Source organism: Corvus moneduloides, chromosome 4 (genome assembly GCF_009650955.1).
Source record: "Corvus moneduloides isolate bCorMon1 chromosome 4, bCorMon1.pri, whole genome shotgun sequence".
Classification (NCBI taxonomy): domain Eukaryota; kingdom Metazoa; phylum Chordata; class Aves; order Passeriformes; family Corvidae; genus Corvus; species Corvus moneduloides.
In genome coordinates, this window is record NC_045479.1 from 61231688 (window position 1) to 61303776 (window position 72089).

A 72089-nucleotide genomic window follows, 5' to 3' on the forward strand; every position below is an offset into this window, starting at 1 on the left:
AAGTGCTGTGCCCGTGGCCACCTTGGCTATCCATGGTCTCTGGCCAGGGAAGAGAGCAGCCCCTCTTACAGTCCTCAAACCTTCTTCAGCATGAGTTTTAGCTCTTCACTTTTACTGATGATTAATATATCAGTAACAAAGTGCAGTCACAGAAAACAATTAAAGCTTAAAAAGTCAAAGGTAATTGATGAGATTTTAGCAAGCACATGGGTTGTCAGGTGCCTGTGCCTTGTTTGCCACCAAATCATCAAGCTCAAGGTATGGCACATATGACTGCCCAAAGTGTGCTGGGTGAGGAGAGAGGAAGAGGAAGGGGGTGAGGACAGGGGAGAGGAAGAAATCACTGCTGCCTCACTGCACAAAATGGCCAATGCTGTACCCCCTTGTGACAGTCACTGCATCATTTCCCCATCCCACAGACAAGGCCTGGGACTGAAGAGCCCCAGCTGAGTGTCTGTGGGTGTGTCCATCCCCATCTCCAGGTGATGGGGTGTGGCACAGGGTGCCTCTATATGGAGGTGCTGGGGATGCTGAAGTAGTTGGCTGGTGTTTGTTCTGGTTCCTGCTGGCTGCCTTGGTCTCTCCCATGATGGTGGGCTTGAGGGTGGACTTCAGCATGCTCTTGGAGCCTCTGGGCTTTGTGAAGGTCCTTGAATGGGTGAGTAGAGCTGGAGGGGCATGGCGGGGCTGTTTCCTCTGCTGCCCTAGGCTTGGCTTTGCTCCTGTGCCTGGGCTGGATACCCCTGGAGAGGTGTGAGCTACTGGGCTGACAGAGCCTGCCCCAGGTTGCTGGTGTTGGGTGCCCAACACTGGGCTGCTCCTCAGCCAAGCCCTTGGATTGCAGATACGTAAGCTTGATGTGTTAATTACACGTGTGTTACAGCAGCCTGTGATGCTGTGTGTTCTGATGATTGGGGGTTTAGGGTCTGGATAGTGAAAAAAGGGAAAATAAGAGTTATTTAGAGAGTCAGGTTGATGTGTAATACTTTGAGCATATACTCTCTAGTTACTTGAATTTATAGTTGTGGATATGCAAGACTGTAAAAATATTTTCTTTATCCATTGCAAGAAATACTATGCTGGCTGTTAGCATTAAAAAAGCCAACAAAATAGAAACCCAAAAAATTTTTCTGTGCAAATGAAATTAAACAGAAAGCATTTTCAAATGGGATTTGGTTAGCAGTGTTGCTTATGCTTTTGGAATTTAGAAACTCAGCATTTTATTCTTGACATCACTTCATACTTCAGCGTTGCTGCTATTTCAGCTAAATGTTGAGTTTGCTTCCTTTGAGCTCTAGTGGTGTGCACTAATGTGTCTATGTATTAATTCCTGTAGATTCTTGCCATCTTTGCTTTTGCCACATGTGGAGGCTTTCAAGGTGAAACTACACTTCTAGTTTCCTGCAAAGGTGTGGTAAACAAAACAATTACAGCTGCCTTTGCTTATCCATTCAGGTGAGCATTAGCTCTTCAGTAATTACTTGATAATTATTTATTATTCCCTTTTTCCCCATCTGTCTCCTTATGACTATGTACTTACTCTATAAATGAAGATGGGAAACTTCTGGCTTGCTCTGTAGCAGCAATAAATGAGCATTTAGTTGTAATTGTTCAAAGCACTGTAGTTGTTAGTGCCCTATAGGAAGAAGCAGGTAGAAATGGCAGTAGACTGTGTTATGCTCTCTTTGACTCTACCTTACACTCTAGTCTAGCAGTGCATGAATGTTGTAGAAAGTAATTAGTAAGCAAAACAACACAATCAATTTTAGCAGCCTAATTCTTCATCAATTTGTAGCTGCTTTGGAGGCCCAGATAAGATTATTTTGAATGCTCCTTTATCCTATTTTTGTTCAAAAACTGAATGGAAAAGTCTTTTCAGTTTATTCCACCATTATCTTGGTAAGGGTGTTGGGCACAAAAAACGTAAATACTTCAGTGTCACTGCAGTACTCTTGTAGAGACAAGCTCCTTTCCTGGAGCAGGAGGAAGAAGGCTTCCTCTTTACTCTTGCAGCTGCACACCTATGATGAGTGCAGGGTTGGTGCTCCATATGTGTTCAATAAATGTAAGAACATAAATACAGAAATTGATCCTGTGGCCACCCAGTTAAAACTACTACAACAGTACAGAATTTGGTCATGAAATGCAGCATTGTAACAGCATTTGGAGGGGAGAATGGGGATCTGAAATAATTCTGTGCTGGTCACAGAGTGGTCACTGTTAGTCACATAGGCTTTATTTATTCAGCTTCTGTGCTTCAATTTTTTTGTAGCGATAATGCCTTTTAAGTCCTGATCACCTTGTTTAACTGCCAGTCTCTAAAACAATATTGTTAAGCCTGCTTCCAAATAGGGGATTTTTTGTTCAGCTGCTCTAAAAATGAGATTAGGATTCTTCTCCTGAAGGTAATATTGTATATCTCAGTGTAGGATTGGGCACAATCTTCAGGTAGCTTGACAAACCTTTGTGTTGCATAACTGATTATTTATATGTGTATCTTTCAGAGCAAACTTATACAATCAGACTGCTGAAGCACTGTTATTGTGAAGCATGAAGCATAATTATATGTGCTTCCCACTGTATAGCAATCTCTAACTACACTGATATAATCTTCACAGGTTGAATACTGTTGTATTTAGTGCACCAGACCCAGAAGGCTGTGGTGGTACTTGGACTGATGCCTACCTCATGGGTAACTTCTCCTCTTCTGCACAGTTCTTTGTTACACTGGCAGCACTGGTGTTCCTCTACTGCCTTACTGCCCTTGTGGTATATATTGGATATAACCACGTGTACCAACAAAATAACAAGTTTCCACTAACTGTAAGTAATACTAAGATATTTGAATGTTTTTACTTTGAAACTACAAAGAGATGAGAAGTATTGTGAATATGAGAATGATTGGTGGATATCCAGTAGTCACAAAAGTTAAATGGAGAGTGAACATAAGTATGTTGGACTGATCACTATAGCACTCAAGCAGAAAAGTGGACCCAAAGCCCTTGGCTATCCATGGCATCACACCTTATGTGGTTATTGAAGCACTGGAATCAACTTTCACTTTTTCAGGAGAACAGTACCTTCACCACAACTTTTCTTTTACATCATGCATTTGAATATAATATTGTTCCATAGGTGGGACCTCCTCTGTTAATCTGAGAATTTTCTCTGTATACAGCACCTGCTGTAATTGGCAGAGGGAAATAATTACCTTGTGAATTTTAGTCACCTTCAGTATTGAAGCTCTGAATGAGAAATTTCATACCATGCTTGAGAATGGACTTAGTGACCTTTCAAGCCAAATTTTTTCATATCAGACATCCAGATTTAAATCCTCTGCCCCTCTCCCACCACCTTCACTTTAGTTAACTTTTGCTTAAATCCTCATAAAATAGTGCTAGGCATCTGATTTTAGAAACAAACTTCTTACGGAGGTTAAGACTGCCTTTTGCATCTATCAAGCACAAGCATATAGTTTTGTAGCTGGTTATCAACATGCAGTTGTAATTATAACATTGTTAATGATTAAATTTTCTTGTGATCGTTAGCACTGCTGCAGTTATCTTGGTGCCATAATTGATACTGTCTCTGCCTTGCTCTCATATATATTCTTCCATTTTTCTGACCTACTGATGAGTATTTCTCTTGTGTAGGACTTGGTTATCAGTGTCTTGACAGCCTTTCTGTGGCTGGTCAGTACTTTTGTTTGGGCAAAGGCGCTTGCTGACATCAAGGTGTCCACAGGAGCCAGCATTATTCCAGGAATTGAATCTTGCAAAGCACCAGGGACAACTTGCCACTTTCTTTCTGTGACCAGCATGGGAATTCTGAATGTGTCTGTGGTATGTATGCCTTCCACCATACGGGCACAATAAATGTGTTGAAAAACAGCAAATGGTACCTGAGAGTCCTGTTCTACTGATTGCATATGTTGCTGTGTGTTAAGATTTCTTTATGGGTTATTAGTCATTCAGGTCCATTAATACTGTGGTAAAACACTGAGCAAATAATTTCTTGAAGGAAACAAGTCTCCTTCTAAAGAAAATAAAGAGAAAATTTGCAGGATCTACCTCTGGAGCTGTTACAGACAGCATTACCAGAAGCATCTGTGTGTCTATTTATGCCTGTAGCCAGGAGCAACTTGAAATATCTTAGTGAGCCACCCAAGTGGTCTGATGACTGATACAAGTAGGGCGGAAATGCTGTGCTGGTGCTGAACCCAGATTTTTAGTCGACTGTGAGCATTTTTACACATCAAATTGAGCTTCCTTGTAACAAAATAGTATGAAGCTCATGTTCATACAAAGAACCCTTCACAGCAGAGCAAATTAGGCTTATTGTATGAACTTCCTAGTGAATCCTGCTTTTCGAAACTCAGGCTGTTATTCTTTGGCCCAATAATAATTACTCATGTGGTCTGAGAGTGCATATGCAGAGGTGCTCAGTGACTGGAAAGAATTTGTCTAATTCTGTGCAAAGGAGAGAGTGAGTGACTCTCTGGTTTACAAAGAACTCTGTTAAATGGTTAAAGTAGTTTATAATACTCAGAAGATTGAGGAAATGTATTGTCCAAATGAAAGGGGTGCCAAAGGTAGTGTTTTTCTGGTTTGCCTTGAAGGCATATTCTGGCTTGTTTTTAAAAAAGAAAAACAAAACCCAATCAAATACAACAAATTTCATATTCCCTTTTTCTTCCCCCCCTGCCCTTTTATTTTCTTTACCCTACAGGCATTTGGCTTGCTTAATATGATTTTATGGGCAGGAAATGTTTGGCTCGTATACAAGGACACCAACTTGCACAGCCAATGGAACAGAATTTCTGAAAGTCCAACTGAAAGAGTATAAAAGAAGTTGATATTTCTGAAGTGCTTCCACTTTCACATCACACTACCAAGAGCATGGAGCCATTAGGATTCATTTCAATAATAACTGATAATTCATTCAAACTTCTATTTTGTACTATGGTTTGACATAAAGTCTTGGGTAGTCCATCTGAAGTGCTTAATTATCATGAAATATATTATGTCTTTCAAGGTTGTGCAGTATCATATTACAGTATTTGTAGAGCAAAATTTGGAGGTTATCTGGATGCTGACCCTTTCTGGTTCTTAAATTAGCCTTATAGGAGGGAGGGCTGAGAAGCAACTGTATCTGGGTTATTACTGCATCATCTTTAGTTCTGACAAGACTTCTCTGAAAAATGGAAAGTAAATTCACCCAGGGTGTGTGAAAATGCAGTTTAGTTTCTTCCCATCACTGGTACCTTGCAAGAGTCACCTCAGTAGAATTCATAGCTCTGTCGAAGTTGCAGCCAAGACGCGTCAGTTTCCAGAGAGTCCTTTCAGATCATTGTATCAAATCTGCTGCTGGCCCTGTCAGGAAGGACATTACTTCTATGTTTAATATGTTGTTACTCTTTAATGGCTTGGGCCAATCTCTGAACTAGGAGATTTGTTGAATGAATTCACAGCTTCTAGTCTCACTAATATGAGAGCTTATATATGTGTGCAATAGATGATTTAAATGCTTGAAGGAGGTGGGGGAGGAAGGAAAAATAAAGTATGGCCCAAAACAATTAAAAATACTCTAGAAATCAAAGTTGATATATTCTGCTACTGCTTAGGCTTCTTTGTATTTCTTTTGAGGTGCATGAATGAAGTTTGTGTGTGAAAGGAGGTAAGGTGAGATGTCTGAATATGACAAATTCTTGATTGATGTTGTTGAGCTCATTCACTGGGAACAATATTTGGGTCTTCTCATGTGGACTCCTTTATTAAGGTGTCTGACTCTCTGTGAATTGCCCAGAACAAATGTTTTGACAAACCTAGTAAGAAAGCTGTTCAGGTTTTTCGTTTGTTTAAACTGTTTATGATGAAAATAGACATAAGTATGTATATAATGCAAATTGTAATTGTTCAGTGTGCCAGAGCTATTGATCTTCTGATAGTAAACTTTAGTCTCAAAGGGTATAATAAACTCAGTATGACTGCTGCTTGAAAGAATGTGCCTTGGGTCTTTGCTGCTGTAGTGGTGGATGCAACTGCATTGGCTGTGTAGCTTCTGGGGCATGGCTTTAGCTATTGCTGCCTGTGCTGGCTGAAGGAGTTATCTGTGCTACAGGAGGGGCTTTTACACTGGGGCCCCGTGGTTTTTGTAAAAAGGACTATGTATCACTCCTGTAGGCTAGTGCTGCCTGGTGCTGCTCACACTTCTTTCTGCCAGCTCAGAGAAGGGGCATTTATAACTTGTAACTATCCAGAATTTCGTTTGAATTACCTTTTGGTAGAGGTAATAAGGGCAATTTTCACTTGTTCGCATCACTGTGCATGTTTATTTATTTAAAAACACATTTCATCCTAAAATCTAAAACTCATATTTTCATATTGTCTAAGAAAAAAATATGGTAATTACACCTTAGGTTTTTCAATCTTTGGGATTTAAGGTCACACATGATGTGGCTAAAATATTTTTTTATTAATCTTTAATATTTTTAACAGAACCATATTCCTGTCTATTTCTTATGTGCTTATCTACTTTGTCTCATACAGACCTGCTAGTCATTGGCACAGCCTAGTTATAAAGTGGTAATTGTGAGTATTTTTGCATATGCAAAATGCATATGCAGTAATGGATTAGATCAGCATAGGCCTTATTGATGGCTGAGGTCTAGATAACAAGGGAAACTGAGTTGGAAATCTTAGCACACTTGACTGACTGTTTCAACAAAAACTTAAGTTTCATATGCACTCAAAGACATCCCTAGTCTCCTTAGGGCTGAAACTTACCCTCATGCTTTTTGTAGAAGAAACAGGTGCATCCCATCCCCAGAGTGCTTTCCTTCAAAAGACAAGGAGATAGAACATGGCAGGCAGGACTATAGCTAGCAAAATAGAGACTCACAAGTAAGTGGTTGTGTTTTGTCAAACAGACACACAAGGCAGCCTGAATTTCTACAGAGCTAAATGCAGAGCCAGGTTGCTGTTAACAGGCCAAGGTAAGTGTGATGTGTAGTCCACAGCAAGCAAGATTTTGAAAAAGGAAAAGTAACCCCATGTGCGCTTCTGGTTCATTAGAGTAAAGCTTATTTCCCTTTGCAGGGGGGAGGGATTGATGCAGAATACTGCAGGCTTTGATGGCTGCTCGAGTCCTGCAGCTGAGATGAAATGGAAAGCATCATGCAGCAGGAGCAAGCAGCTGCTCTCATTTACCCTGGACTCCCACAAAGGGCTGAGCAGTCTTTGCCTTTGAATTAACATTATATTTGTGCTGGCAGCACCAAAACATTCAGTATCTTATTTACTCATGGCAGGGGAGGGGGAAGACTGTCCGATTTACCAGCTTTATCTTGACTGCACAAGAGTCACCATTGCTATCAGGAGATGCAGTTTGCTTGATCCCTCTGTTCTGAGGGAAAAAAGGGCCTGGATCTCTGCCAGCTCTCTACAGGTAAGTAATCCTCAGCTGGCAGCAATTTTTCTTGCAGCCATCAGTGGAGCAAGCTCACAAAAATCCTCTCATACTGCAGGAATTATTCTGGTAGCAGGCTATAGTTATGCAGCCCTAGCAAGTCAAGTGCTGTATGATCCCTGGTGTGATGCTGGAGAGGGGGATTTTGATCAGAAACCCATGGTGGGAAGAAAGGCTGTAAGGTGGCTGTGAAGGAAAATAAAGCTGAGGGGTCAGCATGGGGTAGCAATAAAGATCTCCTCAGTGAAGAATAGAATCCATTAGCATTAGGAGGTGTTTAAGGAAGCAAGTATGTTGTGGTTTAGGCTGCTGTGACCAGTGATGTGATGGTCAGGCCTCTGTGACAATGCCGAGAAATGTATATTCTGTGTGTGCTAACTCCCAGGAGGGTCCCTGCCGTGGGAGCTGGTGTGGTGTCAGTGTTGGCTGACAGCTTTGCCACCAACCTGCAGGAAAAGCAGTAGGAAATCAAATCCAAGAGAGATCTGGCAATGTCAAATCCCCAAGAGCCAGTGCTGACAGTGCAGAATGGAGTTGCTCTGGGGACTGTGTCCCTTAGGCCCTGTCACCCCAGTGAGCAAACCCATCTGCAGCACAGGCTGGGGCTGGGACACTGAAGCAGCAGCTGACAGGCCAGCAGCACTGCTAGGTTTGATTGTACTGGAGCCAAACGGTGCTTTGTGATGGGTGGTGAATTCCTCAAGGCTCTGGCTCTGCAGCACACTTGGCTAGCAGTGGAAGCTGTGGATGTGGAGTTCTCACTGAAGGTGAGAAAGAAGACAGATGCCACTTAGACGTGAAGAGCTGTAAGACTGTGGGTTCATCACCTGCTCATGGACACAGGGTAGCTGCAGCCTGTTCATTTTTCCCCTTTGCCTAGAACTGAGCAGCCCATAAGGCTGGGACCATGGCAAATAGTGGGGGGTGTATTTGGACTGTGGTTCTCTGTGGTGGTTTGGCTGCCTGCTCTACTGCAAACTCCTGGGGAGCTGGTAGGGTACCTCACGCTTGGAAACTGCCTGAAGATGGTCCCTGATGCTTCCACAAAGGCCCACTCTTAAGCAAGTCATGACAGCACATCAAACACGGGTCATGGATCATCTACTTATATTCTTGTAGCAGTATTTTGTATGTGTTCATTCCTAACATATTTGCTGTACTGCCTAAAGCAAAGTTGTTACAGAGACCAGAATCAGAAGCTAGATTTTGCTGCTTAATCACCTTGAAATACTAAGCTGAATAATTAATTAGTCAGAAGAATGCTACAATGTAGGAGTGCATCCCCATCCCTTAAATACTCGGGGATGAGGGAGGCTTCTTCAAGTTTAGGATCCAGTCCATGTACATTAGCAACACTACAGAGTTGCATTTTAGAGGCTGACTGAAATGTGGAATTCCCTTCTGTGATGTCAAGTGAATCCAGGTGTACCCTTATAAACACTGCCTTCCTACAAACTCTACATATTTAGACCAGGGAAAAAGAAAGGAAAATTTCAGACTTGTGTTTTTTACAAATATTCCTTATAATTTTCAGTTGCAGTTTCCAGAAACTTGCCTGTACTCAGTAGCACTCCTCTTCCCTGGTTATTTTGTTCATCTCAAGTTAGGAAGGCAGGAATATAGAGCTGTGTTGTGCTATCCTTAAAATTTGTTCCCACATGGACATAGTCAAAGGTTTTGCCCTTTGTTCCAGGACAAGCGCTCTAGGTGTTAGGGAAATATGTGCCAACACTGACCATATTTTTCTTTCCTTCTTTCCTTAAGGAAATCTGCCTCTGCCAGCCCCTATTCTCAGCTATCCATGTTTTCAGTTAATGTTTCACTGTGGGTTCTGCTTAGCTGACACCGGAATGCTCCCTCAGGCTTTTTTTTTTTTTTTCCTTACCTCCTGGACCAAACCCATAATAGTAAGAGTATTCTTCTAGCTGTCTAAGTAGGTTCCCTGTCATTCTGCTACATCAGCATTTTTTGCAAATAGTGGGGGTGTATTTGGACAGCTGGTTGTGATGCCTTAAGAGGCCTCCTAGAAAACAGAGACTAGATAGGAGTAAGGGAATAAAAGAGGTATTTATTTGAAAGGCTTCAAAGGTACACCCTGGGGAGCCTGAAGCTATTCTCAAAATGGACCCCAAGATGGACAACAGGTCAGGAGTTCTTCCCCCTTTTATAGGTTTGGTTCATTTGCATAGCAGGGTTAGTTCTCCAATTAAAGCTTCAGTTTGCCCCTCAGCTTACTCCCCCCTTAGTGGCTCTTTGGTTTATAGTTTTGGCCTAGGACAGTCTTGGTGTCCTTGGAAAGCAGGGCTGGAGAGGCTTTGTTATGTCTACCTAGCATGAGAGAGCAGAAATTAACAGGCTCCAAGAAACTTCAGAGTCACACACCAAGCAGTACAGAATTTGAAAAATACACAGGCTAAAACCTAAGGCGTCAGTTTTCATAATCCATCAGGCCCATGGAATCTGGTTGATTTTTGTTGCTGCCAGGTGATTGTACCTGTTGCTTGCAGGTACCTGTGCCCTAGCAGCAATGGGTGGTTTCTACTCACTGTTAAATCCTGTCAACAATTGAGCAACTCCTCATTTATTCATAAAACATGCTCTGTCTTTTCTTGGCTTGTGACTTCATGTTATCGCTGCCAGCTGTGTTTCCTCCTTACCTGTCTGTGCAGCCATTTGGCTTAATGCAGTCATGGAGGAGGCTGTATGCTGGAACTTCACTCACAATCTGAGTAAAAACTGGTATTAGCACAAGCTTTAATCAATTCACCTGTTTCATTTCAATTTAATTCAAAGTTTGAGGTAGCCCACACTCAACTCCAGAGTTGTTGCTTTCTGTGGCCTAAGATTAGTAGCTGAATCCTCTGGGTTATTTCTTGTCATGTAAAGCAGTAGTCATTTTATGTGCTGTGCCTCCCTATCTTGGGATGGTATTCTATCTGTTGTTATACGTGCTGCTCATCTCAGCTTCTTTTTATTCTCTCATTTATACATAACAGCCCCTAAATCATCTTCCTCTAGTGACTTCAAATCTAACTCTCCACCACTTTCTTCAGATACAGCAGCTATTTTTAATTTTTGCATCCCAATCTGCTTTTGCAAGCATCTAATTTTAGCTTCACATTTAATATGATCAGGTTCCCTTAGAGCTCTCCTTTGCTTTGGGGTGAATGGCTGCATTGTGCATGCTAATCCTTCTGCTGGATTCTCCTGCTTTATGCTTCTGTGGCTTTTCTTTCCCTTTTTCTGAACTGGAAATACTATATTTCACTATTACCTTTATGAGCCACTAGACTGTACTCCTTTCCAAGTTTTGTAGAATTTTCTTTTTAAACAGCTTTCAGATCAGAGAAATTATTTTCTGCTTTTACATTGGCTCTAGCAGAACAAAATCTTTTAGCTGCTGCTTCAACAGTCACATTAATACAGGAATTGTGTCCTCAGGTTTCATTTCATAATGACTCTAAAGTAGGTAGAGAGCACTTATTCTATATTGTGCCTGATTCTATGAGCTGAAATGGCACACCTCTTCTTCCATAGGGAGGTGGCTATAGCATGGAAGATCTCGGGGATGTTTTTTTGTAGATTCCCTTATATTGCTCAGATTTTCAGTTGGCATCTGGGTGGCATTAGTGGCTCGTCGAGGTCTCTGCCTGCAGTGACATAAAGATTGCTGTCCAGCAAAGAAACAAAAGACTGTGCAAACTGTAAAGGACAGATGCTGGCCATTCAATGAAAAAAAATCTTTTTCTGGTACTATGAACCAGCTTAGTCTGCACACAGCAAAAGGAGATTACGATGCCTTGAGACTGAGTTTGACCTACTCTTACAGATGGGCTTCATGGAATATTGCATTGGGAGATTTCCCTCTCTTCAAAAGGGCCAGCGTTGGCTCTGGGCCCTTTACTGACATGGTGTACTTCTACTGCCCTGGAACAGATCCTGTTTACACCATGGAAACAGCCAGCAGCTCAACTGGACATTTCACTTTGAGCTGACTGGCAAACAAAAGATCCCTGATCACAAGCAGAAGAGGAGAGAAAAAGACACAATATTCTAATAATGAGTCCAAAGGAGAAAAACTGTGATAGAGTTCTTCAAGATGCAGCAGCTCAGAGCCAAACTTGGGGTTTTCAGAGGTTCCCAGTAGTGACTGTGGCACTTAAGGCATCTTTATGACAGTGTACAAGCCGTGATCCCAGGCACAACACCAGCAGTACCCCTGGAGAGGACTCATACAGAAATTGGCATGGTACTGGAAAGGTCTCTTCCTAGAAGATCATGAATGAAGGTAGATCAAGCAATTATGGTTAGAGAATAAAATAGTATGTGCTAGTAGAGGAGATGAGAGTGATTATTTTTAGCTTTAGTTTCCACAGAGACTGTGCATCAAAAGTAATGAGAAAGGACTGGCAGGCACAGGAGGCTTTTTGCATTCAGCTCCACGAAGAGCATCTCAAGAATGAACCTAGACCAAGAAATGAATTTGAGAAATACTTTGCTGAAGTAAAAAAGCCAAAGGGCATGTATTTCCTTCTTGTCCTGAGGCCCTGAAAGCTCTTAATCAAGGAAGTAATTTAATTTTGAACTTATTGTCTTGTTTAGTATGTGGGCACTTCAGAGCTTTCAACATTTTCTTGCTGGAAATAGAGCAGGACTGTGGGAAGCTTGGAAGATCTCTTCTTTCTTCTTCAAGAGACCATGAACTTATTTTTCCATGAGCTGAGTAGTTACTTGTATGGATTTACAGCAAGTGCAATAGGCCTCCAGGCTGGAATGATGGAGTTTTACTGGCCACGCATATGCGCTGGTGCCCCAGAATGGGGAGGAAGGATCAGTCCCTTCTGGATTAACCCCTTGAGCTACCATTTGGTTGCAACCCCCTGTCATGACCTACAGCTAACAAAGCTGAAAGGACAGTGAATCTTTCATGCAAGAAGAGCCAGCAGAGTGATTACAGCCAAGTTCTGGCTGGAGGCACTCTGGGGCTGGCTGCTGCTTTGTTTTGTTAAGCGGGTAAGTTCACGCTCTTTTAACTCTTTGGGAAAAGCTTCTGGTTCAGTGATGGGGCAGGGTCTCTTCAGGAGCATGTAAGAACATGGTATTGATTCAACACTGGCTCTGCATCAGGAAATCCCTGTCCTGACTTGTCAGAACAACACTGAAGTTCTGTCCTCAACTGTTACTTTAGTTCTTTGTTGATCATCTGAGCTGGCTCCCTCACTCCATGTGCAACAGTGGTAGGGAGGGGACAAAAGGGTATAAGGTACAAGCTGCAGCTCTGCTGGTCCTGGAGGGCGCACTGAAGTGCGTTAGCTGTCAGCTGTCCCACGGACACCATCCACCCTGTGCGGACAGACAGGGAGAGCTACACCAGTGCTCTGCTCACTTCCCCCTTCTCTCTCATTCCCTCCAGCACCAGTGGGGTTGGTAGGATGCCAAAATGCATCCTGGCATCAGGCAAAGTAGTTTGGGAAATTCCTCACTGAGGTTTGTATATCACTGAGGTTTGTATACCACTGAGCTTGACATGTTGCTGTTGGACATTGGTGGGACTCTGGGCAGGCTCAAATGGGGTGTTCAGATATTTGGGGAGGCTTTTGGGGTAGTGATTGACAGAACAAGGTGTCAAACTTCTTTAGACACTTTCAGAGCTGGGTAGTGGCTGAATAGGTGAGGTTTCATGTCTGGATCTTAGTCCTCACCTTTTAATATTTCATAGCAAGCAAATACTACTGTATTTTGGTATAGGGACTAGGAAGTACCCTTTGGCAGAAGGTCACTGGGGGAAACTGGTGTCCATTTTGATCTCTTTGAATGCTGTCACTTTCCTAAACTGCTTTTCCCCCCCCCCCCTGAAATTTTGGGGGTGTCTGATTTCACAGATGCTTCTGCCACAGGCTGCATGCTTTTACATCTGTAAGGCTGTTTCAGAGTAAGTGTATTAAACAGCTAGCCCTGGTGCTAGTAGTTAACAGAGAAACCTCAGCCTCCTCTCTAGGTGTCAGTGTGGTTATACTGCTTGCGTGAAGTGGGAAGATGTGATCAGGCTGGATATTGCAGGGAGGAGTGTTTAGAAATTCAGTGTGAAAATGGATTGAATATGGTTCCCTCTTGCTTTGGTGTCCATGGCTGTGCAGAGAACTGCCAGAGCATCCTTCCCTGCCTGCCGGTTGCATCCAGTCTGTGCAGATGTAAAAGAGTAGGTGATGAAGTACAGAAGCATCCATTCTATGTCTCAGATAAACAGCAAGGAACGGGTCCAGTTCAGTGTGGCAAAGGGAAGAGCTCAAAGCAAACGGAAAATAGGTCATTTGATCGTTCCTGGAGTGACCCAATGTGCTCTGCAACGGATTAATCCTACAAGGGGATCATCTCTTTCTGGATACGGCTGCATTGCTGTGGTGCCTTAGGCTCCGGCTCTTTCCCCTCCCTTTTCTCAAATTTACTCTTCCTTCTGCCTCACCCTGTCTCACGGGCCCTGCAGCCGCCGCCCCTCCTCTGCCCGGGCCCTGTGCCAGTGCGGGGGTGTGCGGGGCAGCCCGAGAGGAGCCCCGGGGCCCGGAGCTGCCTGTCCCGGCCGAGCGCTGGGCTCGGTGTTTCCGCGGAGCTGCGGCAGCGCCGGCGCGGCTCCCAGGGCAGGGGGAGCCCGGAGCCCCGGCGAGGGCCGGGGGAGCCCCGGCAGGGAGCGGGGCTCAGCGGGGCTGCTCGCATACCCCGCAGCCGCGCTGCCGCGGGGGAACGCCCCGCCTCCGCTTCCCCGTCTCAAGTGGTCCATCTCCTGCCTCCCCTCTTTGCCAGCAGCGCCCGGAGAGTTTCAGCTGACCAGTCACTGTCCGGACGGCACAGAGCCCTTATCTGCCATCGCTTTCAGTACCTGAAGGAAAGGAGAGATGGCTGGAGGGAACTGGGACCAGGCCAGCGAAGGGGGTGCTGGGGCTTCTCCTCCCCCTGGGGCCGGTGTGGCCAGGGGTACTCATGTTGTTACAGAATCGCAGAATAATTAGGGTTGGAAGAGACTTTTGGAGAACATCTAGTCCAACCCCCTTGCCAAGGCAGGATCACCAAAATCAGGTTACACAGGAATGTGTCCCGGTGGGTTCTGAATGTCTCCAGAGAGGGGGATTCCATGACATCCCCGGACAGCCTGTTTCAGTGCTCTGCCACCCTCAACATAAAGAAGTTCTTCCTAATTTTGAGGCGGAATTTCTTGTGGTTTTTTATGGCCATTGTTCCTCTTCCTGTCACTGGCACCACTGAAAATAGTCTGGCACATCCTCTTAGCATTGGCCTTTGAGATATTTATGCTGAGATTCCCCTCTCAGTCTTCTCTAGATTAAGCAGGTCCAGCTCCTGCAGTCTCTCCTCATGAGAGGTGTTCCAGACCCCTCATTGTCTTTGTTGCCCTTTGCTGGACCCTCTCCAGCAGCTCCCCGTCTTTCCACCCTCTCCCCTCACACAGTGCTGTGCCCAGAGCTGTGCTATATGTGCAGATACAGCAGCTTGTGTGTCCACCAGCCCTGCTGCCTACATGGACAGGAACCAGCCTGCAGACCCTCCCTGGGTGAGGTTCATGTGCACTGGGATACACACAGCCCCTCTGGAAGCAGCTGGCTGTCACAGCTGCCCAGCAGGCAGTGCTGGGCACAGTGGGGCCAATCTAGGTGCGCCCTCTGCAAACACAGAACTGCTGCTCCAGTCTGCGTGGCCCCAGCTGGTATCCACAGGGGAAGGAATCGAAAATGAAGCACAACTGCATGGCCAGACCAAGCCATGCCTTGCCCATGTCATTCACCTACTGCTCTTCTCAAGATTCAGAATTTAAGCACGGACCCTGCCCCAAAATCAAATCCCAGGCATCTATTGACACACAGCAGCTGAAGTTTGGTAGCAGAGAACTGCAGAGTGGTACCATCCTTTAATACAATTCGGAGTAAGATGTATTTATCTATTTGGTTTGCAGGTATGTCTTTCACTCAATAACACAGAGCCTGCAGCAGAAACTTTCTGAAAGCTTGTATATGTCGTCTTTAATCTCCTGGCCAGGCCCATGCTTTTCTACTGGGCTGCTTTCACGCACATCTCGTGATATCTGCTTCCAGGGGAAGAATTACCCCAAGATAGGTCCCAGAAAGCATCCTGCAGACCTTGGAGCACTAAAAAAGTGTCGGTGGTGCCCCATCTCCTGGGATCTGAGCAGGCAGCAGCAGAACCTGGCCGACCTCCATGCTCAGTATTTCCCTCATTTTCATCTTCCTCAGGCACTGGTGCAGTGGCACAGACCTGCCACAACCTGGGCTGAGACTCAGCTGATTTACCTTTGTGTGTACTCTGTAGGCATTGATATCTGATCTAGGCATCCAGAAAGAGCTGCTTTCAGGGCACAGTTCATCTGATCTGTTCTAGATGTCTGCTTTTTAATAAGTCACTCCTAATGTCTCTTTCTCCCCTGTGAGAACATGGAGAGCTTGCAGGGACTAGTTCAGACAAGGCATGTGCAGAGAGAGCACAGTGGAGGCTGAGCCTGTGTTCAGCTGTTCAGCTGGAGCTTTGCAAAGGGCCCATTGTGGCTGGGGGTGTCAGACTGCTAATCAGCTGGGCCCTGTGCAATATGCAGTTGTGGCTGCTTGCTGTTAAAATGTTAGTTACATTATGGTGTTGCAATCTGGGTCTCTTAAAATAATCTAGCAGCCAGATTCTCTGCTCAGGAGGAGAAGGATTGCTCCCCCTGTATGACCCTCCTTCTCCAAGGGGATCCAAGCACCATCTCTTGCTCCTAGTGAGCAGTCACAAAGTGGCAGCCTCCTGGGCGGACACTCTCCATCTCTGCAGCTGAAGTTGTTCTCATGCGTAGGTCTCTTCGAGACCATGAAGAAATACAGTATCAGCACTTTTATAACTCCTTGGTATAAATGAAGTTACATTGCCAGAAGCTGAGACTTCTGATGGTTATTGCAAGTGCTATTTATGACACCAGCATGAAAGCAGAGCATTTATGCATTAGAAGTACATTCACTTAGGAGAAAAGCACAAAAACCCCAGTAATGTGATCACACATAAACTGCTTTGGGGAATTAGACCCTGTCAGGAAAAGTGACCTGTGCTCTTTCCTAATCTCTCTTGAGACTTTCAGAGCAATGTCAGTCCAGAGGTCTGGAAGCACTTCAGAGATGTGTAATAGGTGGAGACACAGCAATAAACAGCTGTGGCAGACCTCACACTGATTTTTATAGACTTCAGTTAAAATTATCGCATAATGTGCAATAGGCAGCTGTAGGTCAGGAACTGTTGCCCCCAGCCACTCTGCTTGAACCACCAGGTGCCTTTCTTGCTCTTCTTGTCTCAGCTTATCAGTGTCATCACTCTAAAATAAATGGCACCAAAGTTCACACCTTCTATCTGCGTTCACACAGACTAACAGAGCTGTTGAAGAATAGAGAGGCTGTTCCCACCATCTAGTCTGACTCTCTGACTCTCTACAGCACACAGCAGCTGTTCTTGACTTCTGAAGGCTCCAAATGATGGAAAGGGCCCATGGTCTTAGCTAATTATTCCAATAATCAAATGCTTTTATTGTGTAGTGCTGCACTTAATCTTTGCTCTCCGTCCATCTAGTGGCAGTTCTAGACACTGACTCTGTGTTCTCAAAAGACACTTCTGAATAAAAAGAGCACAAAAGCTCATCTGACAATTAGAAGAGGTTTCTAACATTTAAAGCTGTGCTGCACAGTGTATTATAATCTCTATTTTATGAAAATATATATGTTGCTTTTACATATATTCAAAGTATCTTTTCACATGTTATAATATGTAACAAGTGTACATCTGGGTGAGTCAGTTCTACCTTCTCTGCTTTTGTCCTACCAAAGACAAGCCAGAGACATAGATGGATGTACTTTGGCTCAATGAGACCTGAATTCATTCTTGATTCCTTCACAGGGAGGAACATCGATAGTAGTAGGGGCAGCTGATAGGAAAATGGTGCCATTTTAGCATAAAGCTAATGCTCGTATAAAACCTTGTAATTCCTTGATTTTGTAGATCCCAAGCAAGGAAAGTAGCCCTATGCATGTCCAAAATAAGGTTTTATAGGGAAGGTCAGGATGAAGAATGAGTTGGAGCTGGAGATCAACATTATGCATATGGAAGCAACAGTGTAAGGAAGGATGAAGCTGTGCTCTGTGGTCAGCACACTTGTTCCCTCATGCAGAGAGCTGCATGGGGCTTGCAGGATGCTTCATCTTGCTTAAACCTGCCCCTCCAAATGCTGAGTACACCAGCTAAACCCACCAGGTGCAATCATTCTGAGCAGTGTTAGTGCTTGGATCTGGCATCTCTTGTATCCATGGTTCCTCTGTTCAACTGTCAGGTTTTCTGAGGCTGGAGTATGTGAGCACCACTGCATGAACAGCTGGTTTTCACCCAGCTGTTGCACGAGCAGCACTGGCCATGACACTGTGTTTGCATACATGGAGTTCAGAGCTTGCTGTGGTACCAGGTTATGCTGCTGTTGGGGCTTTTTCCTAAGAAGGAAGGAAATAAGTATGTGCAGTTCAGCAGCAGGAACAGTAGTAAAGAAAGTCAAGTACTATCTCTTCACCAGTTTCCTGGCTGAAACTACAGCCTGTCTCTGCCTTCCCTTTAAAAAAAAAAAGTATTTATCTATTAATCACCGAGGTAGAATGAGAATAATCAAGGAAGCAAAGCAGCTGCCCTAGATAAATGCACAGGAAAGTAAATACAAAAACCTGTGTGTCTTCCTGTCATGAAAATAATGCAGTTAACTTCTTCAGGTAACAAAATTTAATGTCTGGAGGTGCCTTGGTGTCAGAGTGCTAGGAAGATCAGGGTTACAACAGCACTACCAGTTACTGCACAGTTTCTCTGTCACAGGAAAACCACATGCATAGAAATTTAATGTGTTAAATTTACAGCTGACAAATGCAAACAATGGTGGGTTGGGCCACTGAATGTGTGGCTGGCCCTGTTGGTGCTGGAGGGTCAAACAATGCTATGACAACTGCCATGGACACACTAAACTGATAACGTGCTCAGAGAATATAAATCACTTTTTCCTATCTGTATCATTGTGGTGTTCATTACACGCTGGGTTTCTGACTGTGCAATGAAATTGGACTCAAGATCATTTGTGTTTGTTAGGGAAGTTGCTCCTGAGTCAAGACACTCCTTTGGAGCACAGCAAAGAGCCACAGCACCATGAGGGGTGCTTTTTTGAAGTGTAGGATCCTTGGTGAAATTACTGTGGATTTCTCCATCCAAGTCCTTTGTTGTATGACAAAAAACAATGTATGTGAGAGACTGAATAAAATCTTCATGGACCACCCCTGCTCAAGTTAAACCAAGATTTTCTTTTGCCAACTGATAACAGTCCCTCATTGTCAAAAAACTTTTTTGTAATCAGGAAAGAAAACAAGGCAAGACATGGAGTATTAAGTCATCGTTTATAATTGTTTTTCTTCAGATTAAAATAATTTTATAAAATCTTGTCAGGTTTGCTTATTTTATGTGAGGTTCTTAGACAGAACTTGCATTATACATGCTCACACTCAGAAAAGATTATTTCACCCCGTGTATTTACTGTCATTATTCTTTTGAGTATGTTCCACTTGATTCTGTAAAGCAGTAAATGTGCCAGAGGAAATATCAAAGGTGAAGATATTGAATGCTGCTAGTGTTACGAAAGATAAATAAGCTGAAAGTGTTGACATGACAGCCTGAGATACCACAAGAAGCTGTGGGTTTTCTCTACTCCAGAACTGCTTTCAAGCCATGGTCTTTCCTACAGCAAGATGGGAGGGCAAGGAAGGGCTGAAATAAAATACTGAATGAAAAGAAAATATTTTCAGCTTTTACCAGCAAACATTTCTACCCTGATGTGCTTTTCACTCATTTGGTTGCTCAGCAGGGACAGGAGATCTCATTCACTGGTGAGAAAGCACATCTGTGTATGCTGCCATTCCCAAAGGCGCTCAGAGGATGTGACCATGTCTGCTGGAGGTGCAGAGCTCTTCTAGGGGAAAACTACCACTGGAGGAGGCAGTGGGCACTGAATGCTTCTGTCCGTGACTCTGCTTTGTTTCCTCTTCTTCTCTCCTGCTCTTACATGCACCTGCCAAAGGTACATCCAGATTCATCCTGCCTTTGGGTCCGGTTTGCACACCTTATGGCCACCTTTTGCTTTACAGCTGAGATAGAGCGAAAAATCTCATCTGACTATTTGGCTGTTCAAATCAGGGGTCAGTTGGGAGGCACCTTGGAGTCTCATGCACTCTGGCTTAACAGCAAAGCAGAGTTCATTTTGGGAGATGAAGTCAGTTCCTGCCTTAAGGGGCTGGTGAAGATAATCCCCTGTCCTCAGACTCCTCTTTCTGCTTTTGCAATCTCAGCCCAGCCTGGCCTGGTGTTTCTGATTGCCATGCTGAGGGCTTGGCAGCCGGTTTTGTTGCTGCAGTCAGCTCTTTCCTCTTCTCTGAAGGCTCTTTTTTGCTTGATGCCTCTGGTCTTTCTGTCCCTTGGCCACTGTTTTCTGTGGCACTGGATGTTACCTGCACAGCTAGCATTGGCTGAAGGGGCTCATTGCTCTTCTTCCACCTCCGGGCCCCCGACTGTGTATTGAACTCGTACACTCTGCCAGTAACTTGCAAGAACAAAAAGACAACAGGTTAAAATCATTCTTGCTTTAGCAGATTGGGACATGGCCATTCTTAGCATGGGGTTGAACTGAGAAATGTGAAGCACTTGGAATTCAGCCAAACTGGGGAGGTGGCCCTGAAAGGGAAAGCGTCATTTCTATGGGGACCTGGGCGTTGCAGTGGCTGCTTAGAGGAGACGCTGGCTGTTCTGCCGCTATAAGAATTGTCTCTGCAGTTCGGGGAACAGAGATATTTAAAACATTCCCATTCCAAAAAAACCCTCAACTTTCTTATCACCCTATAACTCTATCCAGGTTCCAGCTACCAAGGATTAACATGGGCAGTGTAACAAACACATCCATTGTCGTGAGGACAAAACTTCTATCTTTGGCCATACTGAGCACGACCATTATATATGTCTGTGCCTATTTTGTCATGTAGAGTTGCCTACCAGAGGCAGTAAAACCTGCTTAGGAGCACAATAGGCCACATACATCTTCAGCTCATCCGGACTGACCCAGGATTTGGAGATCCAGTGAGTCTTGGCTGCATGCGTTCCTTCTCCATTTGCACAAAATGCTTTCCTCCAGGCTTGCCATGCGCATTGCCGTTAATAGAGTGAAGCACTGTGTGTTTTGTACAAGTACATATTCTCTCATTTATAAAAAATATTGTTAAATTTGTGTTGTTTAGCACACATGTCTACCTTTCCTTGTCAGAAAGATTTCTGTCTCTATTCAGGGTTTATGGCTAATTTCTACTTGCACATTAAAAGCAAATATATCTTCTCCTTCAGTTCATTGCTACTAGAGATAAGTCAAAAAATTGCTGTGTGTCCTGTGTGATTGCCTCACAGTCTAAAGCACTGTATCTTGCTAAACAGAGAATCAGGAGCTATAATGGCACTTTCTGTAAACATTAGTAATAGGAGACAAACAGAAGACCATTAAGGCTTGGAAAGAAACAGTGTCTACGTGTTACTACATGTTGCAGTTTGTATCAGAATTAATGATTTATGACGCATTAACACAATTTGAGCAACTCAAGATGAAACTGGATCTCTTTACATGTTATTTTTTCTGACTGCTTACAAGGCAGACATGTTAAAGCAGCCCAGATCAGGAAACAGCTTCTGACCATCCCTCTTAATCATATTCAACCGATGATGTCCTGGGAATTATTAAATCTCATTTCCAAACAAGCAATTTTGATCCTCTAGGGTTTGGGATGAGCTGTGGAGAAGAGAGGGGAGGAATGGGGAGCACACATTTCCCTGCTGCCCCCCAGAGCTGTGTTGCAGCTTAATGCTTGTGTCAGGCACAACACGAATGCTGTGGCTCTGCATGACAGTTTGGATGGGCTCAGACATCCTTAAGTCCAGTATGGTCAGGTTTGTTGAGAAAGGGAGCCCCAGCTATCCTGCAAGAGCGCTGGAAAGCAGCTCTTGCAGTAGCCTAGAGACTATCCATTTTTAGTATGTTACAAATGCAGTTACTCAGGGAAAAAGCAGGGATTTTGGAGCCCATTCCTCCAGATCTCTATAAATAGCAGGTGAGCTTGGACCTGGATCAAACTGGCCTTGAGCAGCCTTGTGGATGGGCTTAATTGCACAGTAGGGTCCCACTTGTTTGCCCAAACTGTGTTTCAGTCTCCATGCCTAGTGTTTCCCATTAGCTCAAGGCATCCAACAGCCCTGAGCCAGCTAATAAGAAACACAAGTTACAGGCACTTGGGTGGAAATTGGCCAGATGAATCCAAGCCTTGAAACAAGCCTGCCTTCTGGGTGATTTCTAGACCTATTGTTTTAGACCTATTTTCAGATCTATTTGTTAAAAACCTATTTTGACTGATTGTCACATTTTACCAGCTCCCCATCTCTATGCTGGGGCCATCAGCCATTAGGGACAGGGCTGGGCACCCTAATTCCAGGCCAAGCATCAAACTAAGGGGCTCAGGCAGGGGCTGTGTTTCAGGGCAATGAGGTAAGCCAGATCAACCCTTAGGAAAACAAAAATATTTTTCCTGCAATGAGCTCTGCTGCAGAGCAGTGGCTGTCACCTGGGGAGCTGGATAAGCACACACCTCCCAGATCATCCTGAGGTTTGTAGCTTTTGCCTTATTTTCGCTTTTCCCAGCTGGTTAATCAGATATGCTCAGAGTCAGCACAGCTGGAGCCTGGTGACACAATCAGTAGCTGTTGCCTGCTGATGGCCTTCCCTTTTCTCCCCAACAAGCGATGCCTGAGCCTTGGATAAACAGCAGCAATGCACTGTTGCTGCAAGGGAAGAGGTTTGTACAGGAGCCAGTAATTCACCCACCCACCCACCCTGCATCCAGGGAAAGGTTTAGGAGATGAAGGCAGTACTTCTGCAGTGACATTAACCTCCTGGCCATTTCCCAGACATGAGAAGAGTGAGACCACGTAGTTATGACAGCACCAGATCAAGAGACTTGCAGCAAATTCCTCCTCCTTTTCCACCTTCCTATACCACATCCATATATGCCAGTTTAGCAGAGGAGTAGTGAACAGTCTGACCATCAGATGTGTGCTTTCAAGGACCATAAGTATATTCTACCATTATGAATGCTACTAAGGCACTGTCTTGATTCTCACTATCTGTGAGATATAGCTCCCATTCCTTGGAAACAGCTAACCTGAAATATGAAAAACCAATGTTGAACCATATTTAAATCAACTAATCCAGTTTGTTTCCAGCCTAATATTCATATTCCCTGTTAATTGCTTTTTATTACCTGGGTCTATGGCTTCTCCATCAAAGACAGTGTTTAGCTCTGTCATTGTCTGTGAAGAAACACAAAATGTGAAATGAAACCTGTGAATTCGCCAAGTCAGAAGGAGGAGCAGTGACTTGGAAATGGTGACCTACGTGAATGGAGGTAGATTTGTATGACTTGTATATTGCATTCCTTTAGGATGGGTTTAATCTAAACCGGCAACAAGAGCCATTTGTGGTGTAGGGTTTCCCCACTAGATGTTCAAAGGAGAATTAATAAGACATGCTAAATGCCTCCACGTGTGTAGCCACAAGAGGGTCTCCTCCTGTAGATACAAAAATGCTGCTAGCAAGGATTTTCTTGCTATTTTCTAAGTCCGTGAGAGACTTTTCTCTCTCACAGAAGAGGTAGCAGAGTTCTGTAAACAGCCAAACACCTGCAACCTTGAAAAGTCTTGTTTATGGTACAGTAGAAAAATATTTTGACAATGGATGTTTTAGGATTTTAGCCAATCACCCCAAGGGGTGTCTGATCCTTTGTCCAATTAGACTATGAAGAAAAAAGTCTACAAAAGAGTTTGTAAAATAATTAAATAAATCAATCTTGCTGCACAATTCCTGCCTGCTGGATCTTCTCCTCCTCCCTATGGCTGCAGGACACGGTGATACACCCTAGGGCCCAGGCCTGCGGTAATATTTGGTGGGGTAATATCCTCCACCCAGAGTGGGCTTGGGAATCCCCTCTCTGAAAAACTTGGGGGGAGGGAGTTCACTAATCAAAGTGCCTTGCATAGATTCACAGAATATCCTGAGTTGGAAGGGACCCACAAGGATCATCAAAGTCCAGCTCCTGGACCTGCAAAGGACCACTCCAGGAATCACACCACATGCCTGAGAGCATGACAGCCTTTGTGCAATAATGTCTATGAAAAGCAAGGAGCCCTGAGATCCAGGAGCAAAGAAACATCTCCAACAGTGGAAACATCTATGATGTTTTGCTGCAAACAGCTTATCAAGGCCAAACTCTTTACAGTTTGGGTATGCTGGCATATCTTACTGGTTGCACTCAGGTGGGTCAGAGTTGGCTGCACAGGTCAGTGGTGTCTCAGCAGTGCACCACTGCCATCAGTGAAGCTGGGGCACTTGTCATCCCACCTCTGCAGCAAGTCTCCCTGTCCCTGTTGTGGGCACAGCCTGCCTGACCTCCCAAGTACAGCATTTTGGCACTTGGAAGCAAAGGGGCCCCAGGGCAGGTGAGCACCCCTCACACCCCATGTTGTTTCCAAACACAGAGGCCAGTTGGGACAATGAAATGTTTTGCACTTGAGGGCAATCCTTTTTTCCTTGCCTATCATTTTTATATTCTCTGGAAAACAGACACCTTTCATAGAAAGGGTCCTATGATCGTATTGCATGATGAGGCTGGCAAAACTGGGGTTTGATTTGAGGCCAGCAGTACTTACCACAACCACTTCTTTCTTAGGCTTCTTCTTTTCTACAGAAAGGAAAATGCACATTATTAATAACCAGAATTTTCTGATGATGACTATAGACACTAAAGCCAAGATATCCTCAAAGAAATAGACATTCTTGCTACTCAAATGCTGAGACATCTTAAATGAGCCTTACTTCTTTTCAAATGCTGAGTGACAATCCACAGTTGCCAGTGACTAATCAAAAGTCTAGCCTTGAAAAGTCAGTAATGAATGAATAACAGTGGTTTATTAAACAGGTTTCCATTTCTAAATAATACAAAAAAATACAGAAATTCACCTTTGGGAATATCTGAACAAGAAATGTAGATTATTGTTTTCCATGAATGTTTGTAGTTGCAAAGCTTGTGTCAAATATCAGCTTGGAGACAAAACATGGAAGAGCTGCATTTTCAGTCAAGTAAAACTCGGATTGAAGAACAATTTGGTTGTGTGTCAATTTGCCACACTATTAACTCATCCCACATGCAAACAAACACAGCAGCAGTGCCATGGGCATCTCGACAGCATGGATTTGTGGATGATACCCAACTACTTGCTATGATTTCTTCTTGCTCACTCCTTGCCAATTTGTTTAATGGCCTTTCTTTGGAGAACTGTGCCTGACCACAAATGTGCTTTGTGGCCAGGTGTGCAAAACTCTGAGGTGCTGCATGTGGATCTCAACCTGAGCATTGATGGGAAACCTGTTCTGTCTGGCCTTTGCTGCCCAGCATCTGGGAACCAGTTTTTCAGAAAGCAAAAAAAATCATTTTTCGGAAACCAGCCAACACTGAAATGTCTCAAACTGGGCAACCAAGAGAACAGTTAATTTTGTGGGGTTTGTTAGTCCTGTGTTTTTTCCAGTTGGGAGACACTGACTGAGGAAAGGGGGAATTACAAAACCAGGGTCCTACTGAGCCCATATGAGCAATGCTCTCTAGCAGAAACGTAATGGGACTAAAAGGAGCAAGACTCCTTAAAAAAACCATGCCTTTCCATGTGCAATTTATCTCCCTGCTAAGTTATACAACCCCTTTAAAAGGACCAATACTTCAAAATAAATCTTTATGTACATGAACTAATGGTGTCAAGGGAGAAAATGAAGGGATCAGAGAACACGGAATTAGAGTGGAGAGGACTTTTGAAGGTGCTATAGATGGATGAGATTATTTTTTAACAGATAGTGTATAAATTGTGTGTGAAAAATACAGTTATTCTTTAGCATCTGTGCCAGAATACCAGACTGGGTATTCTGAATCTGGGTTTTGCCTAATAGCTGATAGATTTGAAGACTAAAAGGGCCATGAAATCACTTTGTCAAGCCTCACATAATTGGCCAGGATTATCTAATCTCAGTACCCTTCTACTGTGTCAATTTTTTATCTAGAAATTAATTTACATATTTTACACTGAATCAAAAACAAGGTCTTGTTCTGAAGCATTAAAATATAGAAAAGAGGTACACACCTGGAGCGTTTATCCTGTAATGAAAAGAAGATTAAGAGTGTAGTTATCAAATGTCATAGTTTTGCCTACACAAAAAAATCATAGTTTTTGTTCTCTTTCACTTGGCAAGAAGGATGTGTTTCCTCAAATTCTGAGATTTGCTTGATTTGTTTGGTTTCTGGTTTTGCTTTCACAGAAAGCCTGTATCATTTAATGCCGCTCTCAAACAAGAAAACAGCCCTGAGCATTGCTGTAACAGTTCTTCAAGAAGGAATGCTATTAAAATAATAAAGTCTTATTGATGATAGCATAATGGATTTATGTAAGCTGGGAAAATATATTTTCAGATATTGTCATTTTTTCCATTCTTGGAGGAAGGTCAATTTTTTGGATCTGATGTGCTCAGAGAATACCTTTTAAAATATTTGAAAGGTTGTAAATGTTTTTGAAAACATAGAAATTGCTTTTTAATGGGAGAGCCTGGCTTCCAATAAATCATTTCCCCAATTAATAAATAATAGCAGTATCTTAGATTCATTTGTCATTTTTTTTCACAAGCTGGTAAATGCTTTGCACACACGATTTGAGCTATAGTCACAGTCATATAGTACCTCTTTACATTTAATCTAACTTCTAAATTGTTGTCCAGATCCTGAGAATACTTCTAGAAATCCCGGGGTTTTTTTAATTCCAGCCACTTAAAGGACTGCTTATCTTTGTTTTGTGAAGAACAAAGTCAATTTAGAGGCAGCCAGGTTCCAGCCCACTGAGAAGGCAGCAAGCAGGGATCTCTGCACTTCCCACAGTGACTCAGAGCTGGTCCCAGGTGCTTCCATGCCTTTTGCCAAGCACGAGCACTTAGAGGTACTGTGAAGCTTTATGGGCCAGAGCCTTGTAACTGGCTTGGGTAAAACTCCCGGAAATCAGCAGAAGTTTTGCCAGAACAACAAATCTGGCATGAGAACCAGTATTTGCAAGGAACACTGGGATCTGTAGCTGAGAGGGAGGAAAATGCATCCAGTAACTACCTAGATAGGAGCTCCCTTGGAGTGGGAGTCAAATACAAACCAAAATATTTGTGGTCAGCAGAGTCTGGCACAGGCTCTGACTGAGGCTCATGAGCGTAGTTGCCTTTAGAGGTCATAATTGCTAATTCCACTTCCACCTTCTGCTAACGTTAATGTTACTAAACCATGAAAAAAAAGCCATGGACACATTTCCTGGATTTCATAACATTAACACAAATATCACTGTAGCTTGTATTAGCATTTACTGCAGTACAGGGCATGCCGCTATAAAAGATTTAAATCATCGATATCATCACGGCTGAAAGGCCTGAGCCATTTCTGTCATTGCCAGGTGCTGCTGGGGACTTCCCCAGGGTGACACGTAAGAGGACTCACAGAGGCGCTCTCCCTGCCGGAGGGCAGCGGGTGCGGAGCCGCGTCAGCAGCAGGAGCCCCAGGTAGCCCAGCAGCCCGAGGAGCAGCAAACTGCCGAGGGTGATGACGAATGGCACGTACCACGCCGACGGAGAGTAGAGGTTTTCCCTTTTTGTCACAACAGTGAAGCCAGGCTTTTAAAACAAGACAGGAAGAGTTCCTCAAGGCTGCGTACCGACACCAACAGCACCTTTCATCTGGCTGAACTTCTGCACTGAGGCACCCGGCCCGAGCTTGCCCTGGGGCTCTGCAGATGATGGGCAGAGGGAGATGGAGGGAGACAGTGATTCATCCTATGTGCCTGCCTGCTGACCGCCAAGGCATCTCAGATGGCTGGGATGGACCACTGAGCTCCTGGGGCAACCAAAGGCAGGTGAAATGGAGCCCACCCACAAGGAAAAGGGGAGGTTCCAGATCATGTTTCAATATCTTATATTAACACAAGCATGTCATGGAGAAGTTTAAAAGCCTGAGAGGCAGCCTGTAAGCACACTGTTGGAGGGTGGGCAAGTTCAGGGAATACTACCATTACTGAGATAATGTTTTCTTGTTATCTAAGGCAAAACTGGAAGTAGGTCATCTTCACAGCAGTGATCATCCAGTCTGCTTTGTAAGAGTTGAACCCTAAGGAACTGGGTTATTGTATAAAAAGAAATGAAACTCCTTCTTTTTTACCCAGTGACTTGTTCCAGAAAGGAAAAGCACACTTCCTGAGCAGTTGCAATCTCCCACATCTTCCTGAGTGTCAGGAGACACATCTCTGAGCTGGCATATCACTTGGTGCTAGCAACCCATTCATTAAGGTCCCATCATGAAACTATCCTCACACATTTCAGACATTACTCATTTGCTCTACCTGGTTCATTACCTAGTGTGGTACTATTAGTTTTGATCACCTACTGAAGTTTTTATTTAATTTTCTGTAAGACGTTTGTAACAACAATGAGTACGAAACTGAGCAGGCTATCTATTTCTTTCTAGTTTAAGGATAATTTTGAAATAACCTACTTAGTCTTGTCAAAAAAAGATACATCCAATGCTTAGAGAAACTCTCAAATAATATCACCACCACCACCACTTTATTCTCATTTGAACTAAAGTCACAAGAGACTTTTTGTGACGGGGTTTCTTTTCTACACTACCAGCTTTCCAGTATCTGACTCACTGAGTCGCTGCACTGAACACATGTAAAGGGTAGTGATGGGAGAACTTGCTCTAATGGAAGTGTTCTTCTGGAAAATAGCCTGAAAGTGGAAGGCTGGTATCTCTAGGGAGACAGATTTAATGCTGTGGTATGTGGTTGAGACTGTTTGTATTTGTGGTAAAGCACGGGAAAGAAATACAGAATAAGTTTATTCAGCTTAACTTTTCATTTCCACATCAAGTAGGGGGAGTAGAAGGCAGTGAAAAAATCATTTATTCCTTCCCAAAAGAGCATTAGATAATAACAGGGTTATTAATCAGTCTGAAAATTTGGATCTAAGCATTTTCATAGCAAAGCAACCAGACTTGCATGTGCTGTTAGCTGGATTCTTTGGTTCTGGCTCAGTTACCAGTAGCCTCTAGAAGATCCAGACCATTTTACTGCAAAAGGGTCTTTTACTACTTCACTTGGAAACTCATATTTTCATTCCTGCATGCAAGAGAGAAAAGGGTAATGCCATCTGCAGGCAGGCAGGGAATGGATGGACTCTGGATGATGGACAATGGTGCAGCCAGGCCTGAAGGGGTGACTGCTACAAGGATAGGGACAGAGTGGTCAGTACCCTGAGGCTGTGTTACATCTATAGGCAAGACAAAAGCAAGCTCTCTTCACATCTTGCACCAGCCTGATGGAAATCAGCTTCAAAATTAAACTGGTAAGCCAGAGCTCAACTGGGACGGCTGTGCAGAGAAGTGAATTCTATTGCTGGGACACAGGCCCACACCTCCACAGGCTGTGCAGGGTTAGATCCCACTCGGGCTGCCAAAAGCTGTGCAGGCTTCCTCAGCTCAGCTATGGACCACCATATGGGCAGGGAGCTCAGGAAAGACCCATCCCACCCCTCTGGATTTGCTGTCTGAAACACTGAAAACTCAGTGACACTCTGAGGCTGTGCACAACTGCGTCAGTTCTTGACATGCTGCTCCAAGTTTTACACGACAGTGACCTCAGGGATGGGAAAAGGACCCTTTCAAGTGATGAGGATTTCTTGTTGTTGTTGTTGTCTGTTTCAACTTTGGTAGGCACAGATTAATGCGCTCCAATGATAAAGAAGCACAAAGAACTGCAAGGCAGCTGGGGCAGTGAATAGCTATGAATAAAAAAAGAGGTAGTGCAAAATGCATGAGGTAATTTTAAGGTTCCAGACAAAGGATAATCCCTGCTCTTTCCTTATTAATAAAGCTGCCAAAATCTTTAACTTTCCAGTTGCATGGTAATGGCAGCATGCCCGGTCCTCTGGCTTCCTGCCCTTTTTGTTTTAGAAACTGAAATACAAAACACATGTTATGACGCTGTACCTGGGACTAATCCTTCATCACTAAGCACGTCAACCATCTCTGGCTTCATCATAAGAGCACAGGGCTCAGAACCTCCCAGCACTAGATGTACTCTAGGTTTTTGCTTTCCTTTTGCATACATCTATCCTCTTTTTTCCACTCCTGTGGAGATTAGTCCATAAAAGAAATGCAGAACTGGACAAAAGTTTTAGTGAACTTACTGTAGTGGTAGTGACAGTAGTTGGGTTTGGGATAACTCTGATGCTTAAAGTCACTGTTCCAGTTTTAATTGAGTGTGTAGTTTTGTCCCTGGCAGATACTAAATTGTCATCTGTTATGTGGACGCGCAGACTGTAAATCCAGTTTGTATCAAGCCCACTCTCATAGTCAAACTTTGATGCGAGAATCAGACGAGATGTGTTGGAGCCAGCACTTGGTGAAAAGATGAAATGATTGTTCTTATTGCCTGCAAAAAGGTAACACCAATATGCAAAAATATTTACTTTAATTCCACATCAATGTGTGTAACAAATGGTGAAGTGTGGTGAAATGTCAATGGCAAGAAGGGTTCCTTGAGCTGCCTTGTACCATATAAAATAATTTAAAACAATGCAGTCACAAAAGCATTACAATATAGAGTAAGACCCTCTATGGGGACATAGCAGAGAGGAGGCTGTGGAAACACTTCAGAGCCATAGGGCACACAAGAGGTCACCTGAATGACCTGAACTTACAGCCTGGGGAGCACCCAACAACAGCCAGCTGGGGTGAGGACCCTGCACTGTGGCAGGGGTCATTCTGCTACTGGGGTGTTCCTGGAGTGTAGCTCCAGCCTCTCTCCATGGCTTCTCCATCTGCCCAGAGGCAGTGGCCTTTGAAGAGGTCCCCCAGAAGAGAGTTCATGACTCAGTGACATTGGTTGCCTCCAGTGCTTTGTCAGCAGCATGGGGCAGGGAGGAGAGTTCAGAAATACTGGCTCCCCACCCCTTGCTTTCTGTCCATTGTAGCTGGAGAGCTGCTCATGGCCTGGGCTGCAGGCAGACTTGACCTTGAAGGCCATGCCTATTTTACAGTGCCTATTTTACAGCCATGAGATGCTCTGTGGCTCAGAGGCCAATGCATGACACAGCTCAGGTCTGTAGCGCCAGGACACCAGTGTGGTCAGACACTGATTTATCAACATAGCCATTGTATGGATTCATGTGTCAATACTATGTCCACAGAGCTCCTTCTGTGGCATCAAGGGACTGCAATAGGACAGATTCTCTCTTTTGATGCTCACAGCTTTTTACTGACACCTGGACATTCTGCTCCCTTCTTCACAGCAGTCACCTCAGCAACAAAAGGAGGAATTGCCCCAAGACAGTGCATTCCCATTTTTGTGAAGCTGTCATCCCATACCACTGCAGTTTTCCAAGTGGATGCAGCTGATCATGAAGTTCAAACAAGGATTCTTAAAATGAGGGTTTATTGCATATAGCATGGACCTACGACATGCAGGTTCGAGCAGTTGTTTTCAACAGTGCACCAGCATCTAGAGGTGAGATATGCAGAGTAATAGAACTTTCCATCATTTCTCAAGATTTACTCAGCAGTAGTTGGAAGAGAAATTTGACACTGCACACCCTTCCAGCTCATTCTTCCCAAGTTCTTTTCAACTGTGTAATTAATAGCTGATTAATTAATGTGGAATGCAATCCAGCCTTGCAAGGGAGTGGTTCTAGCTGCTACCACCAGTAGTACCAGTAGCCAGCTTGTGCAGAGAGCAGCAATGTAATGATGTGCAAAATTTGTGGATCACAGCTAGCTCACCATGAAAAGTAGCACACAAACTATATTAGACTTTTGTTTATAAATGTAAGTGCAGCATCTGCATTCACTATTTTTTTTCACTGCTCCCACACTGTGACACAGTACCTTCATTAATGAAGTAACGGAAAGACCTGGGATCAGAATCACGATCTTGACATTCAATCCTGAAGCCATTAATATTGGTCCCAACAGCTAAGCTGACTGGGATTTGAAGTGAGAAGAAATTGGGTGAACAAACTGGTTCTTCATCATTTACTTCCAAAACACTCACAGTTACCTGGAAGAAAAGAGGAATAGCAAGCTGAAGCTGCTTCCATGTGCTGAGACAGAATTTTATTCATTTCAGAAACTGTTTGGCTTTGCCCATTTTGTTCTTTTGATCAACAGCTTTTGAAGAGCACTGAAGTCCCCTTTCAACCTAGTTCCTGCCAGAAAATGTCTGTGATTCAATTCTTGTGATCAGCACTCTTCTGGGATCATGTTCCTTAACCTGAGCCATCTTCCAAAAGTGAGGGGTTTTCAAGCTGATATGTCTGACTGTTTGAATAACCTGAATTGTGTTATTGTTAAAATGAGATATAATAATAGTAACACATAATCATTAAACTCCCTTCCAAAACTCTCAATTTGCTTCACAATCATTAGTTAGGCTTCTTAACATATTTAATAACCATTCAGAGCATGATCCATGGAAGGAAGAGTGTTTATAGACTGTTTCCAGTGAGAAAGAAATGCTGGTAATGGCCTCCTGCATGGCTGAGAGCACCCACAGAAGCACCAGATGTGTTTGATGTCATCTGGGAATAGCTAGATAAAAGAAAAAGTTACCCTTCTTAAAGTCCTTTCTTCTAATGTCTGTTAGTCAGGCAACAGACAAGTTTGACATTGTTAAAAGCTTCTGATGCTGAATTGTCATTTACCATCACCTTGAAGCATTATACATGATAAAGAGATTAAACATCTCCTAGCTAGCAACTCTATGGGCGGTGCTTGGCTGGAATGAAAAGCAAGCCTAGTACCTGTGTCACCCCAAGAGATCTGCAAAAATCAAATGTAAAGCAGTCATGAGGAGGAAAATGTGAAAAGAAGTAAAAGTGAGTCTGTCTGTGAGGGACAATGGGGTTGTTTGAAAGAAATAACTATAAAATACCTTTGTGGATATACCATCTGTAATTTTTCTTCTGAATAAAATAGGTCTGGGCAGCAAACCTAAGCACAACCCTGCTGTTTAAAGTTATCTTGGTACCTGGCATGGTCTTAGCTCCTGCCAGACAGCACCATCAGGGAAAAAAGTAGTTCATGGTCAGGGCAAGGTACAACTCCAGCAGGCCAAGCAGACACAACTCTACTGGGCTGGCCCTCTGACATTAACCCAAGAGGCTGCCCAAGCCCTCCTCCCATCCACATCCTCTCTGTACTGCTCCATCAAAACACAACTCTGATGCACTGCAACACAATTCTCACATGGACACTTTGCAGGGAAAGAAAAATCACAGACAAAATCAAATGTGTATTTGAGGGCCAAGGGACACTACACAGGTTCCAAAAAGGATTTGTCACTAAACATGGCTACAACTAGGTTGTGCTACCTGGCTTCAAGACCCTGTCCTTTTTCTATTTTCTAGTACCTCTGTATCCATAAAGAGTAACTTAAGTTGTCTAGGGCACAAAAAACAATTTCACTGCCAAGATAAAATAAGAAAAAAGTCTGAGAAGCAACCACAGTCAAAAAGATTAAAGTATTATCTTATCCTTTTTGTAAGAAATAAACCAACACTGAGTGAAAAACACCTCTTTCATCTGAGTGATATGACTGGGAAAGGTTTGACTTGCCTTTTACAGACCAAAGTGCTTTGTCCAATGTCTTACTGCTCTTACCAGGAAGAAGAGAGAAAGTGTAGATAAAGGGGAAGTAGAGTGGGTTTACTCACTGATGCTGTTGTAGACGTCTCTTGGTCTGAGGCCTGTACTGTGAACATATGTTTCTGAGTTGTTTCATAGTCTAATCCAGCTAAAATCCTCACATCTCCTTTCGTTGGGCTGATCCAGAAGATATTTGTGTAATCCCTGGTGCCTGCTCCAGCCACAATGGAGTAAGTGATGACATTAGGTGGCCAGTCCTTGTCTGTGGCATGTACTCTTCCAATGCTAGATCCAGCTGAGAGACAGAAAATCCATATTTCACTAACATTTAAAGTAACAGAAGATACAGATGAAACTGAACTAATGATTTGGTTTAGAGTTTTTCACCCAAGAAAATTAAAGCAACAGCGTGAGAAGCACTATTTCACTATGGTGTGCTATGGCTTCCCTGTGCATGGTCTGGTAGCAGCAAATACCAAAACACAAGAGTCTGTAGAGAACCTCAGAAGAAGTGCTCTGTGGCTGGGCCAAGGGAGTCCTCACTCATCTGTGTCAGTCTATAAAGGTTTCTTTGCACCACCACAGTCCCTCCAAAGGGCTAATTTAGCAAGAGCGGAAAGACAGTCTAAAACAAGACATCTGAGTTCAGTTCCTGGCACTGTCACAGATTTCTTGTGCAATTGCTGAATTTTTCTGTGTCTCAGCTTCCATCTGTACAATTGGAGTTTTTGCCAGTTTAGTCTATTTAAGGGTAGTAGGTGGTTGTATGGTGAGACCCTAGTTGAACTGGAACTTTGAGCCATTTGCCTTATTTACATATATGAAAATTCATTTAGAGCAAAAATGCACTTAACAAAATGACAACATTATTTCTATCATGTAGGTGCTACTTACTGTACCTTTAGTAATCTCTGAAACACTAAATACATAAGATAAATTACTGAAGACTGGAAAAAATTCATTCACTGGCTTTATCCTGATGTAAATGTAGATGATATCTGGAAATATAACAGAAGATTAAATCATAGTTAAGTATGGCTGTGAAATTTTCTCATGCATATATTCAAAATACATATGGTATTCCTCTCTCCATGCTGTTACAGCACAGAAAACTATGAAAAGAAATGTAAAAGGGATACTTGCTTGAGTAGTTAGGATGGGCAATATCTTGCACCCTGACAGTCAAAGTATAAACTTCAACTCCTGGATTAGCTGGACTTTCTAAATCAATAGTTCCGGTCATCTAAGTTAGAAAGGAACACAATTGTATTTATACTTCCATACATTAAATCACAGTACACATGATGACAATTGCTATTTTCAGCATTCTGTAAGTGTGATCTGCCCCTTGGATATATAGAACTGTTCCATAGGAATAACACAGGCTATTAGTCAATTCCAGGATTGAATTCCAGGCTTTTCCTACATGCTCACACTTCTGCCAACAAATTTTTTCCCCTTAAGTGCAGGAAGTTTTATCATTTGGATCATAAGGTCTTGACCTTTACCTAGTCAATTCAAAGCATGTGTAAAGAGCTGGCTATTTACCCTGCCCTTTGTTGGCTCAACAAGGATCTGTGATTGCTAAACAGTAATAGTTACTCCTTGAGCTCATGCCTGCAGACATTAAGCAAAGGTATCAGGTCCAGCCACAAGTGCTTGTCCAGGAACCAAGTTATCACTAAATGGTGGCTCGCACAGATTTAAATCCTAATCTCCTGAGCTCTCTATCTCACTGTAGAAGCCTCATAAACTTTGGGGCAGCAGGACTAACATAGAGGCATCCACTGCTGGTTGTCTCTGCAGGGAAATTCCTGGAGGAACAGGTTACTTCACATAGTCTGTACATTGTGCATACACAGTGATCAAAGGCTTGATTGACAACAGTCATACCCTGTGCAGCAAGGAAAATGCTTTTTATGTTGGCAGATGAAGCAGCTAAGGGCAGTGCTTATTGACAAGGAAACCTCAGATCCAAAATTAAAGTAAACCATACAAAGCCATTTTACTGCTCCTGTAGCACTCTTGTCTTTTAGACAGAATGCCTATTTTTTGTTGTTTCCCTTTTTCTGCAGTTGCCCACAGTTCTTTCTAAAGTAACAAAACAACCACCATTGCACATGTCCAGGAACTGGTGGGGTTCTGGCCAATGCAAGTTTGCCAGCAGCTATCAGCATAAGGAATTCATATTTTGACATGCAAAATCACAGAAGTGCAAATCCCACCACACTTTTGTGAAAATTTGCCACTCAAAGTGATTTTACAATTCTGACCAATTACTGAGTTACTGAGTGTGAGATTTCTCAAGTATTTAAATTCTTCATGCTGAGTAGCAAGGATCTTCCACAGTCTGTCATGAGTAAATGGGTATGAAATGGCATCAAATTTCTTTGTTTATCCATATCAAAGTTGGTGCTTCACACTCCCTAAAAAAGAATATTTTTTTTCAATCATATCTAGCACATTTATTTAAAACTGGAGGAAACAGTCTCTGTTCACTAAATTCTGTAGAATCCTTAGAAAGCATCCTATCAAGGGGTATATAGTTCACAACTAGTCAAAACAGTCATTCTCCACATCATACCTACTGTGAAATGGATGACAGTAATTCTTTTTTCTTGTACAATGAATTTTAAAAACCCTTATAATATTTCATAACTTGACTTTTGTAATGGGGTAATCTAATATAAAGCCACAAATGACTGACCACAAGTCTTCCAGACACAGTGGAATCCAGAGAAAAGTTATTGCTTCCAAAACCAGATAATCCAGTGAAACTAAATTGGTTGTTTGATGGATCAACATCAATATCTTTGCAGTAATTTCTAAGATCAACAAGAAGTGTCCCAGGAGCCATATTTTCATTTGCTTCTTTCCTGTTTAAAACAAGAACATTTCCCATCAAAGTAACTTGTATTTCTCCTTTTGAACTCTTCATATATCACTGGCCAAAACATTGATTTATTTTCTAAGTGAAATCCTAGATCAAAATGTGCAACAATGGAGGAAGCAACCCGGAATCTGACCCATATGTTGTGATGGACAACAGCCCTGCAGAATGGGCAGGCTAACAATAAATGTCCATCTGCACACTGGTCTGGGGCAGCAAGGCAGCACCAAGGCAAGGGAGAGGCTCCATACCTGAAGGCAGAAGGATTGCATTCTGGTGGGTTGTCATTGATATCGTCAACAATGATTGTGACCTCCATTTCACTGGCATGGCCACTGCTGGGGCTGTCCTCTACCCGGACTATCAGTGAGAGGTTAGGATGGAGCCGCAGCGGAAGCGCATCCCGGTCAATTCTCCCAGTCACCTGCAGCACTCCAGTTGCTGTCAGAGAACAGCCAGAAGTCAGATATTCACCATGGGGGGAAGAAACAAACAGTCATGGTGCATGTGCAAGAGGACAGGGCAGTTCAACAGACAGGTAGCAGAATAAAAAGTCTTCTGTTGTGTGCAAATCATGGCTGGTTTAGTTATTTTTTTAAAGTGGTACAAAATGGCTCTGAACATTCTGGGTAAGATTAATGGCTAGATACCATTGCTCAAAAATACACCTTAGGAGGCCTCAGCAGAGGGTTTGTAAAGCATTTAGGTTTCCCTTACTCTCAAGCTTCTAGTGCAAGCCAGAGTCGAGTGCCTTCACAGAGCAAGGACAATGAGCTGCTAATGCCTGTCCTTGCTCCCTAGCTAGTAAGACAGCTTCACTTTCCACTGTTATCATTTAAGCATCCTTCAGCACCTCCAAATCTACTCATACATCAACAGAGCTGCTCTTAGCTGTGACAGACTGCACCAAGTGCTCTGGTCAGCCATGCACTTAATACTTTTTTTCACTTCTGTTAGCCTCTGTTCAAAAAGAGAAGGTTTTTATGGCACAGTACAAGTAGTATTCTCAGAGCACAGAGTTGAAAGAACAGTGCATATATCCTCCGCCTTTTATAGTGTAATCAAGGAGGAAGGTGGCAATACAAGGCCAAAAGGCATAGGGAATTCAAAGCATTTAAGGATCATCCTGATCCCCCACAGCACTGTGTTTTGTGGCACTTCTTATAACTGTGATAGGCAGTTCTAAAGCAATAGCAGACAAGGAGCAAAGCCATCACTGAATGCCAGCCCTGGAGCAAAAACCTCTGGGGAACAGATGTACAGATCCCAGACAGTATGAAGAAGATAGGATCACCACGAGAAAGAGGCCTCTTTTGGATGGTCTTGCCTGAGGAGTGTCGTGAATAGAGCAATGAACCTGAGATGTAGATTTGCTGTGCACTTAAATGCTAGAGAGGATTTCAGGCAGGAGGGAGGACTTTATGGTCTAACTACCTGAAGCTGTTTCAAGAACCCCAGAAGGGTCATTGCAGTCCTCAAATATTAGAAAGAAGTCAGCAATCTTAATTCTGCCCAAGGAACCATCACCCTCGAGCCACAAGTCAATATTTGTCAAGAAGTCACCTTTGGTCTACTTTCTTCAAGATATCTTGCCAAGTCTTGGTCAGCTGACCAAAGAATTCGACCTTAATAAGGGACTGTGCATTCCTTTTTGCTATAAGGAGCCACAAAATAAAGTAAGTCTATTTAAAACTAAGTCAAGAATAACTTCTCCAAAGTAGATGGTCTTTTTTTTTTTTTTTCAGATGTCAGAAGTCACATTTTTCTTTGTCTTACCTGGATTTATGGAGAAATGTCTGTCAGATGACTGGATGCTGTAGAAAAGTCTGCTGGGAGAGTCTTCATCATCAGGATCTTTAGCTGTTATATTGGCAACAATGGTGCCCGGGTTTTGTTCCTCTGGAATCCTGTAGATCCTTTGTTTTCTACAAGATAAAATTCAGCAAAGCGTGCGTCTTGTTTGCAAGGGCAGCTGATTACAGATTTAGCTGAGCAGCCAGTTGTGGCAGCAGAGCCATGGCCATGCTGGGCTCAGAGATGGCTATTTGCATGTCTGGATAAATACCCCAGGCATTGGTTCTGCCAGCTGGGCATGTAGCAGTAGCTGAACTGGCATGTGTTCATAAAGCATGACACAGCCACACAAGTAAGTGTTCTTTCCTTACAACTTTTCCACAGTAAAAGCAATTTGACTTTCACAGAACCATGGAAGTTGAAGAGGTAAGGGGCTGTTAAGTCATGCCATCCATCTCCTACAGAGCTGCCAGCTCATAAAGCCATTTGCTTTAATTTCTTCATTTTGCAACAGAAAAGCAAAAATACAACAAGTAATGTAGTCAATCATCTTTTGGAATGAATGCTGGAGCCTTCTGGGGGGCAACAGTATTACAGAAAAGCTGAGTTGTCCCTGCAGTAGGTGAAGGCAGGAAGGAGCACTCTTCTGGGTGCCCAACAGATGAATGTGCCTCAAACTCCCAGCAGCATCTGTCTGTCTGATGCATTTTACATTGGGAAAATGGTTCTCTACTGCTGCTGTTTGGTATGCCAGTGCTCCCAAATTTCCCATGATTTTAGTTTTATAGGTCAGATATGGTCTGGCAGGCAATTGTGCAGGATTCCTTACAGTGGTTGCAGTTTGATGTTCATGTGGGTACTCAGGTGGACAATTACAGTACTTGAACCACATGCAAAAATAGGCATGGGCCAGAACCCAAAAATGGTGCAAGGAATTTCAGAAGACTGGTTTATATTACTGAAACCCACACGAACACACACACATCTTCTGATTCTAGAACTCAAGGAGAGTTGAAGGTCATCAAGAGTTAAAAAAAGCATTAGAAGTGTGTTAAAAGACTAAATCCTTTTTGCCCTTTTTAAACATCCTATGCTGCCACTTAGGTAATTGACTGGTCTGTAGTTCCCAGTACAGGAGAACATGAGTCCTTTGTTGTTCTCTGAAGACACACATCATAGGGCACTTAGCAACTGGAGCAGAGAATTGCAGAGACAGAACAGAAGATGTCATGTCTCAAGGCCTCCACTTGCAATTTTTAAAATGGTTAAGAAGACACACTATCTTCAGCTCTTCTGTCAGATCATATGAAAAGAGGCAAGCATACAGGAGAGAAATCACATAGGATTTTCCCAGTAAAAACACCTAACTTACAGCCAGATGAAAACAAGGAGTTTATGAAACCTGTTTTGTCAGTGTATTTACAAACTTTCTATATCAGTCTTGGCACTGGATCTCTTCCCTCCTTGTTCTCCTGTTGCTTCCTGAGCCATGAAGAAAGAAACAGATCCCATTCACTCCCACAGCTCTAACTGGTTTTGGCCCAAAGTAGGAAACTCCCTAGGCCCACTGGAACCCCAGCTCCAACCTCTCTGTGAACAGCAAACTCACCCCAGCTCCACCCTCACAGCCCTACCAACCCTTCTGCACCCTGCACTGGTTGTTGTCCCATCCCCACTAGACCTTTTGGGAGGAAGCAGGACATTACCAAGCACATCCCCATAACACAAAGCACCAGGACAGCTGGAAAGGAGTTAGGGGCTACCTCCTACACAACTACATCTGGGAAGTGTCACGTTGTCCATCTGTCTGCCACCTGCCAGTAGCTTTTCACAGGATGGTTCAAGCAGATATTTTAGTCACTGCAATGTAATTGCAAAGGAAACGTATGTTTGTTTTCTTGCCTTCTCCTTTGTTTTCCTGACTCCACAATTTTCCATTGATTTTAACAGCCACAATTTCAAAAGGCTGAATGCCAATATAGTGTTGTGAACACCAAAACCAGATGTGCTTGCATATACTATGGGAACAATTTAAAAAACCCTTTGAAACTCTATCTTGACATCTATGATCAGGGTAAAATAAAGGAGGTTTGCTAACTCGTCAAGTTTCCTCAGCTCCCATTCCAGCACTAATTATTACAGTGTCAGGAAGTACTTAGCCCCAGCATGCAGCTCACATTGTAGCAGGAGACAGGCCATACATGTGCATATTAAGGATAGATCATGAAGTGCAATTTAATCTAAAATTCTTTGCAAACAGAACTGCTCTTTCTGGTCAGTAATGTCAATCTAAAAGGGAGAAGATTCAAACAAGTACCAGACTCTATTTGTGCCATATGAGTCTTGGAACTTAGGTGTTACAGATTCTCAAGTCACTGCAGACTTCACTGATTCAAACAAGCAGATAAACATTTTAAAAAGTTCTTTTAGCATTCCAGACACAAGGATGAATACACAGAAATGGCAACATTAGGAGGGAATAATCAGTCTAGAACGCAATATGCAGATGTTGGCACTGGGAAGAGGATTCCTCCTGCTTTCAGAAGTACAGTAACATGGAATGAGCTGTTAATGTTATTGTTTATTGCAGGCATAAGGTTCAAGCATTAAATAGGTAGCAACAACAACAACAACAGCAACAACAACAATTCATGCCTATTTCTAGCATTTAATTCTTGTGTCTTCAGATTCTTCACCCCTTTAACCATCAAGGTCCAGATCCTTGGTCTCAGCCCAGGATCTGTCTCAAGAATGCTCTGGCTTGAGAAAACACCCAGAAGATTTTTCCAAACAAGTGGTTGGAACCTCCTGGTGTGGCCCCAGGTTCTATCTTGTCTTCACTTGTGCAGAGATGGCAGGAGAGGAGCCATCTTAAATATTCTCAGCAGGGATCTTGTAGAGTCTCACAATCAGGAGACATAATGACAGTGCCTTAAATCCCATCAGTGTCTCATGCAAGTGACAAAGATAGATCAACAACAGAGCAGATCAGCTGTAATAATTGTCATGCTCCTGCTTCAGAAACTACCATCCATTGTGCTCTCTTTCCACTGCAAAACAGCCTGCTTGTAGCACATGCATATTAGTTCCCATTTTTCCAAATTTTCAATATATCCTGACTCCTTTAGTCTTCAAAAGCTGTTTCTGACTTGTGTGTTATGACACAATTTCCTGCTTATGACACAGTAAGAGACAACATGTTTCAAAGATCACCAGGATTGTTTACAAGTGTGTCTGGGAAGAAGACTGATCAAAAGGGAGACTTTTTATGTCTAGACATTTCTGCATGAATAAACACCATTATGGTGAAATGCAGACCTGCATAAGGAGCAAATCCTTTATGATTGTATTCACACTGGGTGAAATTAAGCTCCTTGTCTGAACTTGTCCACAGATCTTTGCATAACTTTAACCTCTGTAAATGCTAACAAGTAAAACAAGCTTGTTTGGCTGTTCTTAGCACAAAGGCAGAGCCTCTTTAAACTATTAAGAATACAAATAATAATTAATGAGGGACATTAGGACAAGGCTTTCCAGTATAAGAATAGGAATCATAGCAATATTAAAATACTTTTTTCAGTAGTGTTTTGTTGTCATAGTTATTTGCCCTTATGTTAAACCCTCCCATAGCTGCCAAAGCAGTAAGCCTGAAAAAACACCTACATTTTGAGTGCAATGGAAAATTTTTACTCACGTGGTAAAGTAAGGCCTTTCATCATTGGTATTAATTATATATATATTCACTGTTTTAGTTGAGTTGAGTCCACCTGGATCTGTCACTGTTACATTTAAAAAGTAACTGTTAAATAAGAAAAACAGAACAAGAATAATTCCATGTATGTCAGAAAATATTTCTCTGAATACTATAAGCTAATAGGCCACGAGCATAAAACACATTCTCACCAATGCGGATCTTTCTCATAATCAAATTCTTTTGTGGAAAAAATGTCTCCACTTTCCCTGATCAAGAATGGTACTGTTGCAGGGAGCAGTGAATACTGAAATGAAGAGAGTAAAGAATTAGTCTTTTTACCTTAAAACACCCTTCCATTCATTCCTTGCCTTGTAGAACAGGCCAAGTTACAGTGCAGCATTTGCCCCAAACTGCATAACGAAATGCTGACACACAGATGCCAGCACACCTGCTCACCACACCCTGGTCATAAGTGCTTTGCTTACAGCCCATGGAGAGTCACAGGCACTGAGCTACATTAGCACCCACTCTGTTTTCTACCTCTGTGGACTCCAGGTCTGTAATGAGAATTTCCCAGAGAGGGCAGCCAGCAGGACCACAGTGCTGCAGGCAAAAATCAGATTTGTGGTGGCAGTGGCCTGCATGCACAAAGGAGAAGTGAGAGAAGGGGCAAGGCTGGATTTGGCTGGACATAAGAGCTGGAGGAGGAAATTAAGTTTGGGACTCCAGATGATTGAAGAGGGCAATGAGGGGAGAGTGGACTTTCACAGAGTACATGAGGGTGTAAGGCTGAAGGGTGTTCACAACAGCCTAGTGCTAAAAGAGGTAGGACACAGCATCAGCCACTTTGTGCATTGCACAACAGCAAGAGGTACCACACCACTGCAGAGGTTTGGCAGGGAGCAGAGCATACCCACACTGTACACAGGAGTCAAAATGCAGCACTGTGCTCCCTGTGGCCACGAGGTAACTACTACACACCCACCATCTCCTCCCCTCTATCTTTCACATGCCAAGGCAGCACAAATAAGCCCTCAAGGACATTTCCTTTACTAGTCCAGGCGTTACTAATACACATACAGTCTGAAGTACGCAACAACAGAGGGTCATGCACCATGCAAATAACCTGCAAATGCCACTGAGCAGACCTGCCCAAGGACGTAACAGCATTTCTTCAATTGCAGCTTCTTACGCCTCAGATGTTTTAGGGGTTAGAAGGCACATGGAACTCACTGTCATTGCTTTCAAACACAAAGCAGAACTAAACCCCCACAGCTCTGCTTTACTTCTCACCAGCTCAGTCTGACTGGGCAATGACTGAGGACAGACTTCAAGCTAATTGCTTTCTTGAATATCGCTAAATATTGAAATAGCATCTTTCTGTTCAGTCCTTGAATGTGCTGTATTTTATAAAGCCAAAGTCAATAAAGCAAAGATACAACACAATTCCTAGGTAAGTGCACTTACTTTTCCCCAACTACCAACTTATCACTTTCCAGAAGTTTTTCTGAATACCAAGAGTATTTTTAGATCAGCCAACATATTTTCCCAACTGAAGGTCACAGTTTGTCCTGGGATTGTCAAAAACCTGAGATTTGTTTGCCTTGTAAGTGATTTCTTTACTGTTTCATTTAAAAGAATTTACATTGTGATACAGAAGGTTGAAAATTTTATTTACTTTTAGTCACTCTCATCTACAACAAACATTTTGCGAGCTTTTTTTTTTATTTTAAATTCACTATTTCTACTGTCTCTCTGATTAACTATATCAAAATCTGCCTTCAATATCCCTTAATTTTGGAAGGCTGAGAACTTAAAATACAGTTTGTGTCCAGGCATTAAGGCTGTTTTTTCTTAGTTTAGTATTGAGAATGCTTCTTTTTTTCCAGATTAAACCTTTTACTGTGTTTCTGATAAGGAAGGAAGTTGTTGAAAGATGATGGTAATTCACATTTCAGATACAGTGGATTATATAATCTCTGGGGTTTTTTGTTTAATACAACTTACTTCGAGTTTTGCATTTTCAGGATCAGCTGCATCAACTTGGTAAATGCGTCCTGGAGGTATCCCTTCCAACATATAGATAGTCACAGCTGCATGGATAAAAGTGTACTGGGTAAAAGTAAAGGACACAGCAGCAAAGAGACTGATGCACTGAAGCTGTCAGGACATATTACTGCCTGCTGCATCTTCTCACTCCACAAGTGTAATTCCAAAATCATCACAAAGATCACAAATAATCAAAAGATAAAAAGAGACTAATTACATATCTGTAAACAGGCAACCATCACTGCAAGTTTCAATATGAATTGTCCCTTCAGGGGAAAGACTGATCTTTCCCTTGAGCTGTTCACAGGTTATGGAGTAAAATTATGCATTTGGGCTACATCTGTAGGGTTTTTTACTAAGCAGATGGGGAGAACAGAGTCCTGTCCTAGGTCCTCATCACCATCCCCTTCCTGTCCACATCCTGTGCCCTGCCAGGAGAGCTCAGAGCCTTTCCTCTTCATTTCTGCTTTTGCTTCACACCTGTGAGGCAAATAAGTAGTGGATGGTCTGCACTGACTTACATGTTTGCTTTACTAAGGGTGATAATTCAGCGCAAGGTACATTTCTTTCCATGCCAGGGATTCTCACAGCTGGGCTATCCCATACTGGACCACTGGCAACAGGCTTATCTCTCGTTGGGCAGAGCAATTAACAGGACAACAGATCTTTAGATCACATTATTTGCTTTATGCCCTTTTGTGTCTGCTGGATCTGCTCTTTCTGGACTATTAATTTCCACTGTGACCCCTACTGCCTGCTGCTTCTCATCAGAGCAGTGGGAATCCCAGAGCAGCATAATGAGTTGTTCCCAGAGGACAATAATATGAATATAAAGTTTAATGAGAGGGAGATGCTTTTTCATAAACAGCAAATGTGCAATTAGTGTCTAATTGTGGCTGGTACTGTTAACTAAAGCCACACAGTTAGACAGATCAGACATCTGTGCTCACCAATTTATGGCAGCTCTAGCTGAGAGTTAAGCTGATGCATTTATTTGTAACAAGCTCCCACGTAGTGTGTTTCATGCTGTGTCGATCCCCTGAAGTGTCACATTTAATTATTATTAGATTCCAGTGGCACCCATGATATGCAAGACACCAACTATAGCAAGAAGATGACACAGCCTCTTCCCTGGGGGAAGCTAATTTGCTTTACAAACTAAGTATTGTATGGAATCGGGGATGTCGGTGTGCTCAAGAGGCATCAGCGAGGAGGGCTGAGTGTGAGCAGGCTCTGAACCCCTCCGTGTGGAGCAGGCAAAAGTCAGGCTGCAGCCGTGCTGCACTGCTCCAGTGTGGTCAGTCCAGACCTGGGGGGTCAGCAGCCAGCTCTGAATACCTGCCACAAAGGGATCCCAGTTTAGTTTTCAGATTTTTTAAAACTGCATATTGAAGTGTGCTTGGCCATACAGTCCTGTTAGGACAGCCAGTCTTCGAACAGGCTCTCAGTACTTTATGGAATAAACTGAACTGTTCTGTCTGCTTGTGAACATATAATAAATCATTATATTCTGTTGCATCTGGTACAACTTTTGCAGGTCTTCTTCATTAGTACATAAGCAAGATAAGATCTCTCAGAGAGTAACACAGTTACTTCCTATCCTTTCTATTGATGGCAGTGTCACTTGCATCAGGTGATGACCTCGCAGCATGAGGTGCAAAGCCTGCACTGGCCACAGCTGCAGCCCAGGCTCTCCAGCCTCATTCCTAAGGCTACTGCACATTCCTCCCATTGCATCCTTGCCCCTGGTCTAAAAGTAAACTCGGTTAACATCAACTGCCCCATGAAGGAGAAAAAACTCTCTACCTCTTTTCATTTGCACCACCATAGATCACAATCTCTGAGGTCTCACTCTTAAGACTAATTTTCCACTTAATTTCTCATGTGAAGGTGCAAATGCAATATGCAGATATAAAACATCTGCAAAGCAATGTTTTTATGGTTTTCCCACAGAAATTCTTGCACATACAATATACACTTGCTGAAATTTATCTTGCTTGTCCACATACATATTTATTGGTATCATTTTTTTTCTTTTAATTCTTCAGGTGCTTCAAAATGGTTAAATAATTTTTAAACAAAATTTCAAGAAAAATAAAAGGACATTTCCAGAGATGAAGCATACCAACACTTGGTGTAAAGCAAAGCTCTGACAAAAACATTGTCCTGTTCCTCTCTTGCTTTCCTAAAGGAAAATGCTTAGACTACTTTAGCTAAAGGCACTGTATGAACTCAGGTTGGTTTTTTTTTTAAGCTGATGACATTGTCATCTTTCCAAGTATGGTTCTTTTCAAATTCTACTATTATCTTACTTTGAATTGCGATATTTCCTCGAAATACAGGATGTTCATTTTTATCTGTTACTTGAATAGTCAATATGTTAAGGTCAGTCCTTCCATTTGTATCTTCAACAAAAATCTGCAAATCAAAGCTTTTTGGCATCGTTTCATAATCTAGGACAGGATTTCCAGTGGTAACAACCTGAAAATAAAAGATTATTATTAGCACATGATGCAAGAGATGAAAGTTATAGTCCAAATGAGTGAATACAAATAAAGGGAAACTTTCAATCAGTAAAGACTGAATGTTTTAGATAATCTTTTACTTGTTGGCACATTCCTCGTCAGTGGCAAAAATGTGACAGAAACAGAGTGAAGAGAGCAAAATGTTGTGGCTTCATGGAGTAACTCAAAGATTTTTTGTGTGAGGAGCACTTTGGAGAGGAGAAAGCCTGGAAGGAGCTGCCCTGCCCCACAGGCAATGCTTTGTCTTCAAGTTCAGGACTACATCTTGCAGGTACGTGTCTGTGCCAAGTGTTTTCCTTTCCACACCAAGCTCCTGGAGCAGTAAAGGCGTGAGACTGAGAATTCTGAGGAAGCCTTGCAAGACACAAGGGCAGCTTCACTTTTTCTGTGAGTGAGGAGCATGAGGAGGAAGATCTTTTACTTGAAATCAGGAGTGTGGAGGCAGGAGATCGTATAGTCTAGCAGGTACCAGAACCTTTCTTGTGTACCCTGTATATGGGAGAAGACCTGCAGGAAAACCACAGAAGAAGGGAGCTGTTGGGGTCTCCCCCTGCCATGGGGTCCTGGGAGAGGGGCCCTGGGGGGAGGCACGGGTTTTCCCTGCCCCTGCTCAGCCTCGTTCCCCACTGGTTGTTTTGTGTTCCCCTGTGTGGGCAAAGGACCCTCGGGTCCCGTGATTGCCACAGTTCCTCGGCAGATTCCAACCATGCGGCTGGAGAAATAAACATCTCTGAAACATCTATCAAGAATCGGTCCATATATATTTCTTTTCCACAGGCCTTGTTGTCTGATACACGTGTTACAGTATCTGCACTGTAAGAGGGAGCTTCATGGGTACGTTGTCTGAGAGAGGCATCAGAACTGTTTGGGGAAAACTCTGAACTAATAGAAAAAAAATACTCTAGGCCTTGAGTTTTGCAAGACTGATATGGCAAACATTTGCTTTTTTTTGTTTCCATGTTTTTTATTTCAAAGGCTTCCGGCTCTGCATATTGCCTCTTAACACAGAATATGTACAAGCACAAGACTGACATTCTATGAAAAAACATTAAATGCAATCATTCTGGATTTAGGATGAGTCCAGAGCAACAGGAGGATGCTGAAAGTTGTATGCCTTAATCTTCACTGCTGAAGTCAATAATAAAACAAGACCTTTCCTTTCTTGGACAAGAAACAACAAGGTGACAGTTAAGTTTTTTGTGTAGCTAAAAAACTGTGAAACTTGAACACAGAAGCAGGGTGCTGTGGAACTGGAGAAGGAGAACAGTTGGGGTTCATGAGTGTGTGTGAGGAGTAGCATGTCAGTGTATTACAACACTCCAGAATAAAGGGGACTGAAGAGGATGCAGAATGAGGACAGTGAAATAAATCCTTGGGTTTAGATGCGATGCTGTCAGCCGGAGGACAAACACAAAAGTGATGTCAGCACAGTTCGAAGACAGAAGTCAAAATAGAGCCAATTGACAAAAACAGTTGGAGGAGAGTGAACGGAAGCACAAATGTTTTGTGCCTTCTGGTACATAAAACAGCTGCTGTCTGGAACCTCGTGGATCTTTCTGTTACAATACTGCAGGAGAAAATAACTGTGTCCTGGATGGTGTCCTTTCCTCCTATACTGTACGGATACAAGTTTCCCATACAAGAGATGCTAACACAGAAGAAACATTATAAAAAGCTTGTCACACCAGTGGAAAGGTTGATGTCCAAAATGAATATTTGATGGAGATCTAAATACAGTAAACACATGCAATTAATTCAACATTTTAAATTGCCCAGTTCTAAGCAGAAATTATATCCTCTGAAGATTATCCCTCCAGTTCACAGCCAAATATTTTCATTGGTGTTGTAACTACAGCCCAGATAAATGTGTCTAAAAATACACCCTCCTTTTTAAAGGCCTTGGAAGTGAAGATGTGAATCTAAATGGTCTCTTTCTAGGTTGCTTTTGAACCTTTTTGGAAACAGCATGCCACTGGCATAGGCTGTGAGCCACCATTCAGCTTTCCTTCAGGCAGGAGCAGAGCTTACTGATGAAGGCAGGACTGCACACACTTGAAGAAGATGCAGGCTTCATGAAAGGCGATCCAGAGTCACTCCTAAACTGTCTATAACTCATCCCACATTAGAATTTCATGGCTCCCTGCTCCCCGCTCCACCACCAATATATTCAGAGTGCACCACTAAGAGCATCCAGGTAGTTTCAAGCAACAGCAGGTTTTCATGCATTCCACACATCTTCTGCTCTTGAGAACCTTCAAACAGGAGTAAGGTGAGGAAGAATGGACAGGACTCAGATCTCAGAAACTGTGACTTTCTCAGAAATCTCAAAATATATCAAGAAATGTGATATTGCTTTCTGTTGCTGCAACAGGACTAAATGTGCTTCATAAATACTGAAGAGCCTGTCCTAGCAGGTACTTAGCTCATCTGAAAATCCCATAATTCATTCATTAAATACTGCCTTTTTCTATATCTTAGCAAAGATTTAATGGCAGTCGATAGGGCTGAGGTATCTGGTTTTGGATCACATAACTTTTGTGAAATATTGTACAGATCTGCTACAACATAGCATAAGTAATTAAAAGTAGCAATCTTCAAACAAATTAACTAAGAACACCTGTGTATTTATTCTTGCTCTGTGACTTGTAATTAGCACTCGTCTGCTAATTTGCAGAATTTGTATGTAGCTTGCTGTATGATTTTTTCATGACTGATATTCACTAGCTCACACTCTTTGTTCTAGTCCTCCAAGTGACTTAGGAAATGTTGAAAAAAGCTACAGTTCAAGCAGAACATAGAAAGGTTCACAGGCCATTCTGGTAATGTGGCTATGGTATGAAATGGGTACAAACTGGCACTTTGGACGAAGCAGTTTCCAGTCTACAGCTTTTTTGGCCATCCATTTTCATCCTTGTGTCACCCTGCACTGTGCTAGAAGAAGAATTTCTCCACTATCCTTGCCATGAAAAAAATACAAGAAGGACTTTTTGTCTATTATTTTTCCTCCAGATGAACTTCTCAGTCCCACTCAACAAGCAGCAATATAAATTCTTGTGCATCATAACACAAAGATGATATGGGACAGGAGGAAGCAGGTATAAAAAAGGACTATGTTTTGTTTTGCAACAGAAGGGACAGCTTTAATTCAAAATGCCAAAATAAAGCTTAGGGAGGGAGTCCTACATTATGGGTTCTCTGTCAGCAGAGACAGTTTAAGGGATGTATCCATTTCCTTCTGACTGTTACACAGGAATCAAGGAAAGAGCATGAAGCAGAGTTAGGGGAGGTTTAGGTTAGACATCACCCAGAAAGTGGCTGGACACTGGAACAGGCTGCCCAGGGAAGTGGTCACAGCAGCAAGCCTGGGAGAGTTAAAGAAGCATTTGGACAATGCTCTCAGGCATCTGATGTGACTCTTGGGGTGTCCTACATAGAGCCAGAAGCTGGATTTGATAATCCTGAAGGGACCCTTCCAACTCACCGTACTCTATAATTCTATGATTTCTTCAGATGAGCCAGTCCATGTGTTTGTCCAGACACACCCTATGCTTCACAGGTGAAAGAGGGCTTTTTTGAGAGGTTTTTTAACCGTTTCACTGACCTGGCTGGGAGGCAGTAAAGAGCCAGCAGAGCTGGCACAAGTGATCTTTGTACTCTGTTGGGAGGCTGGAGCATGGGAGCCACAGCAGCTCCCCACAGGCACATCAGATCCATGAGCCAATACCACCCAGGGCCACAGACTTACTATTCCCAAATTTTCTCCCAGAAACACCAGCAAAGAGAACAAGAAAATAGCTCTTGTATCAGTTCTGTGAAAACCTGAACTTCCTTCCAAACACTCAGAAAAGGATATTCAAATCACCTTTTTAAGACTCTGCACCATTTCTATCTGTATCTATTAAAGCCACTCTTCAGTGTCACTGTTCAGGCTCAAACATACAAGCAAATTGCAATGGAATGACAAGTTATCATGCATCTGAACACTCATTGCCCATGACAAATGTGAACTAATACTTGCTAATTTATGCAACAATGAAAATCAGCCTGAAGTAATGGAAATTTCTCTGCATTTGCCATAGGACAGGAGGGTGCAATGGATAGAAACAGGTCATAGATGTGTGGAAGGGTGATAACTTCTTACCTCAAGATAACTTCCTCATGTGTCACAGCCTTTGTTCAGAATTAAAAATTACCTGATTCAGCTTCATTTATTTTGGAAATGAGACAAATTAACTTCAATTCTTGGTGAGAGTGGCCAAATGGAAGCTGTATGTGGTTTATCAAATCCCCTTTCAATTCACAGTGACTTCATACATATTAAGCTGAAAAACTATGGATAAAACCTCAAAACAGAAGCAGGTCCTCCATGTCCTTCTTCACCTCTTTTTTTCTAAAAATAACATTTTTTTCTATCACACAATTAATGGAATTATTGTGATGAGTGATTTTTCCTAGATGCAATTAAAAATCATAATCACTATTGCTATTCATCTGTCATATCTATTGCAGCATTTTCAAATACTACCACAGTCTGCATTTAAAACGCTTTTCTGATTTAAAAATGAGACACTGTGCACTCTCAGTGCTCAGTAATACAGGAAACATCAGCCTACAACTGAAAATTGCTCAAGCTAAACTTAAAACTCACCCTGTATTCAAGACCTCCTTTTGATTCAATGTCAAAAGCTTCTGTAAGTGGATTTGAATTTACTATGGTAGGAAGAATTGCAACACCTCCAGAAGCCAATGGAGAAACAGTTACATTAAAGCTATAGACTAAAACACCAGCTGCTGAGTTTTCTTCAACAGTGCTTGTTGCAGGTAAGCCCTTAAGCAACTGGATTCTTCTTCCTGCAAGATGGAAAGGAATGTAAAATTACTTCTGGGAATCTTGGGCTAGCAAGCACAGCTTTTGTCACATAATGAACACAAAATGCCCTGACTCTCTTTTTACATATGAGTGGGGGCATTGCATGGTAGTAAATCCAGCGTTAATGGCAAAAGAATCAATCTTTTCTGTAATTCAGTCCTATAGTGTTGTCATCTAGTGTGGCTATTGTTAAAGTATTATTGTTACTGCCTCATTTGCCTTCATATATGTCTTTATACAGAAGCAAAGAAGTCAAAAATGTTTCTATTTTTACATTTTGCTCCCTACACCAATTGCTGCCTCGGTTCACTATCCCATCAAAAAGTACCTTGAATCACACAGACCCAGATACTAAAGAAGCAATGGTTTTTTGTAGACTACAGTATCTGCAGCACCTATTTCCTCCGTTTTCCGTCTTCTAACTCTTTCTACGGCAGCTGTGTGCGAGCCTGGCTCTTCAGTAGTGTGAGTTAGTAACAATTTCAGGGGTGGTACTGTCATGTCTCCTGCTTTGAGCAAGGAAGAGCAACCTGGAGTCTCTGGAGAAGATGCAGGGCCACAAAAGCACCCTATGGTTCAAAACTGCACAGAAGCTGCACATACTGGTGAGGCATACAACAGATTTGCAAAAGCTCCTTGCTTATCCAGACCTTTGGACTCCCCAAACCAAACTTCTCACTTTTTCTGTCATTTAGCTTCTAGTGTTTGCTATTTTCGACAAAGGCCTGTTGTGCTTTATCTTATGAAGAGTGTCTAGAAAATACAAATCAGGACTGCTTTTGATGCCCTGAAACAACACCTTAGTAATCTCACATGCCTGAACCGGCAATGTACCTCAACACTTGGCTATGGTAGGCCTGACTGTTGCTTGGGGATGCTTCACTGGCTCATCCAAAACACTCCAAGCAAGCTGGCTGTGTTCAGCCAGACTTCCTACACATGGTGTGTGCCAAGAGGGAGACAAATACTGCCCACTCAAGGGCGTGGACAGACTGTTCATACACTAGCAATTACTGTGCAAAAGCCCCATTGAAGCCATGATGATTTTTCGCCTTTTCTTTTATATAGCTTTTATATATCCTCAGTGCTCTTAGCATGCATACTTCTAATTCCTTAAATCCAGTAACTTAGCATAGTCCTAATATTCCGTTAAGCCAGGAGACCAAACATCCTGGAGGCCTCGCAGTTGGAGGCCAGAAAGCCCTATGCTATCCTGAGAAACCAAGGTCCTCTCTAGAACACATCCTGTAAACTAAGATAGGCCCATCCAGGGGGAATTCCTTGGGATGGGGGGATATCACGATAACCATTCAAGCCTCTCATTGGGGAATCTTTAGATATGATATATGCTAATTTGCAAGGTCTATAAATTGTATACATGATCTATCGTGTGTGTGCATTTCAGTGCATTCCACCTTGGTGAAGTGGTGTACCATAAGGATCCTTATTAAATACCGAGATAAAAACCCTTTCTTCCCTTAACCGTGTCTGGCTCTTAATTTTTAAGACCAGGAAGAGGCATCACCATGAAGTCTTTATTTTTGCTGCAGAGCTGCAAGGTAAAAAGCTGCTACAGGAACTAGTCTGAGACCACTAGGGCTGCAGCCTAAGGGTCTCTCCACAGCTGCATGGAGATTCCCATGATCCCACACTGTAGATCATGGTTCATGGGTCACGTAGCAGGTTCATGAGTCACTGATCTGGCTGGGATTACTCTGGCATTTGTGGAAAAAACGGTGTTGGAGATACTCTACAGGTACAGGCTGGGATGTGGGAAATGCTGAGGTGGGAACTGCCTGGAAGAGTTAATCTGAGCAGGTCATATTGACACCCTGGTAGGACTGAGTTCAGCTGAGCTGTTACCGATTTATGTCAGCAGGAGCAAGACGCAGTGAAGGACTAAGTTTTTATTTCTGTTCTTAAAGATTCTGGAAATTGTCAACAAAAATCACCCATGCAAATGAGGCTGGGTTGAGAGGGACTTCTGGAGATACCGTAAGTGGAGCTGAACTTTGAATGTAATCTCCTGTGGACAGTACTTGATGAATTCAGTTCACTCATCAAGCCACAGTTCATTAATGGAAACCATTTATAAAAGCAATGAAATCATTTACAGCATTTAGAAATTTAGAAAGGAGTTGCTATTTTTGTATTATCTCCAAAGATTTCATTCGCTGTTTATTCGGAGTATGTCTTTCTAAATCAAAATTTCTTACTTCTTGCTCTTTATTTTGAACTGAAATTTTAGATGCTGCATCTAAATGGCTTCTTTTTCCAAACAATTTTATAAAAGCTCTCCTTCCATATTTACAAGTTCTTGCTTACCTCTTTACTTTGCAGAATGAAATATTTCTGAAGCAATTTAATTTTTTTTCAGAATTATCAATGTCAATCATTGACAAATGCTAAGTCCAAGACAAAGCAATAATGAAACTAGTTTGGAGAAGTTTATGCATATTTAAGACTTATTTATCTGTGATGTGCTAGTCGTTAGAGTGTGCTTGAGCAATACCTTCAAGATTTTCTCTACCCACAACCACACAGGTTAGAAAAATGCTGTTTTTCAAAGAAAGACAAAATGGGCAGGTAGTGTCCAAATCACAGTTTGGGGAACATCAGGAAAACCATCAAATACTGACAGGTTCCTGAGGGATGGCAGAAGTCTTACAGTTTCTTGAGAGCAAAGTGACCCTACCTGAGCAGGCAGCTTGCAGCAATACCAGCGCTTTGTGTGTCACGCAGACTTCAGACACTTTGAAGATCTACTAAGTTGCTAAAGTGCAAATACTCATATTGGCAAATCTTCCATGTATTTACACCAATCAATGTTAGTGATGTTATCCTACTAATATTCTTCACAAATTTCTTTCTGTTTGGTCCCATTTGGTTGCTTGTTTTACTTTATCAAAGAAAAATGTTACCAATATTTGAAAGGGGGATACTGGACCATAATTACTAGTTATTGTTTCTTGGAGAGCTGGCCTCCTTTCCCACTCCAGTGCTGTCACACTGAGCAGTGGCTATTAGAAATGAAGTGCCTCATCCAACAAAGTGTTTTAGCAAAGAGTCATATTCTCTTCATTATACTGCTATAACCACAGAGCCCAATCTATTTCAGTAGGAAAATAGTTGTTACTTGATTTTTCCCATCCATGTCTGATTCCTAAATATGTATTATAAAGTTCCCAAGAGAAAGTATAACAGCCAACAGCATTCTAATTTTAGCAGCATAATGAAATCATGTTCTTACCAGATACTACTCCTAGCAAAATTAGGAAAAGGAGCATGGTCTTCATTGCCTTTATGACACTGTCCTTCATGTTCCCAGGCTGCAAAACGAAGGAAGATTATGGTATCTTTTCCTCAGTTTACTTCAGCTCCACCTAAATTCTTCCTCTTTTTCATGTTGTGCAGTGAGAAATGAAACAAAGGACTTGTGTCTCTAAGGGAGTTTCCAAACACTGTCAGCCTGTTTGCTTGTCAGGGAACTGCTCCTTGCTGACACTTCATTCACAGCCCTGGTCTGTACTTGGGAAAACAGCCATTAATTGTCCTTTCACTATAATCATCTTATTCAATGAAGCATTATGAAGAGAATCTAGTATGTTTTAAATCTGGAAATACCATGCTGCTTTCACCACTCTGGCAATGAGGTGCTCTCTTCACACACCGAAATAAAATACTCATGTTTTTTTACTCAAACCAAGAACCTGAAGTTTTCCTATTTCTCTATCAGAGAATCATTCAGACCACACACACTGCATACTTGGAGGTGCAGCATGTGTACATGATGAAGTTTGTACATGATGCAGTTTTGCTGTAGCTGTCTCAGGAACAGCATGAACCCTCATAGAAACGCACTGGCTCCCTTAGATTAGGCATTTAACTTGCTAGCCCACAATACAACCAACTTTTTTTAAACTAAGGGCAGTCCTAGCATTATTTCATGCAGCATAGTAGAGAAGTGACACTAATACTGGAAGTGGATGCAATATATAGGTGCATTAGAATCAACTCATAGAATAATTTAGGCTGGAAGGGACCTCTGGAGGTCATCTAGTCAAACATCCTGCTCAAAGCCTTAAATCAGGTTGCTCAGGGATTCATCTAGTTGATTCTCAACACCTCTGCACAAACTTAGCAGCTCTGCTAAGAGGCAGAATTTTGAGATTCAGATTTAACACAGCTGTGGAGAAACCTGACTGATTTGTGACCTAAGCTGGCATTTCTAGATGTTTCTGCATGACCCTCCGTGGTTGTTCCACTGAAAGCTGACAGTAGCTCAGAAAGTTCTGTCCCATGCTTCTGCGTTTTGTGTAGCATGAACACGTTAATTGAACACGCTAAACACGAGCAGCCAGTTTAAGACTGGGGCAGGCGTTGTTTATGCTTGCTGCATTCACACCTTAGACTATGTGCCCCAGAGAATGCTGCTGATACAATGGACCTGGAAAAGATCAGGAAAACCTACCGATTGGAACTGAACCATACCTATGTATCAGATACTGATTGGGCGAGTCATGAGAAATACTCATGTGATGGCTAATCTGCATCTATTTTAAAGTGCTGCTAGGACTTTGTGATGGTTTAATGTGGATGTGGCCACAACATATCATCTGGGAATACAGCCTGTAGTACTGAGGAAGCTGATCCTCCTTTGCCCCAGGAAATGTGTGCCTAGACTTGATGTTAGTAAAAAAAGCATATGGAAAATCTCACTCTTAAATGACCTAGTTATATTGATAATAATGTAAATATGTTTATATTGGCAAAAAATTCTAACCTGTTCCTTTACCTACCAGGTCTTTGCCCATCCCTTCATATGCATTTCCTGAGTTCACAAAGAAGCTTTTGATCTGACTGGATATCTCACAAAGATGAGGTCTGTGTGCACAGGCATGAACCAGACTTGTACAATGTGATGTCTTGTACAGCGATCTTCTAGTAATTACCAGAACACTGTAAAACTGCTCCTAGCTTTATTCCCTCCTTTTAGTTGCAATATATAACCTATCCCATTATAAGGCTGTTTTTTTAAGCCTTGAAAAAACTATAGAAACATGTGGGATTCGTTTTAAAGTCTTTCAGATGCATTTCTAAATTTGTTTTGTATCTGCTTTGAGTGATAGGACTGATTCCATCCTACACTCTGAATAGCCAAGCCTTCTCCAGAACTCAGAGGTCACAGTTTTATCCTTTATTTTCTTTCTCTTCTTCTTCGGTTGGAGTTTGGTGGGGAGAAGGGAGGACTGGTTTCGGTGTGGTTTGAGGTAGTTTCTTCTTCCTATAAATACATTTCCCAGCTTCTTTATTTTGACCTTCCTTCCTCTAACAATGTACACAGATCTACTTTCAACAAGGGTTCAATGTCCATATACATAAACCGGACATTATTTGATATAGACACTATAGAGAGATACAGGAGACATGTATGGGAAGGGCATCTGGAACATACACATGCTTGAAATGCTAGCCTTTCCCAAACTTCACCTGGAAATGGAATGGGTAACTATTTCAGGTGCTAGGTGAATACCCATGGAGAATCTCTGCTTCTTCTCTAAAGGCCAGGCCTTTCAAGTAGTTTCTGTTAAGCCTCATGGTTCAAGTATGTTGTGAGAAGAGACTGTAGAGGTGACCATGGAGATGAAGGGAGAGCTAAGTGTAGCACACAGGAAGGAGAGTGTGGAGAGGAGCTCATATGGGTGGAGTAAGGGTGAGCAGAAAGGGCTCTGGCTCTTCTTCCTTGAGTCATTTTCAATATGTCTCATTACTTCCCTTAGATCACTCATTTTTTACATTCCTGTGAGTAGATTTCTCTGGTTTTCTGATTCAACATGCCAGGTTGTGAGGCATGAAGTGAAAGGGCAGCCAGAATTTTTAAAAGAGAGCCCAGAAGGGGTTGAAAATCAAGTAAAAAAAAAAAAGCACATGAGCTGATTAGGAACAGGTGAATTAGGAAAAGGTGAGCAAGGAAGAAGTTCACTGGCAAGTTTAGCAACAGCAGCACTTACACTGCAAGAAGTTCAGGAATGAGCTTCCTGTGAATAAAAAGCAACTAGATGAAGAGAGGTCAAGGCAAAACAAGCAAGAATACAACCAGGGAATTTTCAGGCAAAATAGACGGAAGATTAATTGGAGAAAATGAAGACATCAAAGTAAAAAAATGGGGTTTCAGTAATTCTTCGGTTTTCAAGATGATTTGAAACTTTATTTGGGTACTTTGGAGCAAAAAAAATGCAGTTCTGAAAATAATGTCTTCTGGATAATCAGGTAAAGTGGAGAATATGAGTAAGATGCTACATCTTGCAAGAAATTAAAGAATCCTGAGTCCAAGGAAAAGATCAACAGATGGGAGTATACACCGGTCTTAGGTTGGGATACAGAGAGAAAGAACATGGGAAGTGAGGGATATGAGATGGGAAAGAGCAGAACTTGACATGCAAGCTTTCAATTGCCTGTCCTTAGGAAAGAGAGGGATTTCAACAGAGGCCAGCTTCAGAGTAGTCTACTTGCATAACAAAATGTGTGGGTTCAGGATATTCAGCTGTTTTCTATGCATTTAATTCTCCATCAGCTTCCAGTCTGTCAGCATGAAGGAAATGTTCTCTTACTTTTCAAACACATCAGAGGTTCAAGACATAATTTTCCCATTAATGGTTATTTCAGCCAGAGTAGTGGCCCTCTTCTCCTTAGCCAGCTCATGGGAAAGTAGACATTTTGCTCTTACCGTGGTAATTACTCACCAAAAATTAAGCAGCCTAAGGAGAATTTTCATGTACCCGATCCAACCTCAGCTGATGATTATTTATTATTTTTATTTCATTAATTAAATTACTGAGACTGTCAGGTTTTATTTTCATCTCCTTTATCTTTAAACATTACAGCTTCTCCATCCACTGCCCTGGTAACCCTTCCTAAAATATTAAAACAGTACCTTAGCATCCTACACCAGAAATTATGCACTTTCCTTCAATTTCTCAGCTAAAAGCTTCCTCTGTATCATTTGTGAGTGACAAGAACAACATAAAAGTCATGGACTACTACCATGCTACCTTAATCTCACCTAATGCAATCTCATCCTAGCAAGGTCAGTAACCCATACTATTATCAAAAAAGTCCCAGACAGGTATTTTTCTAGTATTGACTTGTAAACATGTAACCCCCCATTAGTCACTACCTTGATAATTAGCTTGAAGTGTTAAGTGTTTGTTACACAGTGTTCGTATGATTCCATCATGCCTAGTTCTTTTTTGGAGGTCCAAGTTTAAGTAAAGAACAGCCTAAAATCTGGGTGAGTACACACAGAAGGCTGAAAATTATGCTGTTGTCTGTGCTGAAAACAAGTCCTCCCAGGACTCCAGCAGTTACACTCTCGAGAGATGAAAGCATTTTCCAGAGAAGAAGGACTCCTGAGATTCCTTCTGTCTTCTGCAACAAAGATTTTGAGCATTTATTTTAGGACCACTGGGAATATGAAAGGCATTAAGTTAGCAGAGACTGTTCTGATCCTTCCCATTCCCTCTACTCCATCTAGACAAATGGGGACTGAGGCAGACAGATGATTACAAGGACGTGAATTCAAGAAAGCTACAGAGGTACTTGAATCCTCCCTACGTAAAGATCAAGTGTCGTCAACAAGGCCACACAGAAACTCCAGAAAAGCCAGAGGCCTTAGTCCCACTCCCAAACTCAATCATGACAACTGTAAGACACCGTGACTGTAAAAAACACATTGTTGCCAAATGTTTTTCTCTTTGAGAAGTTCTTGTGCTGCTTAAAAATACTACATTTTCTTCTGCCTTATCAAAACATGGAAGTCAGTGATAACAGCTTTAATATTCATTCACCCAAGCAAAAGTAGATGTTATCAGCAAGTATTTTGCGTTTTATGGTTTGAGATGAATAATGTGTTGTGGGTAGAACACTTGGTGCCTGCAAGAAATTATGTCATTTGTCCATATCAGACATATATAACACTCGAATTTTAATCATGTCTTCCAAACTAAGTTCTACTGCCAGTGAAGATAGAGTGAAAAATATGTTGAGGCCAATGAAGTCTTCCTCCTGCATTTACTTGTTATTGGATGAGGGCCTGAACCCATGCAGCAATACTTTGTACTTCATGATACAACATTTCCTGCATATTACACATCCGTTGTTGTAATTGCTTGGCCACCTGAGCTGTTTGGTAAATACATAAACAAGGATGTGAATAGCAAAAGGTACAAATGCAGCAAGAAAAAATGCTCTGGGAAAACATGGGTACACAAAATCTAAGGTTTCTATGTACACAGTGTGATGCACTTCACTTAGTCAAGTATTTACTATATCATCAAGAATTACTTAAACAGGCCTTTGCATCATGAAACATGAAATACATTCCCTGTTTTATCAGCAAAAGGCATTTGATTATTTTTGCAAAAGCAATCTTGTATTTTAGGACAAATACTATTGACTTTGAAATAGCAACCCACAGAGAAGTGTGCAACTAATACAAAAGAGCATGGCTGGGCACAGGGTGAGGGCTCAGGTGGTGGAGTTTCACTTGGAGATAGATGGGTTTTTACACGTAAGTTCCTCCATCCTTTGAGCAAGAGGAGTGAGAGTAATTCACTGCTTCCTAACAGTGTGAAATTTTGTTTATGGTTTCAAGAACTTTGAGATTTTCAACTGGGCTCTGTGGCTCTTCAGGGAACCAGAAGAGGGGTGTGGTGTGTAAGGAGGGATGTTTCACTCTCCCCCTTTGTTCCAGAGTACTTAATTATTGGAAAATCATTAAAATGATCATGGTCTCACAAAAATCAACAACAAGCCTGATTTTGAAAGGAGCAATTTCAATAGACCTGGACCTCAATAAAGTGGTCCAAAGGCAAAAAAATCCTACTCACACAAAGGAGATATGCAATATTCATTGCTGGCCCTGTTCCTTGCTGTCTATAAGCTCTTTGACTAGACAAAACCTCCAGAAATATCACACAGGGAGAGGGTTAAATTCATCTGGGTACAGACACAGAATTACTTTTTTACAGTTGCTGAGTTTAGATTATGCTGATTTTACATGAGAACAAACATGAGTGGAAAAATAATCCACTTACAATTGACATGAGGCAACATTATATCTGAGTAATGACTTGACTGAATCTGCCACCACATTAATACACAAAAGGCAGCAGGAAATCAGTGCAATATTCCGGCTGTATATATTTCTTGCCTGTGGATTTGAGCGTCAACACCATGGAACAGCCCAAGACCATAAGAGCTTTCTTAATGAAACAGAAGATCCCACACAGTAAATCTAGTGTCCAATAAATGTTTTGACAGAGAACTGTGAAGCTGTAAAGGTAGGTGGATGAATGCACAGAGATTTTAAAAAAACCCTGCAGCCCAGATTGAGCTTACTCACATAAAACCTGGCTGTTATAATATGAGCTATGTGGGTGATAACAAGGAAACAAGGTCAGGATGTGTCCCGTTACTGTGTATGGCTCCCCTGACCATTGTAGGAGCTGGGGGAATATTGCCATCTAGTGCCACACAGAAATCCAGCTGTCTAAACAGAAAAGAGCCATTTAATTCATGTAGGCAATGGTTACAAAGCATCCTAAAACCCAGGGATATTATGTGCCCGGGACATCATTTTGGTCAGTGTTTTTGCCAGGCTTGTTATTAGAAATGTTATATTTTCTCCTTCTAAAAAATGCCTGTGTCGTGGGAGCCAAGTCATAACGCTTTTGAGAAAAGGCCCTGTTCAGTTGTTCTGAGGTCGTGAAAAAAGTGCAAAATATTCTCATAGCAGTTTAGCAAGTAGCTACCAGAATGAACAGGATGCTGCTGAGAATGGGATTTATCTTGCCTGCCTTGAATTTACTAAAACATGGACCTGTATATGTTACTGTTATATGGTCACCCTGGGCTTCTTTTGGAAACAGAGGCACTACTAGGGCACAACTGGTGTGACCAGCTTTAGCTGTTGCTTTTAGGATGGGAAGTGCTGTACTTCTGAAACATCTGTTTCTCTGCAGAGACAATAAGGGGGGTTTGGGATGTCTAGTTCTGATGTTCGGATCCTTTGAACCTTCAATGCCTGTCTCTCTGTACCATTTTTAAACCAGATAGGCAATAATTTCAAGGACTTGTTGGTGGAAAAATAAATACCACTTTTAGACTTCTAAACCCCACGATCTCAGTAGCATGATTCTCATTCAGGTTGTGGGGGACACATGTACTCACACAGAAGCTGCTGCTGGCCTGTAGCATGGTGCACTTTCTGCTGGGCAGGCGCACTGGGCCATGACACACTTCACATTCACCTCTGTGTGCAGCAGCATTATGAAGTTGCTTCCATTGTCACGCCAGAAAAGACCCTTAGGGGTGACAGAGCTGCTCAGTTCCCTTCAGCCAAAACCCCGCTGAGCCTGAGTTGAGGAGGTTTTTAATCAGTGCATATGTCTGAGATACTCTTAAGGAGGCTATCAACTCACTTATCTATGCTACCAAATACGTGCCAAATTACAACAATTTTCAGTCATTGCCCATCTGGAGCAGATTCAACCAGTGGTGGATTTTCATAAGCAATTTGAAAATCAAAATCAGTTAAGTAATCAAATCTTCCAGCTGCAAATAATGTCCAGATTTTCAAGCTAGCAACATCATGTTTATATATGTTGACTTAAAATTACTTAAAAGTCCCACCAGTACCTCTGAGGTAATTGCCACGTTATTGCTTGTGGTTGTGACTTTTCCACTATTTCTACTCACTAGCCATGTAAAAGAAAGGATTAAATCACAAAGAGAATCAGAGTCAATAATGTAAAAGAATATTGTTTTTCAACCTGAGAAAGTTTTAGACATGCACCACTCCTTTTCTTTTAAATAGCATGAGTGCCAATTAAGCAAGAGGCTGCTAAGTTAATTGGCTTCTATTTTAAAAATCCATTATTTCACATCATCAGATATAAATCCCTACATTAAATATAAGTCCTTTCCTTTTCTACACTGATTTTAAAGATGTTGCAAAAAAATGTGTATTTGAAGTTCCTCCAAATGAGGAATTATTTGGGTAATAAAATGTCTCACAATAATAGTAGTGTATAAAGTTACTGATGTCAAACTCTGCCAGGATTTTTAGGATTATTTTCCTTGCTTTTGTTCATTTGGCAAAGTCCTTGTATGTGGTATTTGAAAAGAAATAGAATATGTGCACTCTCCTGAGTGTCCATAATGTGAATTAAAATTCCATCTAAGAAGGAACCTGAAAAACAAAGGTGGTAGATTTATAAACACATTTTAAAGCACCTAGAAATGTGACTTTCCAAAGCCCTCAGTCTTATCATCTCAGTTCCCCATAACTAAGTTTAGCTAAAAAAATTCTAAGCTAACAGCTTCCAGAAATAAATAGCAAGAAACTGGCAGCAAATTCTGGAATTCCCCCATACCTCTTAGTCCATAGGGACACAGACTGACCTTTCAGATCACAAACCCAACTGATTTCCTCGGCCTTTTGCATGAAATGAAGCCTGACTCAGACAGTTTGGGTGTTCTAGGCAGGCAGGAAAGGATTACTAACATTAGCTCAATATCTTAATTGCTGTACTTAAGAGGCTGCATACTGCTGGATCCAGCACAGAGAGAATGCTCTCACTGACTTCACAGGGATCTGGATCAGTCTTTTTAAGTTTGAAGGAGCAGGGGAAGTGGCAGGAAAGATGGATGGCAGGTTTTACCTGCTGGTACAAACTGTGTGACTATACTGACATTTGCACCAGCTGACCCTTTACGCCAGGACCTGCAGTTTTATGAAGCTGTGGCGTAAAATAGATTCACAAACTGCTTTCCTGTGCTAAGGAGCAGCAGTGAGATGACATGCCAAATCTCTTTAAGAATCAAGAGGCGAACACCCCAAAATGTCCACACACCCAGCAGTCCAGTTGGACGAAGTCTTAATGCAAAGAAGGGTGATGTCCATATAAGCTGAACATCAGCACCTGTTAATCTTTTGTTTTAATCTACATTAATGGCAAGCAGCAGCGTTTGCCTAGTTTGCTTTACTGATATTTGCAAACCTCTGAGATTATTTCCTTGCATAAAACATTTTTCTGGACATGGACATTTTTGTTGATAAAACCAGACTAAGCAGCACAGTCCACTCAGTTGTTTCGTATCAGTCTGGGCTTTGTCAGGCTAATGTACCTGCACAACTGCTGGTGTTACTACACAGAGAACCGGCTCCACGAATTGAGACCAGATAAGAACTGAGCAAGTGGATTACTTATCCAGGAACAAATGGCCACGAAATAGGGGTCTGGGCAAGAAAATTCCTGTGGAACCACAACCTGAAACATGCCCTTTCTTTATGTTCAGAGGTATGGAGTAATGATGGTCCAGGTTGTGGGATACACCAAGAATGGGTTTTAAAGGTCCTGAAGCCTCTTATGTTGTTGTTTTTTGTGACTACAGAAATTTAGCCTTGCTTCTGTTTAAAAGAAAAAAAAAGTGCTAAACATTATAATGTTAGCTTTTTTCTGTTGAATTAAATGCTCTGTGAAATAGCAGAGGGCCAGTCACCATGTCCCAGCTAAATGATTTGTTTGTAGCAAATTATTTTCTATTCTTAAGGAAAAAGAATTTAATCAAGTGTCAGAAACAAACTACGTCTTGACAGATTAGCAGGGTTGCTGCTGTTAAAATAAATTTGTTGCCAGATTTGTTTACAAAACTTATTTTTTCAGGGATGGTTGAACTTCCTGGAATTTGCCAATCTTTTGAATAAATATTGTGGAGGATTTGTAAAATGAGAATTAATTAAAACTTTTCCTGTCAGTGTCAACCAGACATTTTGCTCAGTGTAAATTGCTTGAAAGCTAAAGGGAAGACTTTGAAGGAGATGGGTGGAGAGGCAAGGAAATTTGAGCACTGTCTTTCCTTTTCCAAACAAAATTTGGGATATAGCAACTATGACTAATACAGGAATTATAATTTATATATCAGATTTGATATATCCATTTTTAACTTTCTTCACAGTTCTGAACTGACTTCAAGATATTTGACTTCAACTTTCAAATCCCTCAGAGATTTGTTTATTTTTCTACAAGTCTTTTTGCTTTGGCTGATTCTGTACAATACGTGGCAGATGTGCTCATTTCTGGATGTGGAGCTTTTTGATACTGGCTCCTACATATGATTTGTGTTGCTCTCAGGAAGCCTTTCAGTGTTAGCTTGGATGGGTGGTATCAGACAAAGAGATAAGCTTACTGTCATCATCCATTCATTCTGCTGGGGTAAGGGAAAGAATCAGATAATGAAATGCTTGTCCTATCCAGGGAGAAAACAAGGACAAGTATTTGCATTCCACCTTTTCATTCTCTGCAAGTTGGTTTTACTGGTGGGATTTTGGGAATTTTATTATTTTTATAAGTGATCATGACAAAAATATTCTTCACCTAAGAAACAGCAGACAGCAAACCTTCTATTCTTTCATGCATAAAGTCAAGGAAGTGTCACTAAAGATCCTTAGAATGATTCTTCTGTGACTCCATTGGAAAGGAAATCCAAAGATAGATTTTCTAATAAAAACACAAACATTCCTCCCATTTAGACTAAGATTGTTTACTTTTTTTTTTTTCCTGGCAGAATGTCCCTAACCTGAGAAATTAATCCGGGACCAAAGCCTTCAATGCTACAATTTGGAATACCTTGTTTCTGGCAAAGCCAGGGGCAGATGTCAGTCTGTCAATGGACAGTCTACAAATGGCAGCAACAACTTGAGGGACACCATCACTGTCCAGGCAAATTAAGCACACAGGCCATCAGTAAGTCCGACAAATAAGTTACAAAACAGTTCATGGATTTCACAGAAGACACAGGATTTTAAACCATGCAGTATTCAGGCAAACAGTCTTTCTTTGATTCTTTAGGTATCAAATCAGAAGGATTGATTCTTCCCAGTCACCTTTCCCTAAAAAAATTTCAGCTTTTGAAATTACCGTGATTGGTCTTAAAGGTTTGATTGGTTAGAGCTACCACACACTGCTGCTGTACTAATTAAATTAAACTCCTCTGGGTCCATGCTTCCAAAGCCTTGTGCATTTGGGCAGTGTTTCCCACGGTCATATGTATGAAGCTGCATGTTGGCAGGATGGATAAGCATCTCTGCTCTAAAGACAGCCTCAAGCTTTTGCTTAAAGAGGCTAACACTGCCACTGACAACTAGGAAATCCTGGCAGATAGTCCACATGAATATCTCTTTCTATATTTGCACAATGTCAAGCACACTATCAGCACTGAATAAATAATAATCGTAGAAACCTGGAGTCAGCCAGGAAATAGCTGTGAATGAGACATTCATGTTTTAAAACCTGAAACTGCAATATTATTGTGTTATGATTCTGGGAAAACTATTCTTCTCCTTTTTCCCTCTTGTTTTCTTTTCCTAAAAGAGAAGAAATGCTAATACTGCTGCTAAAGGTACTAAAAAAAGCTTATTCGGTCCTGTATTACAACATTAAACATCTGAAGTGTTCTGGCTGCTTAATACATAAAACCCCTTTAAAGAGCAAAATGGAGAACAGTCCTGATTTTAAATCCAAAGAATTTATTTCTAAGTGAAAAAAAAAATATAGAGATGGAATACAACTGTATTATATGGGAGAAAAAGGGAGAGTAGCTGAAAAACAGTTTCACAAGGCAATCTTGCTTTTGATAATGTCTTGGCAAAGCTGAAATTTTTTCTAAATTTAATTGAAACTCTCTGTTTAAAAGGATTTACATTAGTCATAAATCTTTAAAACAATGAGCAAAATTCATGAGGAATTCAGTCTCCATCTCTATGGAAATAATAATGAAGAGCAATTCCCTGTAGTAAAACTGGTTGAAATTGGTAACTCTTATTTAATTCAGACTCCTGACAAACATTCAGGGTTACTCCTTCTTCACAAAAGAATCATTTATGTCTCCTTTTCTGTTCAGATGTAGGGCTAAGCATGTTTCAAGACTGTATTTTTATGGTTACAGATGAGAAGAAACAGATTCTTACTTTAAAATCTGATTTTATAGTTGCTGACAGGGATACACACACAGGGGTTTTTTTTATATATCGGTCACCTTTAACAGAAATACAAAAAGATCTGAGATCTGAGGGCTGTCTCAGTATAATCAAATTGCAATTAAGTTAGTCCAGAAGCATTTGTCAGAAGATATAATGGCAAGGATTGTAAAGGAGAAGAATAAACTGAAAACACAGAATGCCAAAAATCACCATCTGCTGAGATGATGGGAGTATCACGCTCAAAGCTGTTAAGGTGTTACTAGAGCTGTTGTCTGTTACAACATTAAACAGTTAATTGCAGTTCATGGGTTTTAAGTAAAAGGACTGGGGACCGCTTTTTACCATAGCAACCACAAAAAAGAAATCTCTTCCAGCACGTATGCAACATGCGCCAACAAAAAAGCAAAGAAAATAAATATATTTGGAATTCAGCATTTTAACTATAATTATTTGGAGAAATTCTTCTTTCCAAATTTACATTCAGAGCATCCTGGAGAGAATTAGACGCTCATTCCAAATTTACCAAATGTCTTTCCTGAGGGACAAGAAGATGTATCACATTCTGTATCTTTTCCCACTAACAACTGCTGGGATGACTCGTGCTGCTTAGGTAAACAGAGTAGGGAAGTGAAAGAATACAAAGGAAGGAGAACTTTATCATGTCACTAATATGTGGCCACTTGTGCTGCAGGCAGGGCATGGGTATAAACGCATCAGTCAAGAACACACGTGTACCACTGCTTACCTTCTGCCACTCCACCATTTCTGCTGTGTGCTGAGGTCAGCCCACTTGTGATCTTTGAGCATGAGAAACATGTTACAGTGACAACATTTCTGATTGTTTACTCCCAGGTCAGATCAGGTCAAGTTGGAGAGAAGGACAGGAGAAAAGGAAAGTGACAGTGACATCACCATGCATTAAATACTAACAATCATGCCTTAAATACTAACACATAATATTTTGCTGCCAATGGAACTTCTTATCCATGTTACTTTTTGAATAAAATGCTGATGAGTTCAACCATCTTTCCAGACATAGTTCCATTTTGATGGAATAGTTGTTTTGAGGCATGATTTTTCTGAAGCCTTTGCAAAGTCCAGACAACTGAAGAGGCAGCAAATCAGAGAGGCAGCCCAGAAAATTACCAGGAACAGTGACCTAAAAGGTGAGCCAGGCAGGTGAAAAGCAATGAGGAGTGAGAAAGAGGGAGGTCCTGCTGGCTGCAATCCCTAGAGGATGTCCCAAGGGCAGGAGACAGTAAGAAGGATTGTGTTTCACTAGCCTTGAACTAACTAAAGGTTTGAATATGGAAATATTTTTAAAACATCTATTGTAGCTGCTGAAAACAATTATGTCTGTGGCATCTGCCAACTCTCATAATTATCTGCTGTTGTTTTAAAAATGTGTTTGGGAAATCTTGCAAAATCTAGGACCAATAATCCCATGGCTGACACAGCATGCTCTTAGACTCTTACACCGCAAATGTAGTGTGAGAACTGAACAGAACAGTTGGCTACATTAAGATTCAGATTGACAAAGACAGACTGACGGGGTTTTGTCAGCTGACATAAAAATTTCCATAGGCAAAAGTATTAAACCCTGAATAAATGGAGAAATTCACCCACATATGAGCACTTTCAGAACCCAGAGATGCCTTTCAAGTTTTCCCTCTACAAATCCAGAAGACACAGGTTCATGGCTCTGTGCACCTGTTAAGTTCTCCAGACAAGACCATTTCTAACCCCTCCAATGTAGACTTATCTCTCAATTTAAATTCATATTGTACTGCTATTAAATATTGTGTTATCAAGGCACTGTTGTTAGGTCTTTTCGCTACCAAATTCATTTTGTTTCCATACAACCTGTAACTTTGTATTTGTTTATAAGAGCATGACATAAGTTTTGCTCCATTGATTACAAACAACTTTAGAAATACTCAGAAGTGCCCAACTCTACTGTGACATGAGCACATAATTCAATAAAATGCCACTGCTTATGCTAATAGATTTGAGTGAGTTGTATCAATTGTGCTAATTGTGATGATGTGTGAGAGCACAGAAAAAGGGCTCCACTGCTCCTGTAAACAGAAGAGTAGACATTTCTTTTCATAGAGAACTGACAGTCAATATACACTTAGACAAATAATCTACTGCAAAAATTTTCAGCCCACTATACATAAAACATCCTGCTTTTGCTAGCTTTAATATATCACAGGCCACAATTGTAATAATATTTTGAAGTCACCAGTAGCTGCAGTGCCAATACTCTTCTTAGCGCAGAAGGAAACACAGGCATAGTTGTATCAGATTATTAGAGAGTCCTTAAATGTCAATATGAACGCAAGTAAAATTGTAAGAGCTCAGATTTAGCATACACAGAATAAGATTCCAATTCCATACAAGGAGGAAGAGGAGTTTGTGCTTAGTTCATGGTTTGAATTTGAATATTTTCAAATCATCTATTATTATTGTTATATATTATTCAGCAGAATTAAACACAGACAGTGGGAATCCACAGATGCCTGCTGTCTCCTAAAGGAACACCACTTTTTTATCTGTCAATTGAAAGATTTGCAAAACAATAGCCAGTTCTGTTTATAATCTTGGATCAAATGGGTATCTGAAGTTGAATTACAAGATTCTCAAATGCTAATTTTGTCATGATTTTTAGTTAATTTTTTTCCCTAAACCACTATTGTTCACTTTTCATCAGTCTTGTAACTTTTGCATACACCAGATGTCACATGCTGAGTATCTACAAGACTTGATTCCATGCACAGATCTGCACCACTGGATGTTATTAGCCAGTTAAAATGTTTGATGGCCATAGATGTACATAGATTCTCTTAATCTGAGCCTGCAAATTTGCAGTCTTAGCTCACAAGCATTTCAGAAGTATGCACCCTTCATAAGTAACACGGGATATTTTTAATAATGTCTGAACTTTTGTCTTCTTTACCAGCTATGGTTTCCATTTAAACCTGAAGTATTATGAGTAGCATGCTTATACTTGGATTGCTTAAAGGAAATAGTGCCTCAGCAACACTCATCAACCACAGGTTTCCAAAAAATAGACTAGCAAATGACAATGTATTTTTATCATTAAAAGGAGGATTTAATTAAAAAATTTTTTTGATCTGTGAGACTGTAACTGAGGACCATCTAAATCTGGTCTCTGCAACCACATTGCCTTTGTAAAAGGTCTGGTTAAGTCTGATGACAGAAGTTCAAGGTGGCCGATGAGAGGTTTATACAAGTCAATGCTTAAGTATCACATTTACTTTGGGTGCCTTTAGCTGTCAAGCACATCACTAACTATACTCCAATTCTTGCTAAGGCCTTTGAGATCCATTTTGACTGAGTACAGGACTTGCAGTGCTTATCAGAAGATACCAGCTTTAACTCTTCCAGGTGGCAATGGGAATCTTATTAGGACAAAGCCCCTTGCAAAGTTAGCACATTGATGCAAGGAGCTACAAGAGAATTCCCTGTACAATGGATGAGACACAATTGATTTCTGGCACTCCACTTGCAGCCTCAGCCAGAAATACAAGATGAACAGGCTTGCTTTCTTCTGTGATTTCAACATGTCCTCTTCCTGTATGAGCTAGAAGTAGGACATACTGTAACAACAGTCAAAACATTTCAGAACCTCGAGCAAGGTGTGATTGGAGCCAGCTTCTGGAAGCAGCAAGGGCTTGGGGAGCCATGTGAGCAGGCTGGGCCCTCTCTGCTCTCTGCTGATCCACGGACCAAACGTGACCTTACCAAAGGCATAGCAGTGTGACTCTTACTCAAACCTCTTTTCTGGGCGGCCCCAAACTTTCACAGCCAGGCTGAAGGACACTCGAGTGATTCCCAAACACTGAGGGACATCCTTCCCAGGCTGAAATCTTCTGGCAGCCCATGGGTGCCTGCCCTCAGCCCACTCACACATGGCACCTGGCTCTGCCAGAGATGAATCCTTGTTTACAGCAGGGATCAGTGAGCTGCTGGGAGAGGGAGACAGCCAGGGCACCAGCACTTGTGGAAAATGAAGGAAGTAGAGGCAGACCCCTGTGTTGAGGCCAAGGAGCTCCAGCCAGGGCCAGGGCAAGGTTGGGAAGGAGAGCTGGCTGCTGAGAGGAGGGGAGAAGGAAAGGGGACTTGCCCCAAGAGGAGAGGAATCATTTAGAGAGGAAAAGAGGGCAACTCCAAACAGCTTTGTGATGGAAGAGGTAGATCCCAGGTGGGAAGGGGAGAGGTGACTCAGGACTGGGAGAAACCTGTCCTCCACTGAGGAGGAAAGGAGAGGAAAGTCTCCTAACTGCAAATTAGGGGATAAAAACCAAGGCAGTGTAAATTGAAAGACATGGTTGCCTCTGGTGACGCAGCTGGGCCCAAGTGGGAGGGTGGTGAGAGTAGTTGAGAGTGAAAAACAGGCCCCAAACTGGTGTTTCAGTGGAGTAACCTGGCAGGAGATGAAAATGCACCATGCAGGGTTAGGGTAAAGTGACAGAGAAGTGGGAACAAAATCCAGAAAGGGAAGCGTTTGGGAGAAGGAGGGATACAAACAGGACAAATATGGCATCTATGTTGAGAAGGTACAGGAGAAAATTGCTTACAATGCATTGAGGGAAAGGCATGAAGCTGCTGTTGTGTGCTGCCAACACACACAAATGTGGCTGGTGAATGGAAAGTTATAATATACATTATTCATTGGGGCAAACTTAATTTTTAATGGAAGAATATTTCTATGCCTACCTCACGAGAAATGTGTGAAGATCTTTGGGGACTCATGTTTTGTGGTTTTGGTTATTCACATGGGCATAGTGAGAGAACAAAGCACAGGAAAGCAGCACACTATTTGAATGCAGACTTCATACTGAGGCAAGGTAACTTTCTCCATGCCCAAGTGGTTTTATATCTCAAAATCTAAAGAACTTCACTGTGTCTTTCAAAAATGCAGGGAACTCCTACAAGTTTCTTTCTTTCTGTCTCAACTGGACCATTAAGAGCCTTCCTCTAAAATTTGGATATGGCCTTTGAAAATATTATTGCTACTATTATTTACCAAAAAATCTCTTTCAAATTAAAAAAAAACAAAAAACAACCAAACAAAACTGATAAATATTTAGTAAGTATAATACAAGTGATCTGCTGCACCGGTGGTAGATACGTTTAATAAATTTAAGAAACAGTAAGAAACATGCAGCGACGATATTTTAAAATAATTTTTCTGTGATCTTTTCTGAGTACTTGCCAATACAGGCAAACTGAATTTTTAGCCTGTCAAGTACTCTGACCTGTCATTCATGTCTTCCAGTTTCCAAAACATATGCACTAGTCCTCACTCTTCTTCAGTGAATGCACTCCTCTGACCTGGTCTTATCCTCAGTTTCTTGCCACAAAAGCAGCTGATGAAGTGTTAGACCAGGGACTCTGGGTAGTGTGTTTTAAGAAGAGAAATTGAGATCCATGTTTCATACAGTCTATACTATAGCAATGAGACTGGATGTTCAGGTGTTTGGTGGAGGTCAGGACATGGGGAATGTTTTCGAGGGAGACAAAACTGGCAATTAAGATGGGTCTGAAACTGAATTCTCAGAGGCTCCTGACTGAAACCCGAAACTGTTGCAGTAAAAAAAAAGAATCTGTTTTGCTTCTCAGAAGCAACTGGTAAGACTTTGTGTCTAGTGAGGATACGTGTCTGCACTGCACAAAGCCCAGTGGTACACTGATAGTTACCATTGCCAGCTTTGGTATGACAAATACTCCAGCAATGGTAATAGAGAAGAAAATGTATCCGCTTGAAAATACAGTACAGTAGTAGGTTAATGCATTTAGATGACAACCAACACTCGAGAAAAATTG

General features: G+C 41.9%; 2 protein-coding genes across 2 annotated transcripts; one reads left to right on the forward strand and one right to left on the reverse strand.

The window, feature by feature from the left end:
• The first annotated feature begins 589 nt into the window (after window positions 1-589).
• SYPL1 (synaptophysin like 1) lies at window positions 590-5180 on the forward strand. Its single transcript, XM_032107763.1, has 5 exons — window positions 590-658; window positions 1337-1455; window positions 2619-2823; window positions 3654-3842; window positions 4729-5180. The coding sequence occupies exons 1-5, from the start codon at window positions 590-592 to the stop codon at window positions 4843-4845; spliced, it is 699 nt and encodes a 232-aa protein (XP_031963654.1). The 3' UTR covers window positions 4846-5180.
• Window positions 5181-19134: 13954 nt separating this feature from the next.
• CDHR3 (cadherin related family member 3) lies at window positions 19135-54539 on the reverse strand. The gene is made up of 19 exons (XM_032107472.1): window positions 54444-54539; window positions 50972-51174; window positions 46111-46279; window positions 43757-43842; window positions 41959-42053; window positions 41750-41854; window positions 38038-38186; window positions 36513-36702; window positions 36079-36247; window positions 34515-34614; window positions 34271-34369; window positions 33440-33666; window positions 31614-31785; window positions 29918-30162; window positions 27177-27349; window positions 25795-25808; window positions 24316-24347; window positions 22872-22920; window positions 19135-20122 (listed from the first exon to the last, which is right to left on the reverse strand). Exons 1-19 carry the CDS (start codon window positions 54511-54513, stop codon window positions 19809-19811), a joined length of 2661 nt encoding a protein of 886 aa, XP_031963363.1. The 5' UTR covers window positions 54514-54539; the 3' UTR covers window positions 19135-19808.
• Between the last annotated feature and the right edge of the window lie 17550 nt (window positions 54540-72089).

Excerpts from the sequence above, each read along its gene's own strand:
- SYPL1 (XM_032107763.1), top strand. The coding sequence starts at position 590 with ATGGTGGGCTTGAGGGTGGACTTCAGCATGCTCTTGGAGCCTCTGGGC. Across the intron at positions 659-1,336 it reads TTGTGAAGGTCCTTGAATGG|ATTCTTGCCATCTTTGCTTT; the intron begins GTGAGTAGAGCT and ends TAATTCCTGTAG. Across the intron at positions 1,456-2,618 it reads GCCTTTGCTTATCCATTCAG|GTTGAATACTGTTGTATTTA; the intron begins GTGAGCATTAGC and ends TAATCTTCACAG.
- CDHR3 (XM_032107472.1), bottom strand. The coding sequence starts at position 54,513 with ATGAAGGACAGTGTCATAAAGGCAATGAAGACCATGCTCCTTTTCCTA. Across the intron at positions 31,786-33,439 it reads AGACGTCTACAACAGCATCA|GTAACTGTGAGTGTTTTGGA; the intron begins GTGAGTAAACCC and ends CTTTTCTTCCAG. Across the intron at positions 20,123-22,871 it reads TGGAGAAGCCATAGACCCAG|TTACTGGCAGAGTGTACGAG; the intron begins GTAATAAAAAGC and ends TGTTCTTGCAAG.